A 72,089-nucleotide genomic window follows, 5' to 3' on the forward strand; every position below is an offset into this window, starting at 1 on the left:
TGTTTGGACTCTGACCTGGTTTATGAACTCTTGCCTGTCCCCGACCTGCCCTTTGCCTACCCCTTTTGGTATAATAAATATTGGAGCTCAACCATCTGCCTCCTGTGTCTGCATTTTGGTCTCGCCATGTGCCCTTATACATATCTGTATTCCCAGTCATGTGAAATGCATATATTAGGGCCTAACGAATGTATTTCAATTGACTCATTTCCTCATAGGAACTGTAACTCAGTATAACCTTGGAAATTGTTGCATGTTTCATTTATATTTTTGTTCAGTGTCAATACATTTGCACAATGAGCATTTGTTATTCCTCAAATGCATCGTTACAGTTGTTGGATAGCTTGTAAATTTTAGCCATGTTAGCATTGGCCTGAAATCAGTCAAAACACCTCAAAACAAGAAATGGTTTCAAGAACAAGATGAAACTACCTGAAACGAGTGACTTGGGATTTCCCACATGGCAGTTTCTTGTCATTGTGGTAGCTATCTGGCCATCCAGAATCATAACAACTCACGGACCTCTTCCCCATTTAACCGTGCACATCGTTTTCGTGACAGTGTCAGATAACCCATCTATTGGGCTTGTCAATGGTACGTCCTGTTTGAGTTTTTTTCTTGTAAGCAGGAATCAGGAGGATACAGTTATGGTTAGATTTGCCAAAGAGAGGCTGAGGGAGAGGTTTGTGCGCGTTTCTGTGTGTGGTGTAAAGGTGATCTAGAGTTTTTTCACCTCTAGTTGCACAGGTGACATGCTGGCAGAAATGAGGTAAAATGGAATTCAGTTTCCCTGCATTTAAAGGTGTTCCAAATATTTGGTATACTCAGTGTAGACAGCTGATATAAACTCAGCAAACAAAATAAACGTCCTCTCACTGTCACCTGCGTTTATTTTGTGTAAATATGTGTAAATATTTGTATGAACATAAGATTCAACAACTGAGACATAAACTGAACAAGTTCCACAGACATGTGACTGAAAAAATGGAATAATGTGTAAAAGTAACAGTCAGTATCTGATGTAGCCACCAGCTGCATTAAAACTTCTTATGGCTGCAAGGGGCATTATTGAGTAGCTTGGATGAAAGGTGCCCAGAGTAAACGGCCTGCTCCTCAGTCCCAGTTGATAATATATGCATATCATTATTAGTATTGGATAGAAAACACTCTGACGTTTCTAAAACTGTTTGAATGATGTCTGTGAGTATAACAGAACTCATATGGCAGGCAAAAACCTGAGAAGAAATCCAAACAGGAAGTGAGAAATCTGAGGTTGGTTGATTTTCAACCCAGGCCCTATTGAATTCACAGCGATATATGGATGAAGTTGCACTTCCTAGGGCTTCCACTAGATGTCAACCGTCTTTAGAAACTTGAATGAGGCTTCTACTGTGTTGTGGGGCAGAATGAGAAGGGAATGAGTCAGGTTACTGGCAGAGAGCCATTTCCTGGTCACACGCATGCTTCTCTACACACAAAGGAATTCTCCGGTTGGAACTTTATTGAAGATTTATGATAAAAACATCCTAAAGATTGATTCTATACTTAGTTTGGAATGTTTCTAAGACCTGTAATATCACTTTTTGAAGTTTTTGTCCGAAGTGATGCCTGACCTGCACGAGCGTTTGGATATGTGTACCTAATGCCCTAACAAAAGTAGCTACTTGGACATCGAACAAATCAAGCATTTATTGTGGAACTGCGATTCCTGGGAGTGCATTCTAATGAAGATTATCAAAGGTAAGGGAATATTTATAATTGAATTTCTGATTTCTGTTGACTCCAACATGGCAGAAATTTGTATTTGTTTTCTGAGTGGCGTCTCAGATTATTGCATGGTTTGATTTTTCCGTAAAGTTGTTTTGAAATCTGACACCGCGGTTGCATTAAGGAGAGGTATAGCTATATTTCCATGTCTAAAACTTGAATTTTCATCGACATTTATAATGAGTATTTCTGCAAAATGATGTGGCTCTCTGCAATAACACCGGATGTTTTTGGAACTAGTGAACGTAACGTGCCAATGTAAACTCAGATATTTTATATAAATATGAACTTTATCAAACAAAACATACATGTATTGTGTAACATGAAGTCCTATGAGTGTCATCTGATGAAGAGCATCAAATGTTAGTGATTCATTTTATCTCTATTTGTACTTTTTGTGACTCCTCTCTTTGGCAGGAAAAATTGCGTTTTCTTTGGCTTGGTGGTGACCTAACATAATCGTTTGTGGTGCTTTCGCTGTAAAGCTTATTTGAAATCAGACACTGTGGTGGGATTAACAACAAGATTACCTTTAAAACGGTATAAGATTCATGTACTGTATGTTTGAGGAATTGTAATTATGAGATTTCTGTTGTTTTGAATTTGGCGCCCTGCACTTTCACTGGCTGTTGTCATATCAATCCCGTTAACGGGATTGCAGCCCTAAGAAGTTAAGTACTGCAGTGCATCTCCTCCTCATGGACTTCACCAGATTTGCCAGTTCTTGCTGTGAGATGTTACCCCACACTTCCACCAAGGCACCTGCAAGTTCCCGGACATTTCTGGGGGGAATGGCCCTAGCCTTCACCCTCCGATCCAACAGGTCCCAGTTGTGCTCAATGGGATTGAGATCCGAGCTCTTTGCTGGCCATGGCAGAACACTGATATTCCTGTCTTGCAGGAAATCACGCACAGAACGAGCAGTATGGCTGGTGGCATTGTCATACTGGAGGGTCATGTCAGGATGAGCCTGCAGGAACGGTAACACATGAGGGAGGAGGATGTCTTCCCTGTAACGCACAGCGTTGAGATTGCCTGCAATGACAACAAGCTCAGTCCGATGATGCTGTGACACACCACCCCTGACCATGACGGACCCTCCACCTCCAAATCGATCCCACTTCAGAGTACAGGCCTTGGTGTAACGCTCATTCCATCGACGATAAACACGAATTTGACCATCACCCCCGGTGAGAGAAAACCGCGACTCGTCAGTGAAGGGCACTTTTTGCCAGTCCTGTCTGGTCCAGCGATAGTGGGTTTGTGCCCATAGGCAACGTTGTTGCCGGTGATGTCTGGTGAGGACCTGCCTCACCAGCCTATTGCAGACAGTCTGAGCACTAATGGAGCTACATTTTTATGGAATGGTCTGCCTATCCATGTGAGAGACTCAGTCTCAACCTTTAAGTCTTTACTGAAGACTAATATATTCAGTAGATACTATGATTGAGTGTAGTCTGGCCCAGGAGTGTGAAGATAAACGGAAAGTCACTGGAGCAATGAACCGCCCTTGCTGTCTCTGCCTGGCCGGTTCCCCTCTCTCCACTGGGATTCTCTGCCTCTAACCCTATTACGGGGGCTGAGTCACTGGTTTACTGGATCTTTTCCATGCCATCCCTAGGATGGATGCGTCACTTGAGTGAGTTGAGTCATTGACGTGATCTTCCTGTCCGGGTTGGCGCCCCCCCCCTCAGGTTTGTGCCATTGGGGAGATCTTCGTGGGCTATACTTAGCCTTCTCTCAGGGTAGTAGGTTGAAGTTATCCCTCTAGTGGTGTGGGGGCTGTGCTTTGGCAAAGTGGGTGGGATTATATCCTGCTGTTTGTCCCTGTCTGGGGGTTTTCGTTGGATGGGGCCACAGTGTCTCCTGACCCCTCCATTCTCAGCCTCCAGTATTTATGTTGCAGTAGTTGTATGTGTTGGGGAGTAGTATGTGTCGGGGAGCTAGGGTCAGTCTGTTACTTCTGGAGTATTTCTCCTGTCTTATCCGGTGTCCTGTCTGAATTTAAGTATGCTCCCTCTAATTCTCTCTCTCTTTTTCTCTCTTTCCCTCTCTCTTCTCTCGGTGGACCTGAGCCCTAGGACCATACCTCAGGACTACCTGGCCTGATGACTCCTTGCTGTCCCCAGTCCACCTGGTCATGCTGCTGCTCCAGTTTCAACTGTTCTGCCTGCGGTTATGGAACCCTGACCTGTTCACTGGATGTGCTACCTTGTCCCGGACCTGTTGTTTTGGACTCTCTCTCTACCGCACCTGCTGTCTCTAACTCTGAGTGATGGGCTATGAAAAGTCAACTGACATTTATTCCTGAGGTGCTGACCAGTTGCACCCTCTACAACCACTGTGATTATTATTATCTGACCCAACTGGTCGTCTATGAAAGTTTGAACATCTTGGCCATGTTCTAATATATTCTCCACCCGGCACAGCCAGAAGAGGACTGGCCACCCCTCATAGCCTGGTTCCTCTAGGTTTCTACATTTGATACATTTGATTGTTCTTAACTGACTTGCCTAGTTAAATAAAGGTTAAATATATATATTTTTTTATTCATAATGCAAAACACACCATCATGATGATGCAAAACACACCATCATATGATGCAAATGTTGCGTTTACACACTGAAGGTAGGTAAGGTGTCAAATGCAGGAGAGCAGAGATGTCAGTGTAGCGTATATTTTAATAAGGGCAAGTCCAAAAAAACGGTACAGTACAATACCCCAAAACAACGTCCAAGACAATGGGAACTAACAGTACTCCCGTAAGGCACAAAACCACAACGCACCTTACTATAATAAACACACACGAAATACACTGAGGAAAGCCTCCACGAGAAACAAGAAAATAATCCCGCACAAACCTAAACGGGGAAACAGGGGTATATATACACACAGAAAATAAAGCAAATAAAAACCAGGTGTGAATGAACCAAAGACAAAACAAATGGAAAAGGAAACATGGATAGGTGATTAGCTAGTAGGCCGGCGTCGCCAACTGCCGAGCACCGCCCGAACTGGGAAGTCGTGACAGTACCCCCCGACGCACGGCTCCTGCAGCACGCCGATGCTGGCCTCGAGGGCAACCCGGAGGACGAGGTGCAGGGCGATCCAGGTGGAGGCGGTGAAATTCCCTCAGAAGAGATGGGTCTAATACGTCCTCCACCGGCACCCAGCATCTCTCTGTACCCCTCCCAATCCATGACGTACTGAAGGCCCCCCACCCGACGCCTTGAGTTCAGTATGAACCGAACTGCATACGCCGGGGACCCCTCGATGTCCAGGGGGGGGGGCGGAGGGACCTCCCGCACCTCAGCTTCTTGAAGCGAACCAGCCACCACCGGCCTGAGAGACACATGAAATGAGGGTTTAATACAGTAATATGGGGGGGGCTGTAACCTGTAACACACCTTGTTTATTCTCCTCAGGACTTTAAATGGCCCCACAAACCGCGGACCCAGCTACCGGCAGGGCAGGCAGAGGGGCAGGTTTTGGGTCAAGAGCCAGACCCGGTCCCCCGGTGCAAACACCAGGGCCTCACTGTGGTGACGGTCAGCGCTTGCCTTCTGCCGCCCTTCAGCCCATTTCAGGCACCACTACTTCAGTTCATGAAAATAAATAGCCTGCCAGCTACTTAACCCTGTTGCCCAAAGCTAACGTTATAAGCAGCCAGCTAGCTTCATCTCGCTAGTGAGGCTCGACCGAACTGAGGTATGTGGTGAGAGCTAGCCACAATAAGGGTTATGGACAATAGTGGAATTTGCAGTTTGCCTTCAAAATAAAAGTACCTCTTTAAAAGTGATGCAGAAGGTTACAATTGGTGGAATCAAGCCATATATAGACTAGATAATGTTAAACAAGATTGGAATGTGAAGCAATGAAATGGGGCATCAGTCTACTCAGTGACACCCACAGAACACAACTGTGACGAATTTACGCAAATATTAGCATTGTAGCTCTTATTGCGGGACTGTGACTGTGTGAAATCACCTCCCCAGTCAGTCCATTGTGTGTGTTGACATTCATATTGCACTGTACAGCTTTACCTAAGGATTGGGGATCAATGAAATGGGGTATCAGTCTATTCAATACCCAATATATTTTTCCCAATGTCCTCCTCAGAGTTCAGACTCCAAAACATCCAGGCAGTATTGCTTTTCCTCTGGAATAGTGTACAATACACTTGCCAATAAATGTGGCTCAATTCACAGTTGTTTCAGAGTCCCGCAATAAGAGCTACGATGATAATGGTCTCTGGGTATCACTGAGGAGACTGATACCCCATGTAACTGATCCACAATCCATAGGTAAGGCTGTACAGTGAAATAAGTATTCCCCCAATGCAATTCTGAAGTATAATACATCCAGTGTGATTTCAACAGATTGTCAAATTAACTAATTGTCTTTTGTTGATTTTATTTAAACAACATTCCAACCTCGTTTAGCATTATCTATTCAACTATGCCATAATGCTAATATTTGCATTCATTTGCATCACTGTCAATGACATACTTTTGAAGACAAACCGCAAAGTCACTATTGTGGCTAATCCTTATTGTGGCTAGCTTTGTGAATTAGGAATATTTTAGATGATGACACCAAGCTATATAGTTACTGAAACAGATGGTCGTTTTGCTATGTTTTTGAGGAAGAACATTGTCTAGCATTTTATGACCAGCACTGTAGGTGCGCGAGACAACTTTACCAGCGTCATAGCATACGTATCGATGAATCGTTGTGACATATGACATGCGAGTGATTGTGTAATCAATGTGTAATAACTAGGTAAAAAATGTATTAAGGCGTTGAAATATTATAAGATGTAGAGTCATATTCAGGTCCTGATTGGTCAACAAGCTTATTTGACACGTCAAAAAGTGTTATTTGACATGTATATTTTTTGACACGCAAAGACCCAAACGGCATTCCATACATCACACACCATCATGAACTCAAAAAAGAAACGTCCCTTTTTCAGGACCCTGTCTTTCAAAGATATTTGGATTTTTATGAATTAACTTCACAGATCTTCATTGTAAAGGGTTTAGACTCTGTTTCCCATGCTTGTTCAATGACCCATAAACAATTAATGAACATGCACCTGTGGAACGGTCGATAACAGCTTACAGACGGTAGGCAACTAAGGTCACAGTTATGAAAACTTAGGAAACTAAAGAGGCCTTTCTACTAACTCTGAAAAACACCAAAAGAAAGATGCCCAGTGTCCCTGCTCATCTGCGTGAACGTGCCTTGGGCATGCTGCAAGGAGGCATGAGGACTGCAGATGTGGCCAGGGGAATAAATTGCAATATCTGTACTGTGTGACACCTAAGACAGCGCTACAGGGTGACAGGACGGACAGCCGATCATCCTCGCAGTGGCAGACCACATGTAACAACACCTGCACAGTATCGGTATATCCTAACATCACACCCACGGGACAGGTACAGGATGCCTGAGAGAGGCTGGACTGAGGCAGGAAATCTCAATACTGTGCTTTACAGGGAAGACATCCTCCTCCCTCATGTGGTACCCTTACTGCAGGCTCATCCTGACATGACCCTCCAGCATGACAATGCCACCAGCCATACTGCTCGTTCTGTGCGTGATTTCCTGCAAGACAGGAATGTCAGTGTTCTGCCAAGGGCAGCAAAGAGCCCGGATCTCAATCCCATTGAGAACGTCTGGGACCTGTTGGATCGGAGGGTGAGGGCTAGGGCCATTCCCCCCAGAAATGTCCTGGGACTTGCAGGTGCGTTGGTGGAAGTGTGGGGTAACATCTCACAGCAAGAACTGGCAAATCTGGTGCAGTCCATGAGGAGGAGATGCACTGCAGTACTTAATGCAGCTGGTGGCCACACAGGATACTGACTGCTACTTTTGATTTTGGAGGCAGTTTATGGTAGACACATTCAAATTAAATTATTTGACAACAGCTGTGGTGGACATTCCTGCAGTCAGCATGCTAATTGCATGCTCCCTCAAAACTTGAGACATCTGTGGCATTGAGTTATGTGACAAAACTACACATTTTACAGTGGCCTTTTATTGCCCCCAGCACAAGGTGCACTTGTGTAATGATCATGCTGTTTAAATCTGCTTCTTGATATGCCACACCTGTTAGGTGGATTGATTATCTTGGCAAAGGAGAAATGCTCACTAACAGGGATGTGAACAAATGTGTGCGCAAAAGCTGACAGAAAAGCTTTTTGTGCATATGAAACATGGTGCCAACACTTTACATGTTGTGTTTGTATTTTTGTTCAGTATAAATACATATCAAAGTAAACCTATATCAATCCAGACAGCATATATGTCAGCCAATCAACCCAACACCAGGTTCTGACAAAGTGGGAGGGAGGCTACTGCATGTCATCAACCATTGCTTACTAGTGAGAAGGGTGTGGTAGTGCAGTCCTCTTTCTTTGTTTATGTATGAGCAGACATCGAAGACGTACGCCTTGACTGGCCCATCGATGAAGTTTGCTGCAAAGTCAAATAGCACCACTCCAAACATGACTATGGTGATGGCCCATACCTTCTTCAATGACCTATCCTGTACTAACGCTGCAAAAGAGGAGAAAGACAGGAGAATACATCTTCATCTCAAGTTATGTGACAGATTACTCATTAATATCACTTTCAATAACTGAAATACTTCTGAATGCTCTGTGTTAGTTTTTGGTGGAGTATTGCAGCTGAATATTTTCAATTTGCCTTAGGAGGTACGTCTTTCCCTCAGCAATTAGTTTGAGGACACAGAACAGTCTCAATTCGTAGGGGCATGGACTGTCGAAAGCGTTCCACAGGGATGCTGGCCTATGTTGACTCCAATGCTTCCAACAGTTATGCCAAGTTGGCTGGATGTCCATTGGGTGGTGGACCATTCTTGATACACACAGGTAACTGTTGAGCGTGAAAAACCCAGCAGGGTTGCAGTTCTTGACACACTCAAACCGGTGCGCCTAGCACCTACTACCATACCCCATTCAAAGGCATTTTGTCTTGCCCGTTCACCCTCTGAATGGCACACACATAATCCATGTCTCAATTGTCTCAAGGCTTAAAAATCCTTCTTTAACCCGTCTCCTCCCCTTCATCTACACTGATTGAAGTGGATTTAACAAGTGACATCAATAGGGGATCGTAGTTTTCACCTGGATTCACTGGGTCAGTCTACAGTATGTCATGGAAAGAGCAGGTGTTCCTAATGTTTTGTACCCTCAGTGTATATCACAGGGCTTCTGAGGTAAACAGTGAGTCAGATTTGTTAACACCTTGATATCACGTAAATACATTTGATCATCATTATACTTACTGTTTTATCAAGAGCATGTTTGGGGCTAATACAACCATTAATTCACCACATAGGAGGGAAGAGTTTGTTTTGAAACCACATGCATTATGTTGGAACAAAATGTAAAGGCATTTTCAAATCGAAACTCCGTTAGAAATAGTTTTCAATTTGCATTTCAAAAAAATCAACTCAATCTGAAAAACAACACATTACCAGCATGACTGTCTGGCTAGAAAAACAACTCCTAATCAATTTTATGCTAATACCCCCCATCTAACACTGCATAAATATTAGTATTAGTCATCACAAGAGTTATTTAGTGTTCATGCTCATCAAAAATAAATACTGTAGCGAATCAGATTGTCATAATCATGTTGTGCACAGAGCACAAATAAACAGAATAATATCCTTTATCTTGGGAGAGAAACAAGTGCCTGACAGATTGCAATGGCAATAAAACCTACACAGCGGTATTCAAGTTTTGGTGATTACGAATCACAGTTGGGTGTTGTGTTGAAGTCTTATTAGGAATGTCAGATGCATCGTGGCTTAGGTTAGATCTCAAAGAAATACAAGAACTTTCATCAAAGCTTAGTTTCATCCACTGTAGGAAAGTCACAATATATTGTACTGTAGCTAACACATAATGGCCCAGTGGCATTATGATTATATCCCAGATCCCAATTTACTATATCACAGATCCCATTTTACAACAGTGTTGAAGAATGATCCTTGCTATCTGGGATCATTGGTACATCTCTACCCAATTTAAGTTGACAATTTAATTGGTTATGGTAAGTGTTAAGTTTAGGGTTAGGGTAAGGGTATGGACATCCCAAGGGTTAGGGTAAGGAAATCCCAAGGATCCAAAATAGCACTAACTGTTGAAGAATGGAGATAATCATCTTAACAAAAGTACTGGAAATGGTCACACTTTTTATTGTAGTATTATTACAGAGAAGTTGAAATCCGGCATAACTGAAAACTATTTTGAGGATATCAACCAACAAAGTAGGCATACACTGAAAACAAAAAGGTGTAGTGTGTTACTAATGGTTTTCTTTGAGACTGTGGTCCCAGCTCTCTTCAGGTCATTGACCAGGTCCTGCCGTGTAGTTCTGGGCTGATCCCTCACCTTTCTCATGATCATTGATGCCCCACGAGGTGAGATCTTGCATGGAGCCCCAGACCGAGGGTGATTGACCCTCGGTCTGTTGTTGCCTTCTCACCAAGCTGCTTGCCTTTTGTCCTGTAGCCCATCCCAGCCTTGTGCAGGTCTTCAATTGTATGTCCTTACACAGCTGTCTGGTCTTGGCCATTGTGGAGAGGTTGGAGTCTGTTTGATTGAGTGTGTGGACAGGTGTCTTTTATACAGGTAACGAGTTCAAACAGGTGCAGTTAATAGAGGTAATGGGTGGAGAACAGGAGGGCTTCTTAAAGAAAAACTAAAACGTCTGTGAGAGCCGGAATTCTTACTGGTTGGAAGGTGATCAAATACTTATTGCATGCAATAAAATGCAAATTAATTACTTAAAAATCATACAATGTGATTTTCTGGATTTTTGTTTTAGATTCCATCTCTCACAGTTGAAGTGTACCTATGATAAAAATTACAGACCTCTACATGCTTTGTAAGTAGGAAAACCTGCAAAATCAGCAGTGTATCAAATACTTGTTCTCCCCACTGTACATGGACGTGAAAATTAACAACGATATACAGTTTCTGAAAAGAGGTATGGGCCAAACATGTACGTCTCAGTATTTGCAGGTGTAAGGATATGCCATCTTTTGCATTCCTATTCTTTGCAGGTGTTGAGAGTCTCCAGTTCCTCTCAGGATTTTGTCCACATCTCATTGAGGTGGTTTCTATAATTGTTATTGTTCAAGGTCACTATTGAGCTTTCTGGAATAATTGCTGAACATCTTGTGCAATCAACTTGGTGGAGGGAAATGGCCCAGTGGAAATAACAGGAACATTTAACCTTCTGTCGAGACACACTGAGGAAACCCTCTCATTACGGGCTATGAAACACATTAAACTGCCAGACAAACAGCACAGGCAAAATCCCAGAAGAAAACCTGGTTCAATCTGCTTTCCAACAAAATGCATCATACGGGTTGATTTCTGTATTTTTTAAGTTACATACTGTATCGTGAATATGTTGTGACTTTGTCAACAATGAACTAATGAAACAAATACCTAAAGATTGTTTTGGGGTGGAATTTTCCATTAAAATTATTTTCTCTGAGAAAATGTATTAGTATAAAAAAAAAATCTAAATGTTTTTAGCATACAAAATAGCTCAGTATTTGTATTACTTATTTTATACACAGTCTTTTTTGCTCAATAATTTCAGAGGTGATAGTACATTTTCTATAAAACAGCCCATTAGGCGAAAGACATGGGAATATGAGCCCTGAAAGTATTTTGGTTTCTCATACCCAAGCTGCCCGACTCCATAACCACTATTAACAAAACAAAGACTAGTTCTAGAACAGTATGTCTGATAGCCATGGACTCTCACCTGATACGACTGCATCTCCATTAAGAAAAAAAGGTTATTCAGTTTATAATAAATCATAATACTGTATTTCTCCTGACACTAACTAGCTCGTCCTGCCACAGTCATGTGAGATGTTGAGGCAATTCACAGAGTTTCTTATAGGAGCCCTGCCCGCCACCCCTCTCCTGTCCTCCTGCCGCCCCCGTCAGAGGAAGCTGAGGAGGCGTCAGAGGGGCTCAACCCGGGGAGGCAGTCAGATGCTTAGAGTCAGACAGATTAAAAGGTCACATTCTCACCAGACCTTGAGTCCTTGGGATACTAACGTAGTCACATTGCGTTCCAGAGTTAAGCACACCAATGAGTGAGGCCTACATACTGTTAGCAGTTGATGTTACTCTTCAATAACACAGACCCCAAAGCAAATCAGGTGGAGGAAAATAGGTTTACTCGAAGAGTACCAATCATGCGGTAGGTAGATGTTCATTCTCCCCTGTCCTCAGTGAGTCTATTCAGAGTGATTCTCTTCAGAGTGATTCTCTCCACAGAATAAAGGGACAGGATGTACTTTATAATCCAGCCCTAGCCTGTGGTTGACCAATTAGAAATCCTTGCAATAAAACTGGGCCAATGGCCAAATAACAAGTATCCTTTTTCAGGTTCAGTGTTTAAACAATTTGGACCAATGAGAACTTGCCATGTATCTATGAGTCCCAGACTGAAATCCTCCCATGTCTCTGACTCATTGATATTACAGAAAAAACATTTCCATTGATCATTAGTACTCTATTGACCTCTCGTCCTCTGAGTTGTGTATTTATCTTCGAAATATTCTTACAATACAGTCACTTGTTTGAGGGGACAATAGATAGACTACTTTGGGGGGAGGAAGTGAACATTCTTAACTAACCATTGATGAGTTATGCTAGAGGCATTTGAAAACAGCATAATTGTGAACTGTACTTCAAACACACAAACTCTACGGTCTTTGACTTACCTTTATGGATGAAGCAAACATTCTTATCAAGGTGGTTCATCAGGTCATTTTCTTGTGTCAGATACAGTAAGAGACCAGCAATGCGTAGGAGTGACACCACCCGTCGGAAGTCAATTCCATCAGGCTACAGTAGATAAATTATGCTAGTTGCACTTGAAACAGTGAGATTGTGTACAAACACACCGTATCTATGGTAATTTACTTTCCTTTATGACCTGTTTGGCATGTCAAAACTGATAATGTTCAGATTTTTTTTTATTCAAGGTCAGTATTTACTCTGCAATAATATTAAATGTAATGGTTTATAAGGTCACCATAGCAGCACCCACCTGTAGCACGCGCTCCAGCAGGTATATCTCTCTGGTCACCCCCAAAACCAATTCTTCCTTTGGCTGCCTCTCCTTCCAGTTCTCTGCTGCCAATGACTGGAACAAACTACAACTGTGCTTTGTCTGCGTTACACTCAATAATTCCAGCTAAGAGCAACTGTTTTACCTCTGCTGGTTTGAATCCAGACTCCTCTAGAACGAGACGTGTGTGTTCCCCTATGAAGGTGTCCCGGGCCAGGCAGGGGTCAGCAGGGGTGCGGGACAGGACAGGACAGGTGCGGGGCTCGGGGTCACCTCTCGCTGGGCGTCCCTGTGGAAGGAGGCCCTCTCCTGGTTGTGGGGTGGGAGATCACCTCGTCAACAGAGAGAACGGGAGTCACACAGGCGTCCGTCCCATCGAACACTCGACCACACTCCTACCTGGGTCTTAGTGGCAGACTGCTAAGTGAAGATTTGCCTCAGCTCTGGCCAATCACAGATGCTCATCTGGGGAGGAAGATTGACAGCATCCAATCCCAGGCCTATAAAAAGTGATATGCAACTGATAAGATATGAGGAACACAAATATACAGTATGTATGCAGTAGAGCTGGGGTGTCAAACTGGTAACTCTAATGAACTAGAGTATCCTTTGCAGCGAAGGTAACTCTGGGTCTTCCTTTCCTGTGGCGGTCTTCATAAGAGCCAGTTTCATCATAGCACTTGATGATTTTTGCACTTGAAGAAACTTTAAAAGTTCTTGACATTTTCCAGATTGACTGACCTTCATGTCTTACAGTGGTGATGGTCTGTCATTTCTCTTTGCTTATTTCAGATGTTATTGCCATAATATGGACTTGGTCATTTTTCAAATAGGGCTATCTTCTGTATACCAACCCTACCTTGTGTCACGCCCTGGCCTTAGTTATCTTTGTTTTCTTTATTATTTTGGTTAGGTCAGGGTGTGACATGAGGGATTTATGTACTTTGTCTCGTCTAGGTGGTTTTGTATGTTTATGGGGCTGTTTCCTTTCTAGGTAGTTTTGTATGTTTATGGGGCTGTTTCCTTTCTAGGTAGTTTTGTATGTTTATGGGGCTGTTTCCTGTCTAGGTAAATTGTATGTCTATGGTTGTCTAAATTGGTTCTCAAGTTGAGGCAGCTGTCTATCGTTGTCTCTGATTGGGAACCATATTTAGGCAGCCATATTCTTTGGGTATTTTGTGGGTGATTGTTTCCTGTGTCAGTGTTTGTGCCACACGGGACTGTTTTCGGTTTTTCACATTTCTTGTTTTGTAGTTGTGTTCATGTTGAGTTTTCCTATTAAAACCATGGACACTTACCACGCTGCATTTTGGTCCGATCCTTGTTTCTGTTACGGTGCGTGAATGAGGACCCAAAAGCGAATTAACTTAAACAGAGCTTCTTTAATTACCAAACATAGGTAGGCTCAGACGGACCGGCAGATTCCGACAGGACAAGACAAGGTTACAGCAAACATGACGACAGTCTGGTTCAGGCATGAAACACAACAAACAAGAATCCGACAAGGACAGGAACAAAAACAGAGAGAGATATAGGGGACTAATCAGAGGGAAAAGGGGAACAGGTGGGAGAAGGGATGACGAGGTAGTCAAGAGGAGACAAGGAACAGCTGGGGGAAAGCGGGGGAGAAAAGGTAACCTAACAACGACCAGCAGAGGGAGACAGGGTGAAGGGAAAGGACAGAGACAAGACACAACATGACAGTACCCCCCCACTCACCGAGCGCCTCCTGGCGCACTCGAGGAGGAAACCTGGCGGCAACGGAGGAAATCCTCGATCAGCGCACGGTCCAGCACGTCCCGAGAGGGAACCCAACTCCTCTCCTCAGGACCGTACCCCTCCCAATCTACGAGGTACTGGTGACCACGGCCCCGAGGACGCATGTCCAAAATTCTACGGACCCTGTAGATGGGTGCGCCCTCGACAAGGATGGGGGGGGGGGGGGAAGACGAGCGGGGGCGCGAAGGACGGGCTTGATGCAGGAGACATGGAAGACCGGGTGGACGCGACGAAGGTATCGCGGAAGAAGAAGTCGAACTGCGACAGGATTAATGACCCGAGAAATACGGAACGGACCAATGAACCGCGGGGTCAACTTGCGAGAAGCCGTCTTAAGGGGAAGGTTCTGAGTGGAGAGCCAAACTCTCTGACCGCGACAATATCTAGGACTCTTAGTTCTACGCTTATTAGCAGCCCTCACAGTCTGCGTCCTATAACGGCAAAGTGCAGACCTGACCCTCTTCCAGGTGCGCTCGCAACGTTGGACAAAAGCCTGAGCGGAGGGGACGCTGGACTCGGCGAACTGAGATGAGAACAGCGGAGGCTGGTACCCGAGGCTACTCTGAAAAGGAGATAGCCCGGTCGCAGACGAAGGAAGCGAGTTGTGGGCGTATTCTGCCCAGGGGAGCTGTTCTGACCAAGACGCAGGGTTGCGAAAAGAAAGACTGCGTAAGATGCGACCAATAGTCTGATTGGCCCGTTCTGCTTGACCGTTAGACTGGGGGTGAAAGCCGGAAGAGAGACTGACGGAAGCCCCAATCAAACGGCAAAACTCCCTCCAAAATTGAGACGTGAATTGCGGACCTCTGTCCGAAACGACGTCTGACGGAAGGCCATGAATTCTGAAAACATTCTCGATGATGATTTGTGCCGTCTCTTTAGCAGAAGGAAGCTTAGCAAGGGGAATGAAATGAGCCGCCTTAGAGAACCTATCGACAACCGTAAGAATAACAGTCTTCCCAGCTGACGAAGGCAGTCCGGTGACAAAATCTAAGGCGATGTGAGACCACGGTCGAGAGGGAATAGGAAGCGGCCTGAGACGGCCGGCAGGAGGAGAGTTACCGGACTTAGTCTGCGCGCAGACCGAACAAGCAGCCACGAAACGACGCGTGTCATGCTCCCGGGTGGGCCACCAAAAACGCTGGCGAATGGAAGCAAGCGTACCCCGAACGCCAGGGTGGCCGGCTAACTTGGCAGAGTGAGCCCACTGAAGAACGGCCAGACGAGTAGGAACGGGAACGAAAAGAAGGTTCCTAGGACAAGCGCGCGGCGACGGAGTGTGAGTGAGCGCTTGTTTTACCTGCCTCTCAATTCCCCAGACAGTCAACCCGACAACACGCCCCTCAGGGAGAATCCCCTCGGGGTCAGTGGAGGCTACTGAAGAACTGAAGAGGCGAGACAAAGCATCAGGCTTGGTGTTCTTAGAGCCCGGACGATAAGAAATCACGAACTCGAAACGAGCGAAAAACAGCGCCCAACGCGCCTGACGCGCATTAAGTCGTTTGGCAGAACGGATGTACTCAAGGTTCCTATGGTCAGTCCAAACGACAAAAGGAACGGTCGCCCCCTCCAACCACTGTCGCCATTCGCCTAGGGCTAACCGGATGGCGAGCAGTTCGCGGTTACCCACATCATAGTTACGTTCCGACGGCGACAGGCGATGAGAAAAATACGCGCATGGGTGGACCTTGTCGTCAGAGAGGGAGCGCTGAGAAAGAATGGCTCCCACGCCCACCTCTGACGCGTCAACCTCGACAACGAACTGTCTAGAGACGTCAGGTGTAACAAGGATAGGAGCGGATGTAAAACGATTCTTGAGGAGATCAAAAGCTCCCTGGGCGGAAACGGACCACTTAAAGCACGTCTTGACAGAAGTAAGGGCTGTGAGAGGAGCTGCCACCTGACCGAAATTACGGATGAAACGACGATAGAAGTTCGCGAAGCCGAGAAAGCGCTGCAGCTCGACGCGTGACTTAGGGACGGGCCAATCAATGACAGCTTGGACCTTAGCGGGATCCATCTTAATGCCTTCAGCGGAAATAACAGAACCGAGAAATGTGACGGAGGAGGCATGAAAAGTGCACTTCTCAGCCTTCACAAAAAGACAATTCTCTAAAAGGCGCTGGAGGACACGTCGAACGTGCTGAACATGAATCTGGAGTGACGGTGAAAAAATCAGGATATCGTCAAGGTAAACGAAAACAAAGATGTTCAGCATGTCTCTCAGGACATCATTGACTAATGCCTGAAAGACAGCTGGAGCGTTAGCGAGGCCGAAAGGAAGGACCCGGTATTCAAAGTGCCCTAACGGAGTGTTAAACGCCGTCTTCCACTCGTCCCCCTCCCTGATGCGCACGAGATGGTAAGCGTTACGAAGGTCCAACTTAGTGAAAAACCTGGCTCCCTGCAGGATCTCGAAGGCTGAAGACATAAGAGGAAGCGGATAACGATTCTTCACTGTTATGTCATTCAGCCCTCGATAATCTATGCAGGGGCGCAGAGACCCGTCCTTCTTCTTGACAAAAAAAAACCCTGCTCCGGCGGGAGAGGAGGAGGGGACTATGGTACCGGCGTCAAGAGCTACAGACAAATAATCTTCGAGAGCCTTACGTTCGGGAGCCGACAGAGAGTATAGTCTACCCCGGGGGGGGGTGGTTCCCGGAAGGAGATCAATACTACAATCATACGACCGGTGTGGAGGAAGAGAGGTGGCCCTGGACCGACTGAACACCGTGCGCAGATCGTGATATTCCTCCGGCACCCCTGTCAAATCACCAGGCTCCTCCTGTGAAGAAGAGACAGAGGAAACAGGAGGGATAGCAGACATTAAACATTTCACATGACAAGAGACGTTCCAGGAGAGGATAGAATTACTAGACCAATTAATGGAAGGATTATGACAAACTAGCCAGGGATGGCCCAAAACAACAGGTGTAAAAGGTGAACGAAAAATTAAAAAAGAAATGGTTTCACTATGATTACCAGAAACAGTGAGGGTTAAAGGTAGCGTCTCACGCTGAATCCTGGGGAGAGGACTACCATCCAGGGCGAACAAGGCCGTGGGCTCCTTTAACTGTCTGAGAGGAATGTCATGTTCCCGAGCCCAGGTCTCGTCCATAAAACAGCCCTCCGCCCCAGAGTCTATTAAGGCACTGCAGGAAGCTGACGAACCGGTCCAGCGTAGATGGACCGACAAGGTAGTGCAGGATCTTGAAGGAGAGACAGGAGTAGTAGCGCTCACCAGTAGCCCTCCGCTTACTGACGAGCTCTGGCCTTTTACTGGACATGAAGTGACAAAATGACCAGCGGAACCGCAATAGAGACAGAGGCGGTTGGTGATTCTCCGTTCCCTCTCCTTAGTCGAGATGCGGATACCTCCCAGCTGCATGGGCTCAGCACCCGAGCCGGCAGAGGAAGATGGTAGTGATGCGGAGAGGGGAGCGACGGAGAGCGCGAGCTCCTTTCCACGAGCTCGGTGACGAAGATCAACCCGTCGCTCAATGCGAATAGCGAGTTCAATCAAGGAATCCACGCTGGAAGGAACCTCCCGGGAGAGAATCTCATCCTTTACCTCTGCGCGGAGACCCTCCAGAAGACGAGCGAGCAAGGCCGGCTCGTTCCAGCCACTGGAGACAGCAAGAGTGCGAAACTCAATAGAGTAGTCTGTTATGGATCGATTGCCTTGACATAGGGAAGACAGGGCCCTGGAAGCCTCCTCCCCAAAAACAGATCGATCAAAAACCCGTATCATCTCCTCCTTAAAGTTCTGATACTGGTTAGTACACTCAGCCCTTGCCTCCCAGATTGCCGTGCCCCACTCACGAGCCCGTCCAATAAGGAGAGATATGACGTAGGCGACACGAGCAGTGCTCCCTGGAGTAAGTGTTGGGCTGGAGAGAAAACACAATATCACACTGGGTGAGGAACGAGCGGCATTCAGTGGGCTCCCCAGAGTAACACGGCGGGTTATTGATTCTGGGCTCCGGAGATTCGAAAGCCCTGGAAGTGGCCGGTGGATCGAGGCGGAGATGGTGAACCTGTTCTGTGAGGTTGGAGACTTGGGTGGCCAGGGTCTCAACGGCATGTCGAGCAGCAGACACTTCCTGCTCGTGTCTGCGTAGCATCGCTCCCTGGATCCCGACGGCTGAGTGGAGAGGATCCGAAGTCGCTGGGTCCATTCTTGGTCGGATTCTTCTGTTACGGTGCGTGAATGAGGACCCAAAAGCGAATTAACTTAAACAGAGCTTCTTTAATTACCAAACATAGGTAGGCTCAGACGGACCGGCAGATTCCGACAGGACAAGACAAGGTTACAGCAAACATGACGACAGTCTGGTTCAGGCATGAAACACAACAAACAAGAATCCGACAAGGACAGGAACAAAAACAGAGAGAGATATAGGGGACTAATCAGAGGGAAAAGGGGAACAGGTGGGAGAAGGGGTGACGAGGTAGTCAAGAGGAGACAAGGAACAGCTGGGGGAAAGCGGGGGAGAAAAGGTAACCTAACAACGACCAGCAGAGGGAGACAGGGTGAAGGGAAAGGACAGAGACAAGACATGACAGTTTCACCTCTTCAGAGGAAGCCAGGGGAGTGTCGCCGCCCCAAGGTGCAGCAGGAGAAGCGGCAGCAGGAGCAGCGTAAGGAGGAATGGACATGGGATGATGTTTTAGACGGCAAGGGTTGCTACACATGGGAGGAGATCCTGGCGGGAAAGGATCACCTCCCATGGGAACAGGTGGAGGCAGCTAGGAGAGCAGAGGCAGCCGGAGAGAGGAACCGGCGATACGAGGGAACACGGCTGGCAAGGAAGCCCGAGAGTCAGCCCCTAAAATTTCTTGGGGGGGAAGGCACACAGGAAGTATGGCGAAGCCAGGTAGGAGACCTGCGCCAACTTCCTGTGCTTACCGGAGAGCGAGACAGACCGGACAGGCACCGTGTTATGCTGTGGAGCGCACGGTGTCTCCAGTGCGGGTGCATAGCCCGGTGCGGTACATTCCAGCTCCTCGGATCGGCCGGGCTAGAGTGGGCATCGAGCCAGGTAAGGTTGGACAGGCTCGGTGCTCAAGAGCTCCAGTGCACCTGCACGATCCGGTCTATCCAGTGCCACCCTGGAATGAGTAGTTGTGTCCAAACCTTTGACTGGTACTGTATGTCTCGTGTCTGAGCCATTGAATTGCGACTCCACTTTGTCTCTGTACTGACGGTTTGCCTGTTTAATACATTACGGAGGGCATAACTGCACTGTTTGTATTTGACCGTTTTTCCAGTCACTTTATCGTGGTTAAATGCGGTAGTTCGCGCCTTCAGTTTTGCGCAAATGCTGCCATCTATCCACGTTTTTGGTTTGGGTAGATTTTAATAGTCCCAGTGGGAACAACATTCCCTACACACTTCCTGAGGAACTCAGTCACCGTATCAGTGCATACGTCAATGTTATTCTCAGAGGCAACCCAGAACATATCCCAGTCCACGTGATCAGAAAAATCTTGAAGGATGGATTCCGATTGGTCAGACCAGCGTTGAATAGACCTTAGCACGGGTACTTCCTGTTTGCAAAAAATAAGTGAGTTTCTGTACGTTATCACAATCTCACCATGAGTAGTTAATCATGAAACACACTCCACCGCCTTTCTTCTTCCCGGAGAGTTCTTTATTCCTGTCTGCACGATGTACTAAGAACCCAGTTGGCTGTATGGACGGGGATAGTATATCCGGAGGGAGCCATGGTTTCATGAAACAGAGTATGTTACAGTCCCTGTCTCTCTGGAAGAAGATCCTCACCCTGAGCTCGTCTACTTTATTGTCCAGGGACTGAACATTAACGAGTAATATACTTGTGTGCAGCCTCCTAAGTCAGACTAGAAGTCCACTCCGAATACCTCTTCTCCGCCGGCGGCGTCTTGGAGCAGCTTCTGGGATAAGTTAAACTTTCTAGGGCTAGCAGAACCCCTCGACAACATTCAGCTGAAAAGGCAGCGCGTGAAATTCAAAAATATGTTTTTGAAATATGTAACTTTCACACATTAACAAGTCCAATACAGCAAATGAAAGATAAACATCTTGTTAATCTACCCATTGTGTCCGGTTTAAAAAATAGCTAAAGCACAACATATGATTATGTTAGGTCAGAGTCAAGTCACAAAAACACAGCTATTTTCCAGCCAAAGATAGGAGTCACAAAAAGCAGAAATATAGATAAAATGAATCACTAACCTTTGATGATCTTCATCAGATGACACTCATAGGACATCATACTACACAATACACGTATGTTTTGTTCAATAATGTGCATATTTATATCAAAAAATCTCAGTTTACATTGGCGCGTTACGTGCAGTAATGTTTTGATTCCAAAACATCCGGTGACTTTGCAGAAATACTCATAATTAACACTGATACAAGATGCAAGTGTTATTCACAGAATTAAAGATAGACTTAACCTCTATTCAACCGCTGAGTCAGATTTCAAAAAAACTTTACAGAAAAAGCATAATCTGAGAACGGCGCTCTGAACCCAAAACAGAATGGAATATCTGCCATTTTGGTGTCAACAGAAGCTAGAAAAAAACACTATTGTTATGAAGCGTGAATGAGGACCCAAAAGCGAATTAACAAAACTGAGTTACTTTAATGACGAAACACACGTAGGCTCAGATGGACAGGCAGATTCCGACAGGACTAATCAGAGGGAAAAAGGGAACAGGTGGGAAAAGGGGTGACGAGGTAGTTAGGAGGAGACAAGGAACAGCTGGGGGAAAGAGGGGGAGATAACGACCAGCAGAGGGAGACAGGGTGAAGGGAAAGGACAGAAACAAGACACAACATGACAATACATGACAGTACCCCCCCACTCACCGAGCGCCTCCTGGCGCACTCGAGGAGGAAACCTGGCGGCAACGGAGGAAATCATCGATCAGCGCACGGTCCAGCACGTCCCGAGAGGGAACCCAACTCCTCTCCTCAGGACCGTACCCCTCCCAATCTACTAGGTACTGATGACCACGGCCCCGAGGACGCATGTCCAAAATCCTACGGACCCTGTAGATGGGTGCGCCCTCGACAAGGATGGGGGGGGGGGGGGGAGACGAGCGGGGGCGCGAAGAACGGGCTTGACACAGGAGACATGGAAGACCGGGTGGACGCGACGAAGATATCGCGGAAGAAGAAGTCGCACTGCGACAGGATTAATGATCTGAGAAATACGGAACGGACCAATGAACCGCGGGGTCAACTTGCGAGAAGCGGTCTTAAGGGGAAGGTTCTGAGTGGAGAGCCAAACTCTCTGACCGCGACAATATCTAGGACTCTTAGTTCTACGCTTATTAGCAGCTCTCACAGTCTGCGCCCTATAACGGCAAAGTGCAGACCTGACCCTCTTCCAGGTGCGCTCGCAACGTTGGACAAAAGCCTGAGCGGAGGGGACGCTGGACTCGGCGAACTGAGATGAGAACAGCGGAGGCTGGTACCCGAGGCTACTCTGAAAAGGAGATAGCCCCGTCGCAGACGAAGGAAGCGAGTTGTGGGCGTATTCTGCCCAGGGGAGCTGTTCTGACCAAGACGCAGGGTTGCGAAAAGAAAGACTGCGTAAGATGCGACCAATAGTCTGATTGGCCCGTTCTGCTTGACCGTTAGACTGGGGGTGAAAGCCGGAAGAGAGACTGACGGAAGCCCCAATCAAACGGCAAAACTCCCTCCAAAATTGAGACGTGAATTGCGAGGTCCGAAACGACGTCTGACGGAAGGCCATGAATTCTGAAAACATTCTCGATGATGATTTGTGCCGTCTCTTTAGCAGAAGGAAGCTTAGCAAGGGGAATAAAATGAGCCGCCTTAGAGAACCTGTCGACAACCGTAAGAATAACAGTCTTCCCCGCTGACGAAGGCAGTCCGGTGACAAAATCTAAGGCGATGTGAGACCACGGTCGAGAGGGAATGGGAAGCGGCCTGAGACGGCCGGCAGGAGGAGAGTTACCGGACTTAGTCTGCGCGCAGACCGAACAAGCAGCCACGAAGCGACTCGTGTCATGCTCCCGGGTGGGCCACCAAAAACGCTGGCGAATGGAAGCAAGCGTACCCCGAACGCCAGGGTGGCCGGCTAACTTGGCAGAGTGAGCCCACTGAAGAACGGCCAGACGAGTAGGAACGGGAACGAAAAGAAGGTTCCTAGGACAAGCGCGCGGCGACGGAGTTTGAGTGAGTGCTTGCTTTACCTGCCTCTCAATTCCCCAGACAGTCAACCCGACAACACGCCCCTCAGGGAGAATCCCCTCGGGGTCAGTGGAGGCTACTGAAGAACTGAAGAGACGAGATAAAGCATCAGGCTTGGTGTTCTTAGAGCCCGGACGATAAGAAATCACGAACTCGAAACGAGCGAAAAACAGCGCCCAGCGCGCCTGACGCGCATTAAGTCGTTTGGCAGAACGGATGTACTCAAGGTTCCTATGGTCAGTCCAAACGACAAAAGGAACGGTCGCCCCCTCCAACCACTGTCGCCATTCGCCTAGGGCTAAGCGGATGGCGAGCAGTTCGCGGTTTCCCACATCATAGTTACGTTCCGACGGCGACAGGCGATGAGAAAAATACGCGCAAGGGTGGACCTTGTCGTCAGAGAGGGAGCGCTGAGAAAGAATGGCTCCCACGCCCACCTCTGACGCGTCAACCTCGACAACGAACTGTCTAGTGACGTCAGGTGTAACAAGGATAGGTGCGGATGTAAAACGATTCTTGAGGAGATCAAAAGCTCCCTGGGCGGAAACGGACCACTTAAAGCACGTCTTGACAGAAGTAAGGGCTGTGAGAGGAGCTGCCACCTGACCGAAATTACGGATGAAACGACGATAGAAGTTCGCGAAGCCGAGAAAGCGCTGCAGCTCGACACGTGACTTAGGGACGGGCCAATCAATGACAGCTTGGACCTTAGCGGGATCCATCTTAATGCCTTCAGCGGAAATAACAGAACTGAGAAATGTGACGGAGGAGGCATGAAAAGAGCACTTCTCAGCCTTCACAAAAAGACAATTCTCTAAAAGGCGCTGGAGGACACGTCGAACGTGCTGAACATGAATCTGGAGTGACGGTGAAAAAATCAGGATATCGTCAAGGTAAACGAAAACAAAGATGTTCAGCATGTCTCTCAGGACATCATTGACTAATGCCTGAAAGACAGCTGGAGCGTTAGCGAGGCCGAAAGGAAGAACCCGGTATTCAAAGTGCCCTAACGGAGTGTTAAACGCCGTCTTCCACTCGTCCCCCTCCCTGATGCGCACAAGATGGTAAGCGTTACGAAGGTCCAACTTAGTGAAAAACCTGGCTCCCTGCAGGATCTCGAAGGCTGAAGACATAAGAGGAAGCGGATAACGATTCTTCACTGTTATGTCATTCAGCCCTCGATAATCTATGCAGGGGCGCAGGGACCCGTCCTTCTTCTTAACAAAAAAAACCCCCGCTCCGGCGGGAGAGGAGGAGGGGACTATGGTACCGGCGGCAAGAGCTACAGACAAATAATCTTCGAGAGCCTTACGTTCGGGAGCCGACAGAGAGTATAGTCTACCCCGGGGGGGAGTGGTTCCCGGAAGGAGATCAATACTACACTCATGTGCAGGATCTTGAAGGAGAGACAGGAGTAGTAGCGCTCACCAGTAGCCCTCCGCTTACTGATGAGCTCTGGCTTTTACTGGACATGAAGTGACAAAATGACCAGCAGAACCGCAATAGAGACAGAGGCGGTTGGTGATTCTCCGTTCCCTCTCCTTAGTCGAGATGCGGATACCTCCCAGCTGCATAGGCTCAGCACCCGAGCCGGCAGAGGAAGATGGTAGTGATGCGGAGAGGGGGGCAACGGAGAACGCGAGCTCCTTTCCACGAGCTCGGTGACGAAGATCAACCCGTCGCTCAATGCGAATAGCGAGTTCAATCAAGGAATCCACGCTGGAAGGAACCTCCCGGGAGAGAATCTCATCCTTTACCTCTGCGCGGAGACCCTCCAGAAAACGAGCGAGCAAAGCCGGCTCGTTCCAGCCACTGGAGGCAGCAAGAGTGCGAAACTCAATAGAGTAGTCTGTTATGGATCGATTACCTTGACATAGGGAAGACAGGACCCTGGAAGCCTCCTCCCCAAAAACAGATCGATCAAAAACCCATATCATCTCCTCCTTAAAGTCCCGATACTGGTTAGTACACTCAGCCCTTGCCTCCCAGATTGCCGTGCCCCACTCACGAGCCCGTCCAGTAAGGAGAGATATGACGTAGGCGACACGAGCAGTGCTCCTGGAGTAAGTGTTGGGCTGGAGAGAAAACACAATATCACACTGGGTGAGGAACGAGCGGCATTCAGTGGGCTCCCCAGAGTAACACGGCGGGTTATTGATTCTGGGCTCCGGAGATTCGAAAGCCCTGGAAGTGGCCGGTGGATCGAGGCGGAGATGGTGAACCTGTTCTGTGAGGTTGGAGACTTGGGTGGCCAGGGTCTCAACGGCCTGTCGAGCAGCAGACAATTCTTGCTCGTGTCTGCCTAGCATCGCTCCCTGGATCTCGACGGCCGAGTGGAGAGGATCCGAAGTCGCTGGGTCCATTCCTGGTCGGATTCTTCTGTTATGAAGCGTGAATGAGGACCCAAAAGCGAATTAACAAAACTGAGTTACTTTAATGACGAAACACACGTAGGCTCAGATGGACAGGCAGATTCCGACAGGACAGGACAAGGTTGCAGCAAACACGACGATAGTCTGGTTCAGGCATGAGAACACAAACGAGAATCCGACAAAGACAGGAACAAAAACAGAGAGAGATATAGAGGACTAATCAGAGGGAAAAAGGGAACAGGTGGGAAAAGGGGTGACGAGGTAGTTAGGAGGAGACAAGGAACAGCTGGGGGAAAGAGGGGGAGAAAAGGTAACCTAATAACGACCAGCAGAGGGAGACAGGGTGAAGGGAAAGGACAGAAACAAGACACAACATGACAATACATGACAACTATAAATATTCACTTGCCTTTGATCTTCATCAGAAGGCACTCCCAGGAATCCCAGTTCGACAATAAATGACTGATTTGTTCCATAAATTTCCATAAAGCCCATCATTTAGCCACTTGTTGTTAGCGTGTTAAGCCCAGTAATCCAACTTCATGAGGCACTTCCTCCAGACAAAAACTTGAATATTTCCGTTACAGTCCGTAGAAACACGTCAAATGATGTATGCAATCAATCTTTAGGATGTTTTTAACATAAATCATCAATAAGGTTCCAACCGGAGAATTACATTGTCTGAAGAAAAGCATTGGAACGAGAGCAAACTCTGTCCGGAGTGCGCGTCATGAGACCGAGGCTCACTGCCAGCCCACTCACTCAAAGAGCTATTATGAGCCCCTCCTTTATAGTAGAATCCTCATACCAGTTTCTAAAGACGGTGACATCTTGTGGAAGCCCTAGGAAGTGCATCCTCATTCATATCTCACTGGGATTTCAATAGGCACTGTTTTGAAAATCGATTTCTCACTTCCTGTTTTGATTCTTTCTCAGGTTTTTGCCTGCCATATGAGTTCTGTTATACTCACATACATAATTCAAACTGTTTTAGAAACTTCAGAGTGTTTTCTATCCAATACTAATAATAATATGCATATATTAGCATCTGGGACAGAGTAGGAGGCAGTTCAGTCTGGGCACACTATTCATCCAAAAGTGAAAATGCTGCCCCCTATCCCAAAAAGGTTAAATTGCCTTGGGGGTACGAACAAAGGATCCAATTTGGGAAAGTCGTATCTGGTCAGAATGCTGGTGAGTTACTGCCGCTCTGATATCCAAAAGATATTTCCAGATGTATGTAATAACACAAAAAATGTTCTGGGCGAATAATGTAAGAAAAAAATAATATATAATATATACTGCGAAGTTGCTTAGCAGCTAGAAGCAGAGCTGCCATGTCTGTCCATCTTCTTCATTACATATGAAGGCGTCCTAGGCCGAAACATAAGCCTGTTTGTTTGTCCCGTGAATAAAACTCAGATCAATGCAGGCACAGAGTTCTCCTTTTTCTTTCTTTTCCTGGATAGTCAGTCACCCATTGACGTGTTCTGGGCTAAGGAATGTTTTATGAATGAGTAATTAACCAAAATGGTTAATCTGACAAAAAGACAGAATTAACACAAGTTTAGAGTTTGCTTCTTCAATGTAACTAGTGTATTGCAGATCATAATGTAATAGAGCCACTGGCCCTAGCCTAGAATGTCACGCTCGTTGAAATGATTGGACCAAGGTGCAGCATGCGTAGAGTTCCACATGTTTTGATTAATAGTAACTCACCAAACAAAACAAACAAGCACAAACTAAACGTGAAGCTACTGGTGTGCATACAGGCAACTATCTGTAGACAAGATCCCACAAAGCACAATGAGGAAATGGCTGCCTAAATTTTATCCCCAATCAGAGACAACAGTAAACAGCTGTCTCTGATTGGGAACCATACCAGGCCAACATAAACCATTAATCACCTAGATGACCCACATTAGTCACTATCACGCCCCAACCAACAGAGAATAAACAGCTCTCTATGGTCAGGGCGTGACATTGAGTAAGTAACCATTATAGGAAATAAAGCCATCTCAATTGTGAAAATAGTTTGGGAAGACATACTATGTTTGCATAAAAATAATGTTATTGCATTAAGGATTTCAACAATCACAGCTATGCCCATATTTGCCTGGTTTTGATTGGCTGTGGCGTTAGGTAATGGACATCTTCTAAGATGATTGCCATTAAACACAATGTCAGGGCTAATTACTGATGGGCCGTTCGCGAACGAGTCGGCTCAAAGTCGGCTCTTGTAGGTGAACGTTGGGAGCCGGCTCACATATCAGAGAGCCGTATCTATTAACAAAATATTTAAAAATTAAGATATGATTAATCAAAAGATGTAAATGAATAGAATGAACTAATTCAAAGAACAAAAAAATTAATAAAATAATATAGGCCTAAATGCTCAAGAGCACACATTCGTTCTGACTATCTGCTCAGACTAACAGCCTCACATTTTGTTCCTGTCTATCAGACACGCAGTGTCAACCAATGAACCAAAGATGCATGAGGGAGGGCTGAGCCAACTCACTCCCAGTCACACACTTAGCAGCTGAGGAGAGAGAGGAAGGACAGCTGTGAAAACAACAGCTGGAAAATGAGTCAGAAGCCCAGTAGCATTTGGATGTATTTTAATAATGTAGACAATGTTAGAGCACAGTGTAGAATTTGCCAAAATAAAATCTCATATAAAGCCGGTTCTACGCACAACCTACACCGGCATATGTCGAACTGTGCACCTAACTGTGAAGCTAGCTGTAGCAGAGCTTCGAGAAACTAGCGGGCTTGCTAGTGATAGTGGTGGAGGCAGCACCTCCACACGTGGAGATGTATCCACTCAGTCAAGTAGGCCTACTCCACGACCCACAGCAGTGCAGTCTTCTATGGACCAGTTTATGCCAATGTCTGCAGAAAAACAAGCCCAAATTGATATTGCATTGGTTAAAATGATTGCCACCAATTTCCAGTCATTTCCGATCGTGGAGGACAGAGGTTTTAGAAGTTATAGAAATAGTCTAAATCCAAGCAGGAAAACCCTTTCAAAATCCCTTATTCCACAACTGTACGAGAGCACACAGACTTCAGTGTGGGAAAGAGTCCAAAAAGCTACTGCAGTATGCCTTACCACTGACTGCTGGACATCAAGGGAAACCACTTCTTACATTTCGGTTACATGTCACTTCATTGAAGATTTTTCGATGTCTAGCTGTCTTCTGGACTTTTTTGAGTTCAGCGACAGACATACCTCAGAGAACATGGCAGAGGAACTGTTGAGAGTGGCCAGAAAATGGCAAGTAGATGGAAAAGTGGTCTGTTCTGTTTGCGACAATGCAGCTAACATAACCAAAGCCATGGACATTTTTAAATGGACCCATCATCCATGTCTTGCCGACACAATCAACATGATAGTAAGAGATGCTCGGAAGGTGATGAAGCCCACTGTGGACAAAGTGAAAGCAGCTGTGGAATACTTCCACAGGAGCACAGTAGGTGCTGAAAACAAAAGTCTACACAACGCCAGATGGGGATGCCTGAGCTGAGGCCTAAACAAGACTGCACTACAAGGTGGAATTCAACATTTTATATGTTGAAGCAGTTTCTTGAGTCAAAGGATGCCATCATCTCTACCCTGGCCATTGTCAATGCACCTGTTGATGCTCTGACACAAGAGGAATGGGAGGTGGAGGAGCTGTGCAGAGTCCTGGAACCCTTTGATCATGTCACTGTGGAGATCAATGGACAGAGGTACAGTAAGCAGTTATTACTACATCGTTATTTAATCCAGTATTATATATGTATATGAGCAATAAATGAGAATGTAGTATCAGTAGACAAAACATGAACCTGAACTAATAAGTTACTGTTCTCTCAATTCAGCTATGTGCCAGCCTCAAAAATGATACTCCTGTGTAAGGGTCTGCATCGGATCACAGCCAGACGCCAGAGAGAAGCAAATGTAACCACAGAACATGTGACAGAGTTGGACACCCTATGTTCATCAATGGACAGAAAGTTCCACAGAATGGAATATAATCACGTGCTATCAGAAACCGCTGCACTTGACCCCATATTCAAGATGTTAGCCTTCAGTGACGCCAGAGTGATTGATGAGGCTCTTCAAAGAATAACCTCAGCAGCAGGGAGGGACAATCCCATCAGTCAGCTGGCTTAGGCACCAGGGCAGCAGGAAGAAGAGGGATCAGATGGAGCAGAAGCACCAGCAGTAGTGCCACAAACGTCTGCTGTTTGGATGCTGTTTGACGAGAGAGCAACTGGGGATGCAGCACGAAGGAATCCCTCAGCAGATGCCATAATGGAGGTCCGATCCTATTTGGAGGAGATCTGCAGATCCTCTGAGCTGGTGGAAGAACAAGGCCTCTGTCTACCCTCGGCTTACTAAAGTCATGACAGGGAGACTCTGCATAGTGGCCACATCCGTTCCCTCTGAGAGGGTCTTCTCGAAAACGGGACAAATGATTACTGAGAGAAGAAACCGCATCAGCCCCTCGAAAGTGAGACAGCTTGCATTTCTGAATGCAAATCTCTCATGAAATCAAAATATGGTCAGCATTGCTGTGTGCTGCTGGTTACAACATGGCAATAAAGAAGAGAGAGAAAAGAGGGTCCGTTTAATGTTTTAAGTGGGATGCTGCAGTTTTGCACATTGTTATTTATTTTTCTTTGATATGGTGCAATATTCTATTATTATGTTGTTCGGACTGCATTCCGTTTGTTTATAAACATTAAAAAAGTTATACTTTAAATGCACATGTGTAATAGCATCCTTTTTTACATGTTTTTATATTTGTGGGATGCTGCATTTTTCTATTTTTTCATAAAATGTTCTTTGTTATGGTGCAATATTCAATTATGCTGTTCAGATTGTATTCGTTTTGAATGGTTCGATTTATATGCATTTTGTTTATATACATTAAAAAGTTACACTTTAAATAAAAAGTTTAATAGCATTCTTTTCCATAACAAACCAATGTATTTTTAAATACATTGTGTTTAAGGTAGAGTGTGATTTAATTTAATAATTTAATTAGAATTGTTTTAAAACTAATCATAGTCAAACTATTGCAAACTGTTTGACTTGAATGAATACAAAACATATTTTTTTTAAAGAGACGTTTGTGAGCCAAAAGTCTATTTTTGGTGAGCTGGGCCAAACGAGTCGGCTCACTGAAAAGAGCCGGAATGCCCATCACTAGGGCTAATTGCCTTGCCAGCCAACAATGTGACTGTCTTGGCCCCTCACTGAGGCATTTATCAGCAGATTAAGTGTACTTCTTAAGGACAAAAGAGCAGCCATCTATACCACAGGCATGAATAGGATGTAGCCGACTGCATACCTAAGGTTTGCATACCAACATATGTAGTTTACATAAATTATAATCTCAGTGAGATTGGAATGGTAAAACATGATGAGGTTATTAAACCCTTGAATATGGGAGCTACAATATTATGATTCTTCCCGTAACTAAAACCGTGATTTTTTTTTGCATTTGCAGATCTCTTCACAGCATGGTATTAACCTTAAAAGTGTGATCTCTATCTTTGGAAAAGTGCCCACAATCCCTGGAGGAAAACGAAAGTACAAGCCTTAAGCAAAACGTAATGTTGTTTACAGTGATCACGGAGGGGAGGTTAATATATTCATTGAAAAATAAAAACGGGGCTTCAGGCGGCATAGCGTCTATGGCTCTAACAACATATAAAATATGACAGTGAGCTGCGGCAAAAGTCAATAAAACCAAACCTTGAGCACATCCTACATCCCACCTAATCTACGTACTAGATTTGACTGGCATTTGAAGACGTGCTCCGGTTCTTTGGCAACTAAGAAATTATTTTTAAACATATCGCTTTGTGCTGGATTTGTAGCCAGTGTGTAGTTCATACATGCATAATCTATGAGCAGAATGAATGACATACCTCAATTAGCCATGAAATCCCTAGTTTAAAAGCGACTGTTTTCTTGAAGCTGTGCCACACTATTTTTTCTATATTTCTCCCCACGTGGGCCAGCACCCTAGCAATTGAAGTTCAGGTTTCAGGAGCAGAGAAAAAAGTTTGGAAGTTTCTGTTGTTGTTGAGGGCCCTGGTTCAGAGTTTTCTTCTATTAAATAAACATTATATCCTACGGCATTCTTTAGGCAAAAAACAATATGCTGCAACGTACAAACCAGTATGTCTATCATCTTGTGATATGCATTGTACAGATGTACCTGGAGCTACAGAGCATTATTTAATTATTGGTCTTTAGAAAGCATTTACTGTAGGTGTACTGAGAACAGCACCGTGGGTGTAGAAGTGGACTGAGGGTCGTGATCTGCTCAGACCTCAACTGGGCTGATCTCATTCTCACCATGCTGGCATCAATGACCTGCCCTCTGCCCAACCTGGTCCTCTCCAGCAGGACCAGGACCACCCCGAAGGCACACGTCAGACCCTCGCCCGCAAGGTCTGCCACCAGGTTCAGAGGAGCGTAGGGCTTCTCATGGCTCCGGCCCAACATGGAGAACAAGCCTGACACAGGAGGAGGGGAATACATGGAGTAAGCTAGGCAGAATTGGAGGGAGATTCCTTTATGTCTGTATGGACAATGGTACAGTACATAGAAAGGATGCTGTAGATGATCTAAAATAAACATCTAGTCTAATGGAAAGTCATTAGCTACATAATAAACCATAGTCATTGAATTTATAGCCTTCAATTATATGCCAGATGATAATTGAAATATGATACATTATTAATAACAATAGGTTTGAATTAGCTTGAGTTCAAAAGATGGGTCCACCAATAAGTGCCTTTTGGGCAATGTAAATGCCCCCCCCCCCCCCCCCCCCCCAAAAAAAAAACATTATTTCTCCAAATGTTTACATTCTGTCATAAAGACCACATTAAAACGCATATAAACATGGCTATAGTAAGTGGCAATTAAAGTAACAGGTTTGACGTTTTCATCTTAAATCCACCATAACTTCCATTGTGACAGTGGGAATGGAGGGGCAATTGAATGCAAGCTTCCCCAAAAAATGTATTCTTAAAACATTTCTAGCCTATCTATCTATTGTTAACAGGGTTGATGTGTTATGCTCAACCTGCTCCGTTTTTCACCACAAAACAAAAAAATGTCATTGTTTCTTTTGCACATATAACGTCACCATTTTAAAACCAGAGTTCAGTTCACTTAACAGGTTAGACCTTAACATAAGGGGAAATGTAAATGAATCACTAATCACGCAAAATAAATTATAGTCTTCAGAAATGACTTTGTCAAAGCAACAAAGTAACCAGGGCTTTACAACGATGGTGAAATTAAATTTGTGGGTTAAGTGGGCTAAAAATCAGATTAATTGAATTTTCCCTGTGTTCCATATTAAAGGGCACTTCATTACCCCTTAACTTATTCCACATTTCATTGTGTTACAGCTTGAATTCTCTAAAATTCTCTCACCCATCTTTTCACAATACCCAATACTGACAAAGTGAAAACATGTTTTTAGAAATGTTTGATATACAGAAATATCTATTCACCACCTTGAGTAAATACTTTGTAGAAGCACCTTTGGCAGAAATTACAGCTGTGAGTTTTTCTGGGTAAGTCTAATAGTTTCCACACCTAGATTGTGCAACATTTGTCCATTATTATTTTTTCTCCAAACTATGTCAAATTGGTTGTTGATCATTGATAGACAACCATTTTCAGGTCTTGCCATAGATTTTCAAGTAGATTTAAGACAAAACTCTAACTAGGCCACTCAGGAACATTCACTGTCTTCTTGGTAAGCAACTCCAGTGTAGATTTGGTCTCATGTTTTAGGTTAGTGTCCTGCTGAAAGGTGAATTCCTCTCCCAGTGTCTGGTGGAAAGCAGGCAAACAGGTTTTCCTCTGGGATTTTGCCAGTGCTTATCTCCATTCAGTTTTTTTAATCCTGAAACACTCCCCAGTCCTTAACAATTACAAGCATACGCATAACATGATGCAGCCACCACTATGCTTGAAAATATGTAGAGTGGTACTCAGTTGTAAATACACGTTGGGTCCTTGAAAAGTGCTATATAAGTCCCATGTATTATTATTCAGTAATGTGTTGCATTAGATTTGTCCCAAACATAACACTTTGTATTTAGGACCAAAAGTGAATTGCTTTGCCACACTTTTTGCAGTATTACTTTAGTGTCTTTAGTGCAGGATGAACGTTTTGGAATATTTTTTTATTCTGTACAGGCTTCCTTCTTTTCCCTCCGTCATTTAGGTTAGTATTGTGGAGTAACTATACAGTTGTTGATCCATCCTCAGTTTTCTCCTATCACGGCCATTGAACTCTGTAACTGTTTTAAAGTCACCATTGGCCTCATGGTGAAATCCCTGAGCCATTTCCTTCCTCTCCGGCAACTGAGTTAGGAAGGATGCCTGTATCTTTGTCGTGAGTGTGTGTATTGATACACCATCCAAAGTGTAATTAATAACTTCACCATGCTCAAATGAATATTCAATGCCTGCTTTATTTTTACCCATCTACCAGTAGATGCGCTTCTTTGCAAGGCATTGGGCAACTTCTTTAGTCTTTGTGGTTGAATCTGTGTTTGAAACTCGCTGCTCGACTGAGAGACCTTACATATAATTGTACGTGTGGAGTACAGCGATGATGTAGTCATTCAAAAATCATGTTAAACACTATTATTGCACACAGAGTGAGTCCATGCAATACGTTGTGACAGATTTTTACTCCTGAACTTACAGTGCCTTCAGAAAGTATTCCGACCCCTTCAAATTTTCCACATTTTGTTACATTACAGCCTTATTCTAAAATTGAGTAACTAAACACATTTTCCTCATCAATCTACATACAAGGCCGCAGAATGACGAAATGAAAACAGGTTTTTAGAAATTTTAGCATAAAGTTTTCAGCCCTTTGCTATGAGACTCAAAATAGAGCTCAGGCGCATCATGTTTCCATTGATCATCCTTGAGCTGTTTCTACCACTTGATTGGAGTCCACCTGTGGTAAATCCAGTTGATTGGACATGATTTGGAAATGCACACACCTGTATATATAAAAGGTCCCACAGATCACAGTGTATATCAGAGCAAAAACCAAGCCATGAGGTCAAAGGAATTATCCGTAGAGCGCCGAGACAAGATTGTGTCGAGGCACGGATCTGGGGAAGGGTACCGAAACATTTCTGCAGGTGTCCAATAACACAGTGGCCTCCATCATTCTTATAAGGAAAATGTTTTGAACCACCAAGACTCTTCCTAGAGCTGAGGAATCAGGGGACAAGGGGTTGAATACTTACTGACTCAAGACATTAACTTTTCATTTTTAAATAATTTGTAAATATATATATGTTTTAAAGCAATTTAATCCATTTTAAATTCAGACTGTAACGACAAAATGTGGGAAAAGTAATGGGGGTGTGAATACTTTCTGAAGGTACTGTTACAGGCTCTTAAAATTCAATATTGGTACACAAGTTCTACTGAAAATATCAAAGGGACGCAAAAAGGTACTCTATTCGTGGAACGACCCAGATGGTTGCCATCGAGACTATTCAATTATTATAGAGCTATCAATCGTAAGTAATATGCCATTGAATGGTCTGTTTTTCCTATATTTGATTTTCAACTGAAGCCACATCTTATGTCACTGTTGGAAAGTCAAGAGAAATAATACGAATTTTATTCCAGTGAAGTTGTTTCTACCTGACATGACGAGGTAGTTGATGTCATGGCCAGCAGCCTTGGCTCCACTCAAGCCGTAGCCAGTGAGGCATGAGTAGATCAGACGAGGGTTCTCCTTCAGTATCTCCTCTGGACCCATGCCCAGCTTCTCCATAACTCCTACACAGAAACACAGTTAATGGAGAGGTACAGACTTTAGATACATTCAAAAAAGGAATTCAAGTACTGAGAAGCAACATGAAAGTGTACCATTAGTCAGGTTCGACCTATTCAGAACCAAACACCCACACCACATGCCCAGAAACAGAAGACAACGCATCACTAAGTAATGTAGTCATGTAGATGAGGTTGGGCCAGGGACACTGTCTATATCTATAGACCCTGCACTCATAACCATCAAATAGACAGACCACTGCAAACCCTGGGAAAAATGCCCTTTCAATACAGCCACCAGCTAACTGGGAAAGTAACTACAGCTAACCAAGCAGTCTCCATATAAACCCTTTCTCAGACTCAAAACAACGAAGATGCAGAAAGCTTAGCCTTTTTTATGCCAAAGGAGGAGAGAAACTTAATTATTTGGAACCCGGCACAGTAGTAGACCAGAAGAGTGCAATTGATTTCACTTTGGGTTTAATTGCAGGGTTTGGTAATGGCCACTTTGACACAAATGATAGGGAAACTACATTCGTTATTGGACAAATATGATTCAGAAAAAATGCAAAGGCTTTCTACACAAAAATAAAGAGCTACGTTTGCTCACTTGATTAGCAGGGAGGACTCTGATTCCAAGGTCAAAAAAAGTAGATGGACGGTCACGTGAAGTTTCATCCCCTGAATCAGGAGTGAGTATTCAATCTATTGCTCTTCCTGTTAGACTCTTTAGTACCCGTCACTCTGGCTGACTGTCCCTCATGCCCTGTGTCTACAGCGTTAGTGGATTCCGGCGCTGCTGGTAACTTTATGGATTAGACCCTTGTCTCTGCTCTCAATATTACTACCTACTCGCTCTTCTCTCCTTTTCAGGTTCAAGGTCTCGACTGTCGGCCTCTAGGATCCGGAACCATCACACTCATCACCCAACCACTCACCCTCACCGTGGAGCCCAATCACCAGGAAAACATCCCCTTCATCACCAGCGCACCAGTTCACAAGATCATCCACAGCCTACCTTGGCTTCTGCATCATAACCCTATTCACCCTACCCCATCTCATGGTGGAGGATGAGAATCACCAACTGGTCACCTGAATGCCCAGAAGACCTGCTTTCCTGTCCCCTGTGGTTCCACGTCGGTTGAGAGTCCTGTGGTTGCCCTCCAGGCCAACATCATGGAGGAATAACAGGATCTAAGGGAGGCATTCTCCAAGACCCGCGCTACCGGTTTCCCTCCTCATCACCCCTGGGACTGTGCCATTGACCTGTTTTCCGATGCTACACCTCTGCACAGACGCATCTACCCTCCACCCAGGCCATGGAGGGCTACATTCAACATTCAATAGGCGCTCCAACATGGTTTCATCCGTGGTCTCAATGACATTACCAAGAAGTATCGGTACCCTCTCCCGCTGGTGCCGTCAGCCATCGAGCAGCTCCACTGGGCCCGGTTCTTCAACAAACTGTAGGCACGCCGCAGGTCCAATCTCATTCGCATCCGGGAGGGGGATGAGTGGAAGACGGCGTTCAGCACGATGTCTGGTCACTACAAGTACTTGGTTATGCCCTTTGGCTTAGCCAATGCTCTGCCAGTGTTCCAGGCATTCGTCAACGAGGTGTTCAGGGACATGCTAGGACATCAGATGATTGTGTAATTCGATGACATCCTGATCTTCTCGACCAACCTGGAGGATCACATCACTCACGTTCGAGCAGTCCTGGAATGCCTCTTGGCTAACCACCTGTTCGTCAAGGCGGAGAAGTGCCAATTCCAGAGGGCTGTCTCCTTCTTGGGCAACCAAATCAGCCCGCAGGGAGTGAGGATGGAGGACAAGAAGGTAGATGCGGTAAAGTCATGGCCAGTCCCAACCACCATCAAGGGGTTAAGCCCCTCTCACCTCCCTCCTCATTGGTGGGCCTCGTAGGTCAGTTTGGTCTCATCAGCCGACGAGGCCTTTCGTCTAAAGGGGCGTTTCACTTACCCAGATCCCACACTACCTTTTGTGGTTGACGCAGATGCATCGGAGGTGGGTGTGGGGACAATTTTGTCACAAAGACAGGGGGACCGACAAAAAGTGTATCATTGTGCTTTCTTCTCCAAGAAACTGTCCCCCGCAGAGAGGAATTTATGACATCTGGAGCTCTTGGTGGTGAAGTTGGCATTAGAGGAGTGGAGACACTGGCTCAAGGGTGCCACGGAACCATTCGTCATCCTCACCGACCATCGGTTGACCCCCTTCCAGTGTGTGTTGGGTTTCTAGTCGGCCCTGGCCCCGTGGACCCTGGGCCAGACCACGGCTCCTGTGGTAGATGAGTGTTTCCGGCTTGCGGAGGAGGTGTGGAACAATGCGCACATGAGACTCCAGCGCGCCGTCCATCATCAGAAGGAGCAGACAGACCGTCACCACAGAGAGACCCCTGTGTTCCATCCTGGGGATCGCATCTAGCTCTCAACCAGGAACCTCCCACTCCACCTGCCCTGCAAGAAACTGAGTCCCCGGTTTGTGGGGTCGTTCAAGGTTCTCCGGAGGGTCAATGAGGTGACATACAAGTTACAATTACCCAGTCACTACAATATCTCACCCTCTTTTCATATCTCCCTGTCCCCTAGCTGATGCTGTCCCCCACGACACACCTCCACCCCCCCCCCCCCCCTGGACATCGAAGGGAGCCCAGCGTATGCTGTCAGATCCCTGGATCACAGTATCAGGTGGACTGGGAGGGGTATGGAGCGGTGTTGGGATCCAGTGGAGGACATTCTGGACCCCAACATCATCCGTGATTTCCACCTTCGCCGCCCGGAATGACCCACTCTTCGTCCCCGGGGTTGTCCCCCTGGTCGGCGTCGTCCTGCGGCTGGAGCTGCACATCAGATGGGAGGTACTGTCACATCTGCTCCTGCTTCTCCCCTCTGGTGCACGGCGTCGGCCAGAGTACTAACCACCGGTCCTGGGATTCATCATTACGCACACTGGCACTCATCATTACACACATAACCTGGACTCCATTACCTTCACAATTTCCTCCCCTTTCTATGTCACTCTCCCAGGTTCACTCACCAGTTGGTATTGTTCTTGTTAGTGTCAATTTCCTGGTTTTGTTGTTTTATTAAAACGTTTCACCTGATTCCGACTCACTGCTCCATCATTACAATAAACAGTGCAGGGGGGTAGAATTTGATTAGCTGTTCAGCATTCTTAATGTATGGCTTGGGGTGTAGAAGCTGTTAAGGAGCCTTTGGACCTAGACTTGGCGCTCCAGTACCGCTTGCTGTGCGGTAGAAGAGAGAACAGTCAATGACTAGGGTGGCTGGAGTCTTTGACCATTTTTAGGGCCTTCCTCTGACACCGCCTGTTATAGAGGTTGCTGGATGGCAGGACGCTTGGCTCCAGTGATGTACTGGGCCGTACTCACTACCCTCTGTAGCGCTTTGCAGTCGGATGCAGAGCATTTGCCATACCAGGCGGTGATGCAATCAGTCAGGATGCTCTCGATAGTGCAGCTGTAGAACTTTTTGAGGATCTGAGGACCAAATCTTTTCAGTCTCCTGGGGGGAATAGGCATTATCGTGCCCTTTTCATGACCGTCTTGGTGTGTTTGGATCATGGTAGTTTGTTGGTGATGTGGACGCAAAGGAACTTGAAGCTCTCTACCTGCTTCACTGCAGCCCTGTCAATGAGAATGAGGTCATGCTCGGCCTTCCTTTTCCTGTAGTCCATGATCATCTCTACACATTACTGGGAATCCAGATATGTATCTGTTGGTTACACATGCCTTAAAAATAAGTAGGCGCGTGGATCAGAGAACCAGTCTGTATCTGGTAGCCACCATTTGCCTCATGCAATGCAACACATCTCCTTCACATAGTTCACAGTTGATCAGGCTGTTGATTGTGGCCTGTGGAATGTTGTCCCACTCCTCTTCAATGGCTGTCCGAAGTTGTTGATATTGGCAGGAACTGGAACACGCTGTCGTACACGTCGATCCAGGGCGTACCAAACATGCTTAATGTGTGAAATGTTTGAGTATGCAGGCCATGGAAAAACTGGGACATTTTCAGCTTCCAGGAATTGTGTACAGATCCTTGCAACATGGGGTCATGCATGATCATGCTGAAACATGAGGTGATGGTGGCGGATGAATGGCATATCAATGGGCCTCAGGATCTAGTCACGGTATCTCTTTGCATTCAATTGCCATCAATAAAATGCAATTGTGTTCATTGTCCGTAGCTTATGCTTGCCCATATCATGACCCAACCACCACCGTGGGGCACTATGTTCACAACACTGACATCTGCAAACTGCTCACCCACACTACGACATACACGTGGTCTGTGGTTGTGAGGCTGGTTGGACATATTGCCAAATTCTCTAAAACAACATAGGAGAAATGAACATAACATTTTCTGGCAACAGCTCTGGTGGACATTCCTGCAGTCAGGAACGGAGACATCTGTGGCATTGTGCTGTGTGACAAAAAAGGCAACTCTAAATTGTGCAGTTATTGTCCCTAGCACAAGGTGTACCTGTGTAATGATCATACTGTTTAATCAACGTATTGATATGCCACACCTGTCAGGTGGATGGATTGATTTGGCGAAGAGAAATGCTCACTAACAGGGATGTAAACCATTTTTGCACAAAATGAGAGAAATAAGCTTGGAAAATATTGCAGATATTATATTTTAGCTCATGAAACATGGGATCAACACTTTACATGTTGCATTTATATTTTTGTTCAGTGTATAAATGCCTCATGAGCGTAGTTCAAATGTCATACCAATCAGAACCCAAAAGATAAGCTTGTTGTACTCCAATGTTGGTTAAAACTATAATTTTGATATCATGGATGCTCAGTCCTTCCATCCGGTGGCTCTGTCTATGAATTTTAGACAGGTAACATTTCTCCAGCCCTATAACCCTTATAAGTCACTATGTTGGTGTTTCATTTATTAAATATTATCTCAAGCACAATGAAACACCAACATAGTGACTTATAAGGGTGTTTGGCCACCACAAGCTGTCAGAACAGCTTTAATGCTCCTCGACATAGATTATACACATCGACCCAAACAATGCCAGGAAAATACACCCCTCAACATCATTTGTATCCATCATTTACTCAAGTTTTTCCTTTATTTTGTCAGTTATTGGTATGCCTATAGTCGGGAAGGCCGCAGTTTGGGCAGCACGTGCACAAATATAGGGCACTGATGTTTGCCGATTTGGCCTAGTTCACAGTCGGCATTCCAATTCATCCCAAAGGTGTTCGATGGGGTTGAGGTCAGGGCTCTGTGCAGGCCAGTCAAGTTCTTCCACACCAATCTCAAAAAAACATTTCTGTATGGACCTTGCTTTGTGCATGGGGGCATTGTCATGCCGAAACAGGAAAGGGCCTTCCCCAAACTGTTGCCACAAAGTGGGAAGCACATAATTGTCTAGAATGTCATTGTATGCTGTAGCATTATGATTTCCCTTCACTGGAACTAAGAGGTCTAGCCCAAACCATGAAAAACATCCCCAGACTAATATTCCTCCTCCACCAAACTTTACAGTTGGCACCATGCAGTCGGGCAGGTAGCATAGGAGACACACTGAAGTTGATACAAGGTTTTCTAAAATCAAAACATAATCAATGACTGCTGCTTCGTAGGCTAAATTATCTTTTGGCATTCTATGTAGAGAAATAGCGATGTGACAATGTCTAAAGTATTAAATTGTGTTCTCTTAACTCTATTTCATAGAAACACCTACCTATGCTAAACAACAACAAACCATGAACAAAATATTTCTGACAATGTTACTTCCTGATGACGTCCAACTCCTGATGGCGGTGCATGGGAATTGAAGTCTAAAGAATATTGGCCGTCACTAGTTATCACAACGTCAAATCTGATTTTAAATCTAACCCTAAACTTAACCACAACCTTAATCACACTGCTAACTTTATGCCTCACCCTAAAAACAAAAATTTGCTTTTTGATCTTAATTTATGATGTTTTACAACAGGCCTATAGACTATTTTTACTTTGTGGCTGTGGTAACTCGTGGAAACCGAGAATATCAGTGCCTTGGAACTGTTTGTGTTAAGGGGCACAACCTGAAAGATTTCCTGCTGTTCAATAATAATTGCAATTGCTCATTATAGGCTACATGTTAATTCTTGAAGAATATCTGATAAATGTTTAGTAAAAATGCCTTACCCTGTCCCATACTAGACTGTACTTCCCCAGCTCCATCAATCAAGTTACCAAACAAAGTGTCAGTTACCAAACAAAGTGTCAGGCTGTTGAAATTATACATAGTGCCTTTAAGAATTTAGCCATATACAAATTGCCACCCATTTTAAAACAGTGAGTCACCATAAACAATGCTTCCCAGTAGATAGCGATAATGTTTCAGTCAACCACTTATGGCTTGGATCCTATTTAAGATGTCAAAGATGACATGCTAAATCATTTAACATCTCAAGCTTGACATTTATTTGGCATTGCATTGATGTATACATTATGCCATCATAATTTGTGAATGCAACATTTTCTGTCATCAATAAATTGTCACCAAAACAGGCTACAGCATTTGTATGCCCAATTCCAGTGGGCATACGACGTGATTTAGACGTCTTTTACGGGTTGAAATCTGGTTGGGACATCATATAACCAGATTAAGACGTCTTCTTTATGATATCTTTTTGAATAATGAAAAATACATCTTATGTTGGTTGATAACTGTTTTTTGGAGTAGTAACAATAGATGGAAATAGTGTTTTTTCTGTAATAGGGGATTAATGATCAATGGGTCAGAGACATGGGAGCAATTTCAGTCCGTGACTCATAGCTACATGGCAAGTTCTCTTTGGTCCAAATTGTTTATACATTGACCCTGACATTTTCTACTTGGTATTTGGCCATTGACCCATTTTTATTGGTCAACCACAGGCTAGGGCTGGGTTATAAAGTACACCCTGTCCATTTGTTCTGTGGAGAGAATGACTGAAGACAGGGGAGAATGAGCATCTACCTCTCTGCATAACATATTTGAAAAAAAATAAAATCCTCCCCCTGATTTGCTTTGGGGTCTGTGTCATTGAAGAGTAACGTCAACAGCAAACACGTCAGTGACTGGATGCATGGCATCTACAGCAGTGCTTGGCCACCCACTCAGTTACCAGTGACCTATTCTGGCACATCCCAGGGAAAGGAGAGATCAGAACCACCCCTCCTTAAATCCATACTAATTTACAGTAAGTTGTGTGCAAAAATGTTTGATACTTTGATCTTCAATGTGTATTGCTTCCTACTAACCAGCATTGTAAGAGCAAGGTTTGCACTTAAAAAAAAAAAGTTACCTTTATTTAACTATGCTAGTCAGTAAAGAACAAATTCTTATTTTCAATGACAGCCTAGGAACAGCAGGTTAACTGCCTGATCAGGGGCAGAACAGCAGATTTGTACTTTGTCAGCTTGAGGATTTGAACTAGCAACCTTCCGTTACTAATCCAACACTCTAACCACTAAGCTACCCTACCACACCAGGGTGGATCATAAAAGTTGTCTGCATCAGGTCTCACTAAGACTGGATTCCCCAAGAGACATGCCATTCAGCTGCTCAAGATTCTGATCTTAAACTCTTAGGAAAAAAAAGTGGTATCTAGAACCTGAAAGGGTTCATCGGCTGTCCCAATAGGAGAACCCTTTGAAGAACCATTTTTGTTTCCAGGTAGAACACAGGGTTCTACCTGGAAACAAAAATGGTTCTTCAAAGGCTTATCCTATTGGGACAGCCGATGAATCTTTTTTTCTAAGAGTGTAGTGTAAGTATTTCCAATTGAAATAGCACCGCTTCTAATAATATATAATTGCAAAGCAAATCAAATCCAATTCTATCCTATCTCATTTTTTTCCCCAGATGCAAAACCCATGTCCTGATTCTTCTCCAACACGGCTCATGGGTATATTTGGTGACTTTTTTGGCAACACTTCATGACACTTACTGTAAGCATAAAACATTTAAATTAACGATTGGCATAATGTGGGCATGCAGGATACGACATAACAGTAACGTGCAGTAAAATATAGTATTTAACAGTCAGAATCTACTAAAAGTGGTATCAAAGGCATGTTTTCTCCTCTGTCCCTTCATATTGAAGCGAGACATTCATTAATTGGTAATCAATCTGAAACATTAAGAAAGAGGATTTTAAAATTTGACAGTTGGATAATGAAAATGTTTAACACCTCTCTAAATGGTAATGTTTTACTTAATAATAACACATTATGTAATATTCTAACAACTTTTTATAAACACACCGCTCCATAATCCTGAGGACATTGTCCGGGACATAGGTTCTCCAATTGAGGACAGCCTGGCAGTCTTAAAAGAAGAAAGTTATATACAAACATGTAAGTATATGTAAAGAGGCAAAGAAATATTATATTGTTCAAAAGTTGTCTGTCATATTATTCCTGCCACCAACAGTGTTAGAAATGGGTATAATTCACAAATCTCTTCCTCTTCTCTGCAACTGTGCACATGTGTGAGTTTTAGTGAACAACAGGGAGAATGAGCAAAAGAGAAATGGGAGAAACTTTACATGACTCAAATGAGGTGTCTGAATCAGGACAAGGGTTTTGCACCTTGAAAAAAAGTCAAGTTAAATAGGATTTGATTTGCTTTACAAATCATTATGCTCAAGTTGCTCTTTGTTGAAGACATCTCTGCTATAACGATGAACAGAGCAAAGTACAGAGAAATCCTTGATGACAACCTGCTCCAGAGTACTCAGGTTCACCTTCCAACAGGTCAATGACCCTAAGAACATGGCCAAGACAACACAGGAGTGGGGTCGGGAGAAGTCTCTGAATATCCTTGAGTGGCCCAGCCAGAGCCCGGACCTGAACACGATCGAACATCTCTGGAGAGATGAAAAAAGCTGTGCATCAACACTCCCCATCCAACTTGACAGCGCATTGGAGAATCTGCAGCGAAGAATGGGAAAAACTCCCCAAATACAGGTTTGCCAAGCTTGTAGCGTCATTCTAAGATGACCCACGGCTGTTACCGCTGCCAAAGGTGCTTCAACAAAGTACTGAGGAAAGGGTCTGAATACTTATGTAAATGTGATTTCAGTCATTTTTTAAATTTAGCAAACATTTCTAAAACCCTGTTTTTGCTTCGTCATTATGGGGAATTGTGTGTAAATTAATGAGAAGAAAAAACAATGTAATACATTTTAGAATAAGGCTGTAACCTAACAAAATGTGGAAAAAGTCAAGGGGTCTGAATACTTTCCGTAGGCACTGTAACTGCCACAAAATTCTTTAATCTCTCTTGGATTTGTGGGATGCTTGTGTCCCACCTCCACAACAGCCAGTGAAATTGCAGGGCGCCAAATTCAAACAACAGAAATGTCATAAATAAAATTCCTCAAACGTACAAGTATTATACACCATTTTAAAGATACACTTCTTGTTAATCCAACCACACTGTCCGATTTCAAAAAGGCTTTACGGCGAAAGCACATCATGCGATTATGTCAGGACAGCGCCTAGCCACAAAAACCATACAGACGTTTTCCAGCCAAGGAGAAGGCTCACAAAAGTCAGAAATAGCGATTCAATTAATCACTAACCTTTGATGATCTTCATCTGGTGGCACTCCCAGGACTCCATGTTACACAATAAATGTCAGTTTTGTTCAATAAAGTCCCTCTTTAAAAACCTCAGTTTAAATTGGTGCGTTATGTTCAGTAATGCATTGTCTCAAATAACATCCGGTGAAATTGCAAAGAGCCAAATCAAATTACAGAAATACTCATCATAAACATTGATGAAAGATACAAGTGTTATACATAGGTTTAAAGATAAACTTCTTGTTAATCCAGCCGCTGTGTCAGATTTCAAAAAGGCTACTTCTTCATTTCTCAAAGGAAAAACATCAACCAATTTCTAAAGACTGTTGACATCTAGTGGAAGCAATAGGAACTGCAAGCAACTGCCTTAGAATTCTAGATTCCCATTGAAAACTAATTGAAAAGAGAGTGACCTCAAAAAAAACAATCCTGGTTGGTTTGTCCTTGGGGTTTCACCTGCCAAATAAGTTCTATTATACTCACAGACATCATTCAAACAGTTTTAGAACCTTCGGAGTGTTTTCTATCCAAATCTACTAATAATATGCATATCCTAGCTTCTGGGCCTGAGTAGCAGGCAGTTTACTTTGGGCACGCTTTTCATCCGGACATGAAAATACCACCCCCTAGCCTAGAGAGGTTTTAACTAGTACCATAGAAACACTTTTACCAAGCTTATTCCAAAGTTTCTACAAGAATGTCCTTTTCAAGTTGATAAAATTGTAATGCGCTGATTCGCTTCACTCCAGATCTGACCCATCACATGACTCTTCAAGAGGGCCACTACGCTCCAGATCGCTTTCTGTGCTCAGAGGTCCTTGATGAGGATCTACCTCTTCACACCTCTATTATTAAATCAAATAAATCAATGGGCCTTTATGTACTCCCAGATTTTTTATGCATGTAATTTCTGTGGGTGAATTATGAAACAATTACTGTATGCAGATGTAAGAAAAAAAGGCGATTTTTTGCCATTGCTCGTAAATGTAAGAATATGTTGCAGATTAACTTTAATTGTTGACAATGGAAATAAATAGAAATGTAATTAACAATGTTTTCATAATCCAACGTTATCTTTTGCAATACTTTTTAAAGCACTCTTATAAAAAATAACCTAAAAGGGTTATTCGCTGTCCCCATAGGAAAACCATTTGAAGTGCCCTGTTTGGTTCCAGGTAAAACCCTTTTGGGTTCTACGTAGGACCCTTTCCAGAGCTTAAAGGGTTCTTCTATTGGACAGCCGAAGAACACTTTTGGAACCATTTGTTCGAAGAGTAGGTCAGCCGCAAGAGTATTAGTGAGGTTGGGAACTGATGTTGGGCGATTAGGCCTGGCTTGCAGTCGGCGTTCCAATTTATCCCACAGGTGTTCGATGGGGTTTAGGTCAGGGCTCTGTACAGGCCAGCCCTTCCACACCGATCTTGACAAACCATTTCTGTATTGACCTCGCTTTGTGCACGGGGGCATTGTTATGCAGAAACTGGAAAGAGCCTTCCCCAAATTTTTGGCACAAAGTTGGAGGCACAGAATGGTCTAAAATGTCATTTGTATGCTGTAGTGTTAAAATCTCTTCACTGGAACTAAGGGGCCTAGCCCGAACCATGAAAATCAGCCCCAACCATTCAAATCCAATCAAATGTATTTATAAAGCCCTTCTTACATCAGCTGATATCTCAAAGTGTTGTACAGAAACCCAGCCTGAAACCCCAAACAGCAAGCAATACTGGTGTAGAAGCACAGTGGCTAGGAAAAACTCCCTAGGAAGGCCAGAACCTAGGAAGAAACCTAGAGAGGAACCAAGCTATGAGGGATGGCCAGTCCTCTTCTGGCTGTGCCGGGTAGACCATTATTCCTCCTTGACCAAAATGTACAGTTGACACTATGCAGTTGGGTAGGTAACATTCTCCTGGCATCTGCCAAACCCAGATTCTTCCGCCGGACTGCCAGATGGGGAAGCGTGATTCATCACTCCAGAGAATACATTTCCACTGCTTCAGAGTCCAATGGCGGCGAGCTTTACATCACTCCAGCTCGTGATTGGCATTACACATGGTGATCTTAGGCTTGTGAAGAGTGAAGAGGTGACTCCGGGATGCTGGCCTTCTAGGTAGAGCTGCAAACAGAAAGCCATATCTCAGTCTGGCCAATAACAAGAAAAGATTAAGATGGGCAAAAAAACACAGACAGTGGACAGAGGAACTCTGCCTAGAAGGCCAGCATCCCGGAGTCGCCTCTTCACTGTTGACGTTGAGCTTCGTATTTGCGGGTACTATTTAAGGAAGCTGCCAGTTGAGGTCTTGGGAGACGTCGGTTTCTCAAACTAGACACTCTAATGTACTTGTCCTCTTGCTCAGTTGTGCACTGGGGCCTCCCACTGCTCTTTCTATTAGGGTTAGAGCCAGTTTGAGCTGTGAAGGGAGTAGTACACAACGTTGAACGAGATCTTCAGTTTCTTGGCAATTTCTTGCATGGAATAGCCTTCATTTCTCAGAATAGACTGATGAGTTTCAGAAGAAAGGTCTTGGTTTCTGGCCATTTTGAGCCTGTAGTCAAATCCACAAATGCTGATGCTCCAGATTCTCAACTAGTCTAAGGAAGGCCAGCATTATTGCTTATTTGATCAAAACAACCATTTTCAGCTGTGCTAAAGTAATTGCAAAGGGTTTTCTAATGATCAATTTGCCTTTTAAAATGATAAACTTGAATTAGCTAACACAACGTGCCATCGGAACACAGGAGTGATGTTTGCTGATAATGGGCCTCTGTACGCCTACGTAGATATTCCATAAAAATAGCAGTTTACCAGCTACAATAGTCATTTACAACATTGACCATTTCTACACTGTATTTCTGATCAATTTGATGTTATTTTAATGGATATAAAGTGCTTTCTTTCAAAAACAAGGACATTTCTAAGTGACCCCGAACTTTTGAACGGTAGTGTACATTCTCCAAATTCGCTGTTGCCTTTGCATAAATCTACAACTGATGCAATGAAATGCAAAATCAAATTGGAGACATATTCCTTTCTGATATCTTGCTCTGATTTTTCTTTGTGTCATGTGGGATACTGACACTTTGTGAATCATCAAATGCATGCACAGATTACATAGCTGCATAGTCGTGTGGTATCAAGACAACCATCTCTTTGTAATCAATTTAGGTGGTTTACCATACAGATTGGATGTTTGTTTTCGTGCCTTTCTTGTTTCAAATATTTTTTATTAAACACACACAAGACTGGTGTATAGGTAGGTATACAAGACAGGTATACAATTCTTATCTAAACATAAGAGCATACAGGAACAACAGGACCCAGAGTTCTGGGTGCAAACCAAATAATACAAAACACGTCATACAAAACAAGGACACGTAGAAAGAAGGTGGGAAGATGTCCGTCCCCCCCCCCCCCCCCAACTGCTCGGGTGGCAGGACCAGCACATGCTGCCCAAAGGTAGATTAAAATATTACAATTGAGAGAGCGTTAATAAGTACAAATTCACAGCGCCGACTCTTCCAAGTAGGAGAGGAAAGGCTGCCAGATTTGATCAAATGTTGATCATTTATTGTTCAGAATATACAGTGCCTTGCGAAAGTATTCGGCCCCCTTGAACTTTGCGACCTTTTGCCACATTTCAGGCTTCAAACATAAAGATATAAAACTGTATTTTTTTGAAGAATCAACAACAAGTGGGACACAATCATGAAGTGGAACGACATGTATTGGATATTTCAAACTTTTTTAACAAATCAAAAACTGAAAAATTGGGCGTGCAAAATTATTCAGCCCCTTTACTTTCAGTGCAGCAAACTCTCTCCAGAAGTTCAGTGAGGATCTCTGAATGATCCAATGTTGACCTAAATGACTAATGATGATAAATACAATCCACCTGTGTGTAATCAAGTCTCCGTATAAATGCACCTGCACTGTGATAGTCTCAGAGGTTCGTCAAAAGCGCAGAGAGCATCATGAAGAACAAGGAACACACCAGGCAGGTCCGAGATACTGTTGTGAAGAAGTTTAAAGCCGGATTTGGATACAAAAAGATTTCCCAAGCTTTAAACATCCCAAGGAGCACTGTGCAAGCAATAATATTGAAATGGAAGGAGTATCAGACCACTGCAAATCTACCAAGACCTGGCCGTCCCTCTAAACTTTCAGCTCATACAAGGAGAAGACTGATCAGAGATGCAGCCAAGAGGCCCATGATCACTCTGGATGAACTGCAGAGATCTACAGCTGAGGTGGGAGACTCTGTCCATAGGACAACAATCGTATATTGCACAAATCTGGCCTTTATGGAAGAGTGGCAAGAAGAAAGCCATTTCTTAAAGATATCATTAAAAAAAGTGTCATTTAAAGTTTGCCACAAGCTACCTGGGAGACACACCAAACATGTGGAAGGTGCTCTGGTCAGATGAAACCAAAATTGAACTTTTTGGCAACAATGCAAAACGTTATGTTTGGCGTAAAAGCAACACAGCTCATCACCCTGAACACACCATCCCCACTGTCAAACATGGTGGTGGCAGCATCATGGTTTGGGCCTGCTTTTCTTCAGCAGGGACAGGGAAGATGGTTAAAATTGATGGGAAGATGGATGGAGCCAAATACATGACCATTCTGGAAGAAAACCTGATGGAGTCTGCAAAAGACCTGAGACTGGGACGGAGATTTGTCTTCCAACAAGACAGTGATCCAAAACATAAAGCAAAATCTACAATGGAATGGTTCAAAAAGAAACATATCCAGGTGTTAGAATGGCCAAGTCAAATTCCAGACCTGCTGCACTGAAAGTAAAGGGGCTGAATAATTTTGCACGCCCAATTTTTCAGTTTTTGATTTGTTAAAAAAGTTTGAAATATCCAATAAATGTCGTTCCACTTCATGATTGTGTCCCACTTGTTGTTGATTCTTCACAAAAAAATACAGTTTTATATCTTTATGTTTGAAGCCTGAAATGTGGCAAAAGGTCGCAAAGTTCAAGGGGGCCGAATACTTTCGCAAGGCACTGTATCTAATTCTTTCTAAGTGTACAGTGTTTGCCAATTCACTGAGCCATCATTTGGTAGAGGGCGCTTCCCTCCTTTTCCAAAACAACAAGATTAGTTTTTTTGCCGAGATGAGACCGTACGAGATGAGTTGTTTTTGGGGGTTGGTTAATCCGTTTAGGGACTCAGATACTCCCAGGATTATCAGGTCTGGATCTATTGAAGTCTCCAAAACTTCAGAGAGGATCCCACAAATTCCACACCAATAACCATGCAAGCTAGAGCATAGGGCAAAGCAGTGGAGTAGTGTACCCTGCGCAGCCTGACATTTATCACATGTAGGGGATGTATCAGGAAATATCCTATGCAGTTTAGTTTTGGAATAGTGTAATCTGTGTAATACCTTGAATTGTATGAGACGATGTCTGGAATTAATGGAGCATTTGTGGACATACTCCAAGCTCTCTTCCCAGTCTGCCACCAAGATGTCAGTCCCTAGTTCTTCCTCCCATTTAGCCTTGATGGCATCTGTAGAAGGTGTGCTAACAGATTGAAAAGCATCATATAGACGCGATATCAGTTTATCTGAGGTGGGGCATATTTTTATGCATCCGTCAAACATGGAAGGTTTAGCATTCCCAAATGTTGGGAATGTTGGGATTCCTGGCGACAGGGAGCATGAATGACATTGGTCTAAGCTCAAAGTGGACTTTAATTTGCTTCCAGATTCGGACTGTGCTATGTATAATAGGATTGTTACAATAAAGTGACATCTCCAGATTGATAGGCGACAAAATCACAGCGCCAATAGAGAAGGGGTGACACTCCTCACGCTCCATACTAAGCCAGCTGGATACCGGAAGTGTGTCATCCAGCAGAAACGTAACAACGCGGAGGTTAGCGGCCCAGTAATAAAATATAACATTTGGGAGAGACAATCCTCCTTCCATCTTGGATTTACAGAGGTGTTTTTTACCTGCCTCTCAGATAAGCCTTCAGTGTTTCCCGAAATAATGCTGGGGAGGTCTCTGTGTTGTCGTTGGTATCAAAGAAAAATGTAATTTGGTCTTTAAGATATTCACAGAATGTTGGTTCTGTGAGGAGCTCAGGGAGAAGGTGAGTGGACTGTGGTCCGAGATTATAATATCATGATACCTCACATTACAGGTATAGGGGAGTAGTCTAGCATCCAACAAAAAGTAGTCAATTCGAGTGTAAACCTTGTGAACATGAGAGTAAAAGGAGTATTCCCTACCCGTAGGGTTAGCGATCCTCCATATATCAAATAAGTTCTATTTTTTTATGTAGGTATTCAAGAATTCGCTTGAATAGGAGGTAGGGGTTCGCCGGATAGAGGATCTATCCAAATATTGGTCTAGCTCACAGTTAAGGTCTGGAATCAGGGCAAGGGCTCTTTTGAAAAAAGAGGGGTTATCAATGTTTGGCCCATAGTTATTTAGTAGAGTTACTGAGGTAGAGTGGATTTCTCCTATTGCGATCACATACCGACCCTCTTTATCCGCAATAGTGGTTTTATGTAGAAAGGGAATTCCTTTCCGTACCAGAATCGCTGTGCCTCTCGTTTTGGCAGAGAAGTTAGAGTGATACACTTGCCCCACCCACCTACACTTACGTCTGCTATGAGAGTTATTCTTCAGATGGGTTTCTTGCAAAAATATAATATCAGACGAGAGTGCTTTCAAGTGAGCTAGGACCTTGCCCCTCTTAATTGGTTCGTTTAAACCCTTGACATTCCAGGAAGTGAATGTAAGCCCCGCCCTCCTCTCATTTGTAGTTCCTATGGTGACCATGTAACTTGATAAAAAGGTAAGAAAGCGCACCACCCCTCCCCCCTGCAAGCACCTTTACTTCCCACCCTGTTCCCCTAATTTCCCCAACACTTACCCCCCCATCAACCCACATTTAACAGGCATGCACAAACAGGAGAGAAAAAGGAAAAATAAAAATAAGAAACATATTGTCTGGCCGATGCCAAAAAAGCACGGCGCGACCTCGAACAAGAGGTAAAACAAAAATAAAATCCCAACTATACGTTCACCTCTCACTATCCTAGAACTTCTACTAACATATGAACTGAGGAGGCTCCCGCAAATTAAGTGTTCAGTTAGCATCTAATAAACCTAAACAGAATAAATTGCAACTTAAACATATTGCGCATTTAAGTGTCATCCTGGGTCAATCCCAGAGATAAGCAAGATATAGCCTCAAGATTGTATTGCTAAGCAATGCCGGTCAAAAAATAAACCATCCGCAACCGACATAGTCAGCCGTACCTTTACATACTGTGGGTCAGGAGATCGGAACAAGCATTTGTTAAATTAAACGTTCCCCCCATTAAAAAAAAAAGTTTAATAAAAAATAAATACATATATATGTGTGTGTGTGTGTGTGTGTGTGTGTGTGTGTGTGTGTGTGTGTGTGTGTGTGTGTATATGTATATATACATACACATACACATACACATACCTATATATGCATATATATACATACACATACACACACATACACATATACATACATATATACATGGGTATGTATACCCACACAAAAAATCATATATAAAAAAATATATTTAAAGAATATGTATATACATCCAAATGCACACATACACAAACATTCATACCCCAGAATAACAATCTACACTGATTTAAATACACATACATAATACTAAAATGCTAAGAGAAAATAGTAATAAAGTACAAATAGTAATTATATGTACGCACACCTACACAGACATAAGCACTACAGAGGGCTGGTGGGACTCTAGTCGGGAGAGAGGCCCACGGCCAGACAAAGGCAGAACGGCACAAAACATCAACTTGCTAACCAGGTGTCTGCCCCCTCCCAACCATCACCCCCAGTCCCCTGCAAGCAATAAATAAATGGTATGGTAGTAAGAATAATGTAAGGATTGTAAAATAAATAACGAAACAAAACAAAAGTGAGCGAATATAAGTATATCCGTCCGAAGGTGTCAGTGATCAAACCTGGAAGTAAAAAATATGCATCGCTCTGAGCACAGCCGGGATGAAAGTGAATTTAACTTTAAATGAGAGCTCTGACCGCCATCCATTGGTCGGCTCAGCGTCTTACATGTTCGGTAGCCCTTGTTGAGCCCATTTAATACGTTTTCACCCAATATGGTATAGTATGGATTCGAGTCCATGAGCAGACCCTAACACGCAATGACAAGGCACTCTAACCTGTACAGGGGATTGGTGTATATCCCCAGATAAACTTCTCTGCGTCTAAAACCGAGGAGAGCCAAATCTTCTCACCGGAAGGCGGGGTAATTCTTAGTCTTGCAGGGAAGAGTAAGGCTGGGCAAAGATGGAGTTTGTAGAGTTTGGTCATGACATCTCTGTAGTTGGCGCGATGCTTTGCCACATCGGGCGCATAATCCTCATATACACGGAATGGATGCTCTTTATGTGACAGGTTGCCCCTCATTCGAGCTTCACGCAGGATAAGATCCTTGGTCTTGAAACTGTGACAACAGATGATTACTGGGCGAGGACGTTGGCCCGGTCCAGGCACTGGGACAAGGGAGCGATGTGCGCGGTCCAGCTGGGGATCCGAATCCAAAACATCCGATCCCATTGCATCCTTCAATAGCTTGGCGAAGAAGTCGGTGGGGCGAGAGCCCGCCTCTACCCCCTCTGCCAGACCAACAACGCGAAGGTTATTACGTCTGGATCGGCCCTCCAGGTCCACCACTTTCACAGAAAGCCTCTGCTCACTATCCTGCAATGTGCATAGCTTCTCTAACTCGTCGATCCTACCAGCGTTGAATTCAGAAGCTTTCTCAAGGTCCACAATACTCTGGCCAGTTCAGCAATAGTGGCCTTAAGATCCTCAGCTATAGCAACACGTAGCTCCCCCAAAGCCTGGGTAAGTTCTGTAAGTGTCACGTTGTTGCATGTGCCTCCCGCCATGTCTGTCTCGTTGTTTAGTGGGGAGTAGGCCTCCGCTGTGGGTTTATTGTCCTTTGGTCGCTTATTACTCAGCATTTTCATAGAAAAAGTTACAATATTGAATTAGAAAGAAACGTTTGTTGTAAAAAGTGCCATAAAGTAGGTTAAATTAGATTATTTCGCAAAAAAAGTTCAGGAGCCTCTCACGCACAGCCGTTCACTCCAACATGCTAGCTCCACCCCCCAAGAACACCGTTTTCGTGCCTTTCTTGTAGCATTTCAGACAATCCATGCTTTGTGTTTTCCTTCTACAATTCCATTGAAATGACGGGGGGAAAACATTGATTCAACCAGTGTGTGCCCAGTGGGAAGATCCTATACTGCAGAGTGTTGCACTCAATATTACTGTCACGACCTGGTCTTAGTATTTTGTGTTTCCTTTATTATTTTGGTCAGGCCAGGGTGTGACATGGGTTATTTATGTGGTGTGTTTTGTCTTGGGGTTTTTTGTAGGTTATGGGATTGTGGTATAGTATAGTAGTCTAGGAAAGTCTATGGTTGCTTGGAGTGGTTCTCAATCAGAGGCAGGTGTTTATCGTTGTCTCTGATTGGGAACCATATTTAGGCAGCCATATGCTTTGAGTGTTTCGTGGGTGATTGTTCCTGTCTCTGTGTTTGTTTGCGTGCACCAGATAGGGCTGGTTTGGTTTTTCACGTTACGTTTATTGTTTTTGTATTGTTTGTTATTATCTTTATTAAAGATGTATGAAGATAACCACGCTGCATTTTGGTCCACCTCTCTTTCACAGGAAGAAAACCTTAACAATTATGTAGTGTTTTATTTCAATGTTATATTTTGTAAAATGGTCGGTTCATTTGTGTTTCTTAATTACTGACCCTGAAGGCCTAATCCCCCTGAGTCCAATTTTGTTGCAATAATTTTAATATACCCAGCTAACACAATGGTCTGGGAACCATATGTTCCTTAAAGCTTGGTGAGAGCATGGTTGTCCTATGTTTTTTTTTTTGCATAGAACCTTCCAATAATGTTTCCTCATGGTTCATATTAAAATAATGTTCTCAAATTGTTCAAAAAATAAATGTTCTGAAGGAATTTCTGAATTTCAGCATAACGTGCAGGGTTCCTCATAGTTCTATTTACAGTCATGTTCTCAGAACATTAAGGAAACTTTCCATAAAAAAACATGAACGTTCAAACATTATTTTGGCCCAATCTATGGATTTCACATGACTGACTACAGATATGCATCTGTTGATCACAGATACCATAAAAAAATGTTTTTAAAGGTAGGGGAGTGGATTAGAAAACCAGTCAGTATCTGGCTCATGCCGCACAACACATCTTCTTCGCATAGAGTTGATCAGGCTGTTGACTGTGGCATGTTGTCCCACTCTTCAATGGCTGTGCGAAGTTGCTGGACATTGGCGGGAACTGGAGCATGTTGTACACGTTGATCCAGAGCATCCCAAACAGGCTCAATGGGTGACATGTCTGGTGAGTATGCAGGCCATGGAAGAACTGGGAAATGTCCAGCTTCCAGGAATTGTGTATAGATTCTTACGACATGGGGCTGTGCATTATCATGCTGAAACATGAGCTGATGGCAGTGGATGAATGGCACAACAATGGGCCTTAGGATCTCGTGACAGTATCTCTGTACATTCAAAACGCCATCGATAAAATACAATTGTATTTGTTGTCCGTAGCTTCTGCCTGCCCATACCATAACCCCAGCATGCACACTTTGTTCACAACATTGATAGTCTGCCATCTGTCCGGTATACTTCAAACTGGGATTCATCTGTGAAGAGTAGACTTCTCCAGCATGCCAGTGGTCATCTAAAGTGAGCATTTGCCCACTCAAATGAGTCACAATGCTGAACTGCAGTCAGGTCAAGACCCTGGTGAGGACGACAAGCACACAGATGTGCTTCCCTGACATGGTTTGACAGTTGGTGCAAAATTCTTCAGTTGTTCAAACCCACAGTTTCATCAGCTGTCAAGGTGGCTGGTCTAGTCGATTCCGCAAGTGAAGAAGCCTGATGTGGAGGTCCCGGGCTGGCGTGGTTACACGTGATATGCAGTTGAGGCTGGTTGGTCGTACTGCCAAAATCTCTAAAATTACATTGGAGGCAGCTTATGGTAGACACATTAACATTAAATTATCTGGCAACAGCTCTGGTGATATTCCTGCAATCAGCATGCCAATTGCACGCTCCCTCAAAACTGGAGACATCTGTAGCATCGTGTTGCGTGAAAAAAATGGCATATTTTAGAATGGCCTTTTGTTGTCTCCAGCACAAGGTGCACCTGTGTAATGATCATGCTGTATAATCAGCTTCTTGACATGCCACACTTGTCAGCTGGATGGATTATCTTGGCAAAGGATAAATGCTCACTAACAGGGATGCAAACATTTGTGCACAACATTTGAGAGAAATAAGCTTGTTGTGCATATGGAACATTTCTTATGTTTCAGCTCATGAAACATGGGAGCAACACTTTACATGTTTACAACACTTTACACTTTACATATTTAAAAACATACATTCCATTCTCAGCATCAACAAATCTCTCTATCCTTTATCGTGTTAAGTGTGTTCAGGTGTGTTGGCCGCACCCACTAACTGGCCTCATCTGATCTTAATGATTGCTTGTTTCATTTGAAATAGGGTCCGTTTGAGTAGACTAAAATAAACAGCTTAGTTTGAGTTAAAACCATCTTTGCTAGCTCCAACCTGGTGGCGCAGTGGACTAATTTCATGGATAGAGAGCTCATTCTATATATTCAAATCTAACTGAAGCCATGCCACAAAAGAGGTGTTTTTCATGATTAATGCCTAAACAAATTCATTTCCATGTATCCTGTCTGTGGTTGGATTTCAAAACAGTTAATTTAAGCTATCAGTGTTACTAAAAGTTTTACTGAAACATGTTCTCAGAACATCATTTAATTACCTTCAAATAACAATAATTTTGGTTCTCAGAACATTAATAATGCCTCCCAGGGAAACTTTCAGGGAACCATAGAAAAACATTCTTAGAAGCTTCTGCAAACTTAAAAATGTACATTCCCAGAACAGGTGAAATTTTCACTTCCATTTTAACTGCCAGGAAACATCTGGCTTTGTTCACAGAACCAATGGTCAACCAAAACGTACATTCCCAAAACTTCTAAGGAGTCAAATGTGCTAGCTGGGTATTCAAACTATTTAATTAAGCTACATCAGAATATATTTCAAGATTGACCCAGTGTTATAAAAAATTGCAGACTTCAGTTTATTCCTATGTTGATGTTTTGTAGACTGCCATTCTTAATTGGGGTCAATGACTGAAGGATGCGTTTGAACAGATGAACAGAAACTCATGGAACCGTTGCTAATTCACTTTTTGTCCTCCAACTCTCCCTTATGACAAACATATTCCCATCACAGGTGGCCGTTGGCACCGCAAGACTGGAATGGAATCAAATATGGTACATCAAACACATGGTTTCCAGGTGTTTGATGCCATTCTCTGTTTAATATATATGCACAGTCACTTTAACCATATGTACATACTACCTCAATCAGCCTGACTAACCGGTGTCTGTATGTAGCCTCGCTACTTTTATAGCCTCACTAGTGTATATAGCCTCACTACTGTTTTTCAGTGTCTTTTTACTGTTGTTTTTATTTGTTTACTTACCTATTGTTCACCTAATAACTTGTTTTACACTGTTGGTTAGAGCCTGTAAGTAAGCATTTCACTGTAATGTCAACCAACACCTGTTGTATTCGCCGCATGTGACAAACTTCGATTTGATTTGATTTCACTTGAGCCATTCCGGACATTATTATGAGCCATTCTCCCCTCAGCAGCCTCCACTGATACCCATGTCACAAGGAGGAAACTGGTTCGCCATGACAACATATTATATTGTTATTAAGCAGACAATTTAAGGAAACTTGTGTTTTAATGTAGACATAATCTCTCCCTCGTGTTAAAACCTGAATTTAAAAACAAATTACATTTACATTTTGTGTTACCGGCCTAACCCCAATATCCCATAATAAGAAAGCGGCATTTTTACAAATGAATATAAAACTTAAATGTTTCAGGCAATCAGTATTAAACTCCTTTGTTATGGAAAGCCTAAATTAGTTTAGGAGTAAAAGTGCTTAACAAGTGCATGGACTCACTCTGTGCAATAGTCTTTAACATGATGTTTGAATGCCTACTTCATCTCTGTACCCCATACAATTATCTGTAAGGTCCCTCAGTCGAACAGTGTATTTCAAACAAAGACCAGGGAGGCTTTCCAATGCCACGCAAAGGGCACCTACAGTGGCTTGCGAAAGTATTCACCCCCTTGGCATTTTTCCTATTTTGTTGGGGGGGGGGGGGGGGGGGGGGGGGGGAGTTGTATCATTTGATTTACACAACATGCCTACCACTTTGAAGATGCAAAACAATTTTATGGTGAAACAAAACAAAAAAAGAGAACTTCAGCATGCATATCTATTCACTGCAGTCAGGTCAAGACCCTGGTGAGGATGACAAGCACACAGATGTGCTTCCCTGACATGGTTTGACAGTTGGTGCAAAATTCTTCAGTTGTTCAAACCCACAGTTTCATCAGCTGTCAAGGTGGCTGGTCTAGTCGATTCCGCAAGTGAAGAAGCCTGATGTGGAGGTCCCGGGCTGGCGTGGTTACACGTGATATGCAGTTGTGGACTAGTTTCCTAGTCCATGCCAATGAAAAACATCCCCACAGCATGATGCTGCCACCACCATGCTTCACTGTGGGGATGGTGTTCGAGGTGATGAGAGGCATTGGGTTTGCGCCATACATAGCGCTTTCCTTGATGGCAAGAAGCTCAATTTTATTCTCATCTGACCAGAGTACCTTCTTCCATACGTTTGGGGGGACTTTTTGGCAAACACCAAACGTGTTTGCTTTTTTCCCCCAACTTTAATAAGCAATGGCTTTTTTCTGGCCACTCTTCCATAAAGCCCAGCTCTGTGGAGTGTACAGTTAAAGTGGTCCTATGGACAGATACTCCAATCTCCGCTGTGGAGCTTTGCAGCTCCTTCAGGGGTATCTTTGGTCTCTTTGTTGCCTCTGATTAATGCCCTCCTTGCCTGGTCCGTGAGTTTTGGTGGGCGGCCCTAACTTCACAGGTTTGTTGTGGTGCTATATTCTTTCCATGTTTTTAATAATGGATTTAATGGTGCTCTGTGGGATGTTCCAAGTTTCTGATATCTTTTTATAAACCAACCCTGATCTTAACTTCTCCACAACTTTGTCCCTGACCTGTTTGGAGAGCTCCTTGGTCTTCATGGTGCCGCTTGCTTAGTGGTGTTGCAGACTCTGGGGCCTTTCAGAACAGGTGTATATATAATGAGATCATGTGACAGATCATGTTAGATTGCACACAGGTGGACTTTATTTAACTAATTATGTGACTTCTGAAGTTAGTTGGTTGCACCAGATCATATTCAGGGCTTCATAGCAAATGGGGTGAAAACATATGCACGCACCACTTTTCAGTTTTATTTTTTTTAAACATTTTTTAAACAAGTTATTTTTTTCATTTCACTTCACCAATTTGGACTATTTTGTCTATGTCCATTACATGAAATCCAAATAAAAATCTATTTACATTACAGGTTGTAATGCAACAAAATAGGGAAAAAACGACAAGAGGGATGAATACTTTTGCAAGGCACTGTATAGGTAGTTACATTTATTTTCATTTTTTTTATTTCACCTTTATTTAACCAAGTAAGCTAGTTGAGAACAAGTTCTCATTTGCAACTGAGACCTGTCCAAGATAAAGCATAGCAGTTAGACGCATACAACAACACAGTTACACATGGAAAAAACAAAACATACAGTGAATAATACAGTATATATATTTTTTTTTTATACAGTGAGTGCAAATGAGGTAAGATAAGGGAGTTTAAGCAATAAATAGGCAAAGTAATTACAATATAGCAATTGAACACTGGAATGGTAGATGTGCAGAAGATGAATGTGCAAGTAGAGATACTGGGGTGCAAAGGAGCAAGATAAATAAATAAATACAGTATGGGGATGAGGGAAGATATACAGTGCCTTGCGAAAGTATTCGGCCCCCTTGAACTTTGCGACCTTTTGCCACATTTCAGGCTTCAAACATAAAGATATAAAACTGTATTTTTTTGTGAAGAATCAACAACAAGGGGGACACAATCATGAAGTGGAACGACATTTATTGGATATTTCAAACTTTTTTAACAAATCAAAAACTGAAAAATTGGGCGTGCAAAATTATTCAGCCCCCTTAAGTTAATACTTTGTAGCGCCACCTTTTGCTGCGATTACAGCTGTAAGTCGCTTGGGGTATGTCTCTATCAGTTTTGCACATCGAGAGACTGAAATGTTTTCCCATTCCTCCTTGCAAAACAGCTCGAGCTCAGTGAGGTTGGATGGAGAGCATTTGTGAACAGCAGTTTTCAGTTCTTTCCACAGATTCTCGATTGGATTCAGGTCTGGACTTTGACTTGGCCATTCTAACACCTGGATATGTTTATTTTTGAACCATTCCATTGTAGATTTTGCTTTATGTTTTGGATCATTGTCTTGTTGGAAGACAAATCTCCGTCCCAGTCTCAGGTCTTTTGCAGACTCCATCAGGTTTTCTTCCAGAATGGTCCTGTATTTGGCTCCATCCATCTTCCCATCAATTTTAACCATCTTCCCTGTCCCTGCTGAAGAAAAGCAGGCCCAAACCATGATGCTGCCACCACCATGTTTGACAGTGGGGATGGTGTGTTCAGCTGTGTTGCTTTTACGCCAAACATAACGTTTTGCATTGTTGCCAAAAAGTTCAATTTTGGTTTCATCTGACCAGAGCACCTTCTTCCACATGTTTGGTGTGTCTCCCAGGTGGCTTGTGGCAAACTTTAAACGGCACTTTTTATGGATATCTTTAAGAAATGGCTTTCTTCTTGCCACTCTTCCATAAAGGCCAGATTTGTGCAATATACGAGACTGATTGTTGTCCTATGGACAGAGTCTCCCACCTCAGCTGTAGATCTCTGCAGTTCATCCAGAGTGATCATGGGCCTCTTGGCTGCATCTCTGATCAGTCTTCTCCTTGTATGAGCTGAAAGTTTAGAGGGACGGCCAGGTCTTGGTAGATTTGCAGTGGTCTGATACTCCTTCCATTTCAATATTATCGCTTGCACAGTGCTCCTTGGGATGTTTAAAGCTTGGGAAATCTTTTTGTATCCAAATCCGGCTTTAAACTTCTTCACAACAGTATCTCGGACCTGCCTGGTGTATTCCTTGTTCTTCATGATGCTCTCTGCGCTTTTAACGGACCTCTGAGTCTATCACAGTGCAGGTGCATTTATACGGAGACTTGATTACACACAGGTGGATTGTATTTATCATCATTAGTCATTTAGGTCAACATTGGATCATTCAGAGATCCTCACTGAACTTCTGGAGAGAGTTTGCTGCACTGAAAGTAAAGGGTCTGAATAATTTTGCACGCCCAATTTTTCAGTTTTTGATTTGTTAAAAAAGTTTGAAATATCCAATAAATGTTGTTCCACTTCATGATTGTGTCCCACTTGTTGTTGATTCTTCACCAAAAAATACAGTTTTATATCTTTATGTTTGAAGCCTGAAATGTGGCAAAAGGTCGCAAAGTTCAAGGGGGCCGAATACTTTCGCAAGGCACTGTATGGGCTATGTACAGGTGCAGTGATCTGTGAGCTGCTCTGACAGCTGGTGATTCAAGTTAATGAGGGAGATATGAGTCTCCAGCTTCAGTGATTTTTGCAGAGAAGTGGAAGGAAAGGCGACCAACGTAGGAATTGGCTTTGGGGGTGACCAGTGCGATATACCTGCTGGAGCACCTGCTACGAGTGGGTGCGGCTACTGTGACCAGTGAGCTGAGATAAGGTGTGGCTTTACCTTGCAGAGACTTGTAGATAACCTGTAGCCAGTGGGTTTGGCGACGAGTATGAAGTGAGGGCCAACCAACGAGAGCATACAGGTCGCAGTGGTGGGTAGTGTATGGGGCTTTGGTGACAAAACGGACGGCACTGTGATAGACTGCATCCAATTTGTTGAGTAGAGTGCCGTAGGCTATTTTACAGATGACATCGCCGAAGTCGAGGATCGGTAGGATGGTCAGTTTTACGAGGGTGTGTTTGGCAGCATGAGTGAAGGACGCTTTGTTGCGATATAGGGAGCTGATTCTAGATTTAATTTAGGATTGGAGATGCTTAATGTGAGTCTGGAAGGAGAGTTTACAGTCTAACCAGACACCTAGTTATTTGTAGTTGTCCACGTATTCTAAGTCAGAACCGTCCAGAGCAGTGATGCTGGACCGGCGGGCAGGTGAGGGCAGTGATCGATTGAATAGCTGCATTTAGTTTTACTTGGATTTAAGAGCAGTTGGAGGCCACGGAAGGAGAGTTGTATGGCATTGAAGCTCGTCTGGAGGTTAGTTAACACAATGTCCAAAGAGGGGCCAGAAGTATACAGAATGGTGTCGTCTGGGTAGAGGTGGATCAGAGAATCACCAGCATCAAGAGCGACATCATTGATGTATACAGAGAAGAGAGTCCGCCCGAGAATTGAACCATGTGGCACCCCCATAGAGACTGCCAGATGTCCGGACAACAGGCCCTCCGATTTGACACACTGAACTCTTATCAGAGAAGTAGTTGGTGAACCAGGCGAGGCAATCGTTTGAGAAACCAAGGCTGTCGAGTCTGCCAATAAGAATGTGGTGATTCACAGAGTCGAAAGCCTTAGCCAGGTCAATGAATACGGCTGCACAGTAATGTCTCTTATCGATGGCGGTTATGATATTGTTTAGGACCTTGACCGTGGCTGAGGTGCACCCATGACCAGCTCTGAAACCAGATTGCATAGCGGAGAAGGTACAGTGGGATTCGAAATGGTCGGTTATCTGTTTGTTAACTTGGCTTTCGAAGACCTTAGAAAGGCAGGGTAGGATAAATATAGGTCTGTAGCAGTTTGGGTCTAGAGTGTCACCGCCTTTGAAGAGGGGGATGACCGCGGCAGCTTTCCAATCTTTCGGAATCTCAGACGATATGATAGAGAGGTTGAACAGGTTAGTAATAGGGGTTGCAACAATTTCGGCAGATAATATTTGAAAGAGAGGGTCCAGATTGTCTAGCCCAGGTGATTCATAGGGGTCCAGATTTTGCAGCTCTTTCAGAACATCAGCTATCTGGATTTGGGTGAAGGGGAAATGGTGGGGGCTTGGGCGGGTTGCTGTGGAGGGTGCCGGGCAGTTGACCGGGGTAGGGGTTAGCCAGGTGGAAAGCATGGCCAGCCGTAGAGAAATGCTTATTGAAATTCAAAATTGTAGTGGATTTATCGGTGGTAACAGTGTTTCCTAGCCTCAGAGCAGTGGACAGCTGGGAGGAGGTGCTCTTATTCTCCATGGACTTTACAGTGTCCCAGAATTTTTTTGAGTTTGTACTACAGGATACAAATTTCTGTTTGAAAAAGTTAGCCTTACACAGCTGCCTGTGTATATTGGTTCCTTACTTCCCTGAAAAGTTGTATATCACAGGGTTTATTTGATGCTAATGCAGAACACCACAGGATGTTTTTGTGCTGGTCAAGGGCAGACAGGTCTGGAGTGAACCAAGGACTATATCTATTCCTGGTTCTACATTTTTTGAATGGAGCATGCTTGTTTAAGATCGTGAGGAAGGCACTTTTAAAGAATAACCAGGCATCCTCTACTGACGGGATGAGGCCAATGTCATTCCAGGATACCCGGCCAGGTCGATTAGAAAGGCCTGTTCGCTGAAATGTTTTAGGGAGCGTTTGACAGTGATGAGGGGTGGTCGTTTCGTCGCAGACCCATTACGGATACAGGCAATGGGGCAGTGATCGCTGAGATCTTGATTGAAAACAGCAGAGGTTTATTTGGAGGGCGAGTTAGTTAGGATGATACAGTAACTATGAGGTTGCCTGGTTATTCTATATAGCAGACATTGAATATATCCCTTTGAGCAGGATGAAGTTATTAATTTCACTTTGGATGGTGTATCAATACACCCAGTAACTACAAAGATACAGGCATCCTTCCTAACTCAGTTGCCAGAAAGGAAGGAAACCACTCAGGGATTTCACCAAGAGGCCAATATAACTTTAAAGCAGTTACAGAGTTTAATGGCTGAGAAAACTGAGAATGGATCAACAATATTGTAGTTAATACTTAAGTAAATTAGATATTTCTGTATTACATTTTTTTAAATACATTTACAAAAATGTAAAAAAAAATGTTTTCACTTTGTCATTATGAGGTACAGTATTGTGTGCAAATGAGAAAAAAATATTGAATACATTTTTAATGAAGCTGTAACACAATAAAATGTGCAATAAGTAAAGGAGTATGAATGCTTTCTGAATGCACTGTATATTAAATGAAGTGCCCTTTAATATGGAACACAGGGAAAATTCAATAAATCAGATTTTAGCCCACTTAGCCCAAAAATGTAATTTCACCATCGTTGTAAAGACCTAGTTACTTTGTTGCCTTCAGTCATTTCTGAAAATTGTTATTTATTTCACAGTGGTTGAATAATTAAAGTGGTATGATTACTTTCTGAAGGCACTGTCAACAAACAGTTATTTATATAATAAACTGCTTTTGTGCATGTGCCCTGTAGTTTAGATACTCTGTAATTGTGAAGTTAAGCAGCATCAAACCTTCATATTATATTATGTTACATGTCAAGTGATTTGATGTTTTCCTCTGCGCTCTCACAGCAACAATGGGAAATCCAGTCAATCATTTAAAATAGTGTTCACCTCTGATCTCACTGTGCTTTACTGCCTGGATGAGATAAAATGCAATGAATAAACATGATGATTGATGTCATTTTGGTACTATTAGTGGTAATGAAGGGCTTTTAAAGCCTCGCAGAGGCCTGGGTGAAAGTAGATTTAATTTCATATTTTTTTTATACTACAAAAATTACAGTGTAGACTACTCTGCTGACACTGACAAACAGATCAATAAAAACAATGTTGCCTGATCCATATAATCGGCCTACGAAAAGGGGCAACAAATACAATATGACGTCAGTGGCGAATTCAGAATGTAAATCTTGGTGGGGCAAAAACAAAACAAGTGGGATGGATGCCAACTAAGCCACTACACAACACTAAACAATACATGAATTGCACTATAGCGGTGACAAACGATGCCCACCAACTGTTAGGGCCTACATAAAGCTGTCCCAAAATCTTACCACTGCTACACCTGGCTATCAGCTGAGCCCTGTCTGGCAGCGAAACAGTTCATTCAGACTCATTTACTGCATTAAAAAAAACATAGCTGGTATGGCTGACTTGCTTAAACGAATGTGGTTTCTACTGACAATTGAGATGTACAAACTATGGCATAATGTAACGTGTACGTCGGGAACCAAGTACAGGGAGTGAATAATTTAATTAATAAATTAACATAGACCAAAACAAGAAAAGCACACAGACATGAAACACGAACGAGGTCAATAACACCTGGGGAAAGAACCTAAGGGAGTGAGAGATATAGAGAAGGTAATCAGGAAGGTGATGGAGTCCAGGTGAGTCTGATGAGGCGCTGGTGCGCGTCACGATGGTGACAGGTGTGCGTAGTAATCAGCAGACTGGCGACTTCGAGCGCTGGAGAGGGAGTATACGTGACACACAAGGTGACGACAAGCGGATTAGAGTCAAACCGTAATTTCGATTAAGACATTAATAAGTGAGCTAGGACGGACATAGTCAATATAACTATTTGATTAGCACTTTTGAAATGTACAGCGACAGAATTCAGAACATGGGCCGTTCTTACAGTGCTCTCCCTGTACACAAAGTTAGAACCGTAGGATAAATAAAGGGGGCATATAAGCAGACAGTGAAAGCTCTTACAATATTCAATGATTACAATTCTCTAAAACAGGTTATAGGCTACATGTGCACCACCAAGTCAGAACAGTAGGCAAAATAAAGAGGGGTAAATAGACCAAATTATTAGGGTGAGGCACATGGGCTACTAACATCTTACACTTAGTATTACTTTCTTAGCTACAGTATATATATCTCCCTGGCATATTACATAATTTGTGCAGCAGCATACAATACATTTTTGGACTCACCTTGTTGTGCTGTGCTCACTTGAACAGGAAGATGGCGTCGGTCCTTCATGGGAAAATTTTGTCAAAACAACTGAAAACTCCGAAAAAAACATGGTCAAATCATGATGACGTCATTGATCTTCAGGTCATAGCTCTAGAAAGAGGCCAGATTTACAATTCCGAGTTGGATGACCATTCAAAACATATTTTCCCATTTATTCCCGTCTTCCCAGGTGTTTTGAACTTACTGAAGTCAAGTTTTTCGCAGTTCCCATTTAACAGTTGTTTTGAGCCTGGCACAAATCATGCTTCATTGACAGCATTGCCAATGTTGAATGTTTATAATTTTGGTTTCTGACGGTTTTACCACGGGGCAGGGGTTTCCAGTACCTAGTTGACTGGGAGGGTTATGAGAGGTGCTGGGTCCCCGCTAGAGACATCCACCATTGGCACCCCGGTCAACCAGGTATGCGCCCAGGTAGGACGCCAGGTGGCGTGGGCAGGGAGGGGGGGGGGGGGGGGGGTACTATCACACCCTGATCTGTTTCACCTCTTTGTGACCCCCCTCCAAGTGTCGCCCATCAACCCCATTATCCCCTGTGTATTTATACCTGTGTTCTATGTTTGTATGTTGCCAGTTCATCTTGTTTGTTAAGCTAACCAGCATTTTTTTGTGTCAGCTCCTGCTTTTCCCCAGTCTGTTTTATCTCGTCCTCCTGGTTTTGACCCTTGTCTGTCCTGACCCTGTACCCACCCGCCTGACCACTTTCTGCTCCTGACCCTAAGCCTGCCTGCCATCCTGTACCTTTGCTCCACCTCTGGATATCCAACCTCTGCCTGACCTGACCCTGAGCCTGCCTGCCATACTGTTCCTATGCCCCTGTTTCTGTAATAAACGTTGTTACTTCGACGCGGTCTGCATCTGGGTCTTACCTTGATTCCTGATAGGATCCGCGCAGGAGGGAGTGAAACGGAACCTCAAGGTTTCTAAAGACATGCACTACTGCAGGGATGTAACTTAATTCAAAGACCAACCCAGTGTCATAACTTGAGAGTGAAATGTATACATGCTGTGGATACACGTGACAGCTTCCCAATTTGTTTCCATTTGTTATATAGATTATGTGCTTGTGTACATCAGTCATTTGTAACCCTTTTTCATCAAGAATCTCTCTGTAATTTGCTCCGTTCATCTTTCCCTAAATCCTGACTAGTCCTCCAGTCCCTGCCGTTGAAAAACATCCCCACAGCATGATGTTGCCACCACCATGCTTCACCGTAGGAATGGTGCCAGGTTTCCTCCAGACGTGACGCTTGGCATTGAAGCCAAAGAGTAAAATCTTGGCTTCATCAGACCAGAGCTTGGAGATTTTGGCAAACTCCAAGCAGGCTGTCATGTGCCTTTTACTGAGTACTGGCTTCCGTTTGGCCACTACCATAAAGGCCTGCTTGGTGGAGTGCTGCAGAGATGGTTGTCCTTCTGGAAATAATTCTGGAGCTCTGTTAGCGTGACCATCGGGTTCTTAGTCACCTCCCTGACCAAGGCCCTTCTCCCCGATTGCACAGTTTAGCTGGGTGGTAAGCTCAAGGAAGAGTCTTGGGGGTTCAAAACTTCTTCCATTTAAGATTGATGGAGGACACTGTGTTCTTTTCTTGGGAGCCTTCAATACTGCAGAAATGTGTTGGTATCCCTCCCCAGATCTGTGCCTCGACACAATCCTGTCTCGGAGCTCTATGTACAATTCATTCGACCTCCTGGTTGGGTTTTTGCTCTGACATGCACTGTCAACAGTGGGACCTTTATATAGAATGGTATGTGCCTTTTCAAATCATGTCCAATCAATTGAATTTACCACAGGTGGACTCCAATCAAGTTGTAGAAACATCTCAAGGATGGTCAATGGATACAGAACGCACCTTAGCTCAATTTTGAGTCTCATAGCAAAGGGTCTGAATACTTATGTTAATATAATATTTCTGTTTTATGTTAATGCATTTGCAAACATTTTTAAAAACCTTTTTTTGTTTTGTCATGATGGGGTATTGTGTGTGATGAGGATTTGTTTTATTTAATCCATTTAAGAATAAGGCTGTAACACAACAAAATGTGGAAAAAGTCAATGGGTCTGAATGCCTTCGGAAAGTATTCAGACCCCTTGAATTGTCTATATAAGGTCCCACAGTTGACAATGTATGTCAGAGCAAAAACCCATCCATGAGGTTGATTGAGGGAATAGTCTGTAGATCATTATGGGGTATTATGTGTAGATTGATGAGGGGGAAAACTATTTAATACATTTTTGAAAAAGGCTTTTAGGTAACAAAACATGGAAAGAGTCAAGAGGTCTGAATACTTTCCGAATGCACGGTACAATATACTGTATATACATACACATGTCAAATATATTTGCCCACTACATACTCACCTAATTATATCTTTACAATAGTGTTTATTTGAAGCACTGGGAGTCGTTACATTATTTTATTTTTATTCCTGAAAGGACAGCTCTGATTTTCTGTTCCACAATTTGAGTAGTCATTTCCTAAATAATCCATCTAAATCTTTCATAAAACCCCCTCTCTATCTATCACTGGTTTAAAAAATCGGACATTTCAGTCCATTGGTATATTTGCTCCAGAACTCGATAAGTCCAGGTTGTAGCCATAAGCATAAAGCAGCTGTCAAATGCTTTCATTGAGTCCTCAGGTCCCCTAACCATTACCCAAAGCAACAAAATAGAGTGGCTTAAAACAACAGGTGAATAAATCGGACTTGTTGTTGATACTAGACCATAATATAAAATAATGTAACTTGAATTCAATCAAAATCAAGGTATTGGATTCAATCAAATGTGTGGAGCATGAAAAATCCTGAATTGTTGGATTTATAAAGGCAAACCTTTCACTTGCATTTATAGAATCATACAGTGACAGTCATTGCAGAGACAGACCTGCTGTGACAGACCTGCTGTTATTCAATCAAACTTACACTGAGTATACAAAACATTATGAACACCTGCTCTTTCCATGACATTGACTGACCAGGTGAATCCAGGTGAAAAGTTCAACATGGGACAGCATCCCAGTGGAAGACCTTTGTAGAGTCCATGCCCAGACGAATTGAGGCTGTTCTGAGGGCAAAAGGGGGTGTAACTGAATACTAGGTAGGTGTTCTTAATATTTTGTACACTCAATGTATATACAGTGCCTTGCAAAACTATTTACCCCCTTGGCGTTTTTCCTATTTTATTTGGACTTCATGTACATTGCCTTGCGAAAGTATTCGGCCCCCTTGAACTTTGCGACCTTTTGCCACATTTCAGGCTTCAAACATAAAGATATAAAACTGTATTTTTTTGTGAAGAATCAACAACAAGTGGAACACAATCATGAAGTGGAACGACATTTATTGGATATTTCAAACTTTTTTAACAAATCAAAAACTGAAAAATTGGGCGTGCAAAATTATTCAGCCCCTTTACTTTCAGTGCAGCAAACTCTTTCCAGAAGTTCAGTGAGGATCTCTGAATGATCCAATGTTGACCTAAATGACTAATGATGATAAATACAATCCACCTGTGTGTAATCAAATCAAATCAAATCAAATCAAATTTTATTTGTCACATACACATGGTTAGCAGATGTTAATGCGAGTGTAGCGAAATGCTTGTGCTTCTAGTTCCGACAATGCAGTAATAACCAACAAGTAATCTAACTAACAATTCCAAAACTACTGTCTTGTACACAGTGTGAGGGGATAAAGAATATGTACATAAGGATATATGAATGAGTGATGGTACAGAGCAGCATAGGCAGATACAGTAGATTGTATCGAGTACAGTATATACATATGAGATGAGTATGTAAACAAAGTGGCATAGTTAAAGTGGCTAGTGATACATGTATTACATAAGGATACAGTCGATGATATAGAGTACAGTATATACGTATGCCTATGAGATGAATAATGTAGGGTGAGTAACATTATATAAGGTAGCATTGGTTAAAGTGGCTAGTGATATATTTACATCATTTCCCATCAATTCCCATTATTAAAGTGGCTGGAGTTGAGTCAGTGTCAGTGTGTTGGCAGCAGCCACTCAATGTTAGTGGTGGCTGTTTAACAGTCTGATAGCCTTGAGATAGAAGCTGTTTTTCAGTCTCTCGGTCCCAGCTTTGATGCACCTGTACTGACCTCGCCTTCTGGATGATAGCGGGGTGAACAGGCAGTGGCTCGGGTGGTTGATGTCCTTGATGATCTTTATGGCCTTCCTGTGACATCGGGTGGTGTATGTGTCCTGGAGGGCAGGTAGTTTGCCCCCGGTGATGCGTTGTGCAGACCTCACTACCCTCTGGAGAGCCTTACGGTTGAGGGCGGAGCAGTTGCCGTACCAGGCGGTGATACAGCCCGCCAGGATGCTCTCGATTGTGCATCTGTAGAAGTTTATGTTTAGTGCTTTTGGTGACAAGCCGAATTTCTTCAGCCTCCTGAGGTTGAAGAGGCGCTGCTGCGCCTTCTTCACAATGCTGTCTGTGTGAGTGGACCAATTCAGTTTGTCTGTGATGTGTATGCCGAGGAACTTAAAACTTGCTACCCTCTCCACTACTGTTCCATCGATGTGGATGGGGGGGTGTTCCCTCTGCTGTTTCCTGAAGTCCACAATCATCTCCTTAGTTTTGTTGACGTTGAGTGTGAGGTTATTTTCCTGACACCACACTCCGAGGGCCCTCAACTCCTCCCTGTAGGCCGTCTCGTCGTTGTTGGTAATCAAGCCTACCACTGTTGTGTCGTCCGCAAACTTGATGATTGAGTTGGAGGCGTGCGTGGCCACGCAGTCGTGGGTGAACAGGGAGTACAGGAGAGGGCTCAGAACGCACCCTTGTGGGGCCCCAGTGTTGAGGATCAGCGGGGAGGAGATGTTGTTGCCTACCCTCACCACCTGGGGGCGGCCCGTCAGGAAGTCCAGTACCCAGTTGCACAGGGCGGGGTCGAGACCCAGGGTCTCGAGCTTGATGACGAGCTTGGAGGGTACTATGGTGTTGAATGCCGAACTGTAGTCAATGAACAGCATTCTCACATAGGTATTCCTCTTGTCCAGATGGGTTAGGGCAGTGTGCAGTGTGGTTGAGATTGCATCGTCTGTGGACCTATTTGGGCGGTAAGCAAATTGGAGTGGGTCTAGGGTGTCAGGTAGGGTGGAGGTGATATGGTCCTTGACTAGTCTCTCAAAGCACTTCATGATGACGGAAGTGAGTGCTACGGGGCGGTAGTCGTTTAGCTCAGTTACCTTAGCTTTCTTGGGAACAGGAACAATGGTGGCCCTCTTGAAGCATGTGGGAACAGCAGACTGGTATAGGGATTGATTGAATATGTCCGTAAACACACCGGCCAGCTGGTCTGCGCATGCTCTGAGGGCGCGGCTGGGGATGCCGTCTGGGCCTGCAGCCCTGCGAGGGTTAACACGTTTAAATGTCTTACTCACCTCGGCTGCAGTGAAGGAGAGACCGCAAGTTTTCGTTGCAGGCCGTGTCAGTGGCACTGTATTGTCCTCAAAGCGGGCAAAAAAGTTATTTAGTCTGCCTGGGAGCAGGACATCCTGGTCCGTGACTGGGCTGGATTTCTTCCTGTAGTCCGTGATTGACTGTAGACCCTGCCACATGCCTCTTGTGTCTGAGCCGTTGAATTGAGATTCTACTTTGTCTCTGTACTGACGCTTAGCTTGTTTGATAGCCTTGCGGAGGGAATAGCTGCACTGTTTGTATTCGGTCATGTTACCAGACACCTTGCCCTGATTAAAAGCAGTGGTTCGCGCTTTCAGTTTCACACGAATGCTGCCATCAATCCACGGTTTCTGGTTAGGGAATGTTTTAATCGTTGCTATGGGAACGACATCTTCAACGCACGTTCTAATGAACTCGCACACCGAATCAGCGTATTCGTCAATGTTGTTGTCTGACGCAATACGAAACATGTCCCAGTCCACGTGATGGAAGCAGTCTTGGAGTGTGGAGTCAGCTTGGTCGGACCAGCGTTGGACAGACCTCAGCGTGGGAGCCTCTTGTTTTAGTTTCTGTCTGTAGGCAGGGATCAACAAAATGGAGTCATGGTCAGCTTTTCCGAAAGGGGGGCGGGGCAGGGCCTTATATGCGTCGCAGAAGTTAGAGTAACAATGATCCAAGGTCTTTCCACCCCTGGTTGCGCAATCGATATGCTGATAAAATTTGGGGAGTCTTGTTTTCAGA

General features: G+C 43.9%; 1 protein-coding gene across 1 annotated transcript; it reads right to left on the reverse strand.

The window, feature by feature from the left end:
• Positions 1–13,104: 13,104 nt before the first annotated feature.
• Positions 13,105–36,603, reverse strand: LOC110536809 (alpha-methylacyl-CoA racemase-like). Its single transcript, XM_021622488.2, has 5 exons — positions 36,515–36,603; positions 35,207–35,223; positions 34,979–35,116; positions 31,634–31,794; positions 13,105–13,218 (listed from the first exon to the last, which is right to left on the reverse strand). The coding sequence occupies exons 1-5, from the start codon at positions 36,601–36,603 to the stop codon at positions 13,105–13,107; spliced, it is 519 nt and encodes a 172-aa protein (XP_021478163.2).
• Positions 36,604–72,089: the final 35,486 nt, after the last annotated feature.

This window comes from Oncorhynchus mykiss, chromosome 12 (genome assembly GCF_013265735.2).
Source record: "Oncorhynchus mykiss isolate Arlee chromosome 12, USDA_OmykA_1.1, whole genome shotgun sequence".
NCBI lineage: Eukaryota > Metazoa > Chordata > Actinopteri > Salmoniformes > Salmonidae > Oncorhynchus > Oncorhynchus mykiss.

Excerpts from the sequence above, each read along its gene's own strand:
- LOC110536809 (XM_021622488.2), bottom strand. The coding sequence starts at position 36,603 with ATGAGATTGGACCTGCGGCGTGCCTACAGTTTGTTGAAGAACCGGGCC. Across the intron at positions 31,795-34,978 it reads CAACTACCTCGTCATGTCAG|GCTTGTTCTCCATGTTGGGC; the intron begins GTAGAAACAACT and ends CTCCTGTGTCAG. Across the intron at positions 13,219-31,633 it reads AGGTCATTGATGCCAGCATG|GAGAGGGCCTCCTTCCACAG; the intron begins GTGAGAATGAGA and ends CCCCACAACCAG.